The sequence below is a fragment of the Miscanthus floridulus genome, chromosome 6 (genome assembly GCF_019320115.1).
Source record: "Miscanthus floridulus cultivar M001 chromosome 6, ASM1932011v1, whole genome shotgun sequence".
Lineage (NCBI taxonomy): Eukaryota > Viridiplantae > Streptophyta > Magnoliopsida > Poales > Poaceae > Miscanthus > Miscanthus floridulus.
In genome coordinates this window covers 15,028,635-15,099,765 of record NC_089585.1, presented here as the reverse complement: position 1 = coordinate 15,099,765, position 71,131 = coordinate 15,028,635, and the positions used below count along the sequence as shown (strand labels likewise).

The 71,131-nt window shown below is 45.0% G+C and overlaps 6 protein-coding genes and 1 pseudogene across 11 annotated transcripts; 3 read left to right on the top strand and 4 right to left on the bottom strand.

Annotated features, from left to right (window-relative positions):
• Positions 1–11,850: 11,850 nt before the first annotated feature.
• On the top strand, positions 11,851–12,537 carry LOC136460256 (probable disease resistance protein At1g12290). The gene has a single exon (XM_066460031.1). It carries the CDS (start codon positions 11,851–11,853, stop codon positions 12,535–12,537), a length of 687 nt encoding a protein of 228 aa, XP_066316128.1.
• Positions 12,538–14,079: 1,542 nt separating this feature from the next.
• Positions 14,080–15,360, bottom strand: LOC136457723 (fasciclin-like arabinogalactan protein 11; annotated as a pseudogene).
• Positions 15,361–19,232: 3,872 nt separating this feature from the next.
• On the bottom strand, positions 19,233–24,674 carry LOC136461721 (E3 ubiquitin-protein ligase MBR2-like). Of its 6 annotated transcripts, none has more exons than XM_066461027.1 (7): positions 24,264–24,674; positions 21,681–21,753; positions 20,801–21,592; positions 20,125–20,549; positions 19,941–20,039; positions 19,700–19,855; positions 19,233–19,586 (listed from the first exon to the last, which is right to left on the bottom strand). In XM_066461027.1, exons 2-7 carry the CDS (start codon positions 21,730–21,732, stop codon positions 19,461–19,463), a joined length of 1,650 nt encoding a protein of 549 aa, XP_066317124.1. In that variant the 5' UTR covers positions 21,733–21,753; positions 24,264–24,674; the 3' UTR covers positions 19,233–19,460. The 6 variants fall into 6 exon arrangements, with proteins under 6 accessions (XP_066317124.1, XP_066317121.1, XP_066317120.1 ...); XM_066461024.1 differs by having other exon boundaries at positions 21,681–21,797; positions 24,017–24,548; XM_066461023.1 differs by having other exon boundaries at positions 21,681–21,792; positions 24,017–24,548.
• Positions 24,675–33,268: 8,594 nt separating this feature from the next.
• Positions 33,269–42,843, bottom strand: LOC136457722 (acyl-coenzyme A oxidase 4, peroxisomal-like). Its single transcript, XM_066457741.1, has 13 exons — positions 42,760–42,843; positions 40,053–40,160; positions 37,125–37,231; positions 36,777–36,854; positions 36,265–36,388; positions 36,067–36,140; positions 35,933–35,992; positions 35,269–35,378; positions 34,911–35,070; positions 34,698–34,774; positions 34,447–34,618; positions 34,255–34,347; positions 33,269–34,084 (listed from the first exon to the last, which is right to left on the bottom strand). Exons 1-13 carry the CDS (start codon positions 42,773–42,775, stop codon positions 33,956–33,958), a joined length of 1,308 nt encoding a protein of 435 aa, XP_066313838.1. The 5' UTR covers positions 42,776–42,843; the 3' UTR covers positions 33,269–33,955.
• Positions 42,844–58,456: 15,613 nt separating this feature from the next.
• LOC136457720 (major pollen allergen Lol p 5b-like) lies at positions 58,457–59,175 on the top strand. Its single transcript, XM_066457740.1, has one exon. The coding sequence runs from the start codon at positions 58,533–58,535 to the stop codon at positions 58,875–58,877; it is 345 nt and encodes a 114-aa protein (XP_066313837.1). The 5' UTR covers positions 58,457–58,532; the 3' UTR covers positions 58,878–59,175.
• Positions 59,176–61,413: 2,238 nt separating this feature from the next.
• LOC136457719 (protein RALF-like 13) lies at positions 61,414–61,955 on the top strand. The gene has a single exon (XM_066457739.1). It carries the CDS (start codon positions 61,493–61,495, stop codon positions 61,739–61,741), a length of 249 nt encoding a protein of 82 aa, XP_066313836.1. The 5' UTR covers positions 61,414–61,492; the 3' UTR covers positions 61,742–61,955.
• Positions 61,956–62,425: 470 nt separating this feature from the next.
• LOC136457718 (late embryogenesis abundant protein B19.1A-like) lies at positions 62,426–62,845 on the bottom strand. Its single transcript, XM_066457738.1, has 2 exons — positions 62,663–62,845; positions 62,426–62,605 (listed from the first exon to the last, which is right to left on the bottom strand). The coding sequence occupies exons 1-2, from the start codon at positions 62,799–62,801 to the stop codon at positions 62,475–62,477; spliced, it is 270 nt and encodes an 89-aa protein (XP_066313835.1). The 5' UTR covers positions 62,802–62,845; the 3' UTR covers positions 62,426–62,474.
• Positions 62,846–71,131: the final 8,286 nt, after the last annotated feature.

Here is a 71,131-nt window from a genome sequence, read left to right as displayed (position 1 = left end):
CACATGACTCAATGTCATGTCTCATATGCAATGAGCTCCTTTATCATTATATGTGTGAGCTTTGCAACATCTCCAAGCCATTTTCACCTTCATGGCATATGTTGCTCACATATATGTACCTGTGGACTAATCACCTGTGTATCTCACATAAACACAATTAGTCCACCTAGGTTGTCACTCAATTACTAAAACCACACAAGGACCTTTCAGGTTCATGACTCAGCTACACAAAGCAATAGGAAACCTACCACTACTTGCTATTTGCACTGATGCATGCAAAGGTTTAGAGAAAGCTGTTAAAGATGTCTTCCCTAATGCTGAGCATAGAAAATGCTTTAGGCATCTAATGTAGAATTTCATAAAAAGATTTGGTCTACAGCGAGGACATATAGGCCTAAAGTTTTCTAATATTTCTTCCATGAAATTGTGACAACTTGCCCTGAAGTATTGGAATGGCTTCATAACCACCACAAATTGTTGTGGATGAGAAGTGCTTTCAATCAAGAAATTAAGTACGACTATGTTACCAACAATCTTGCAGAGTCTTTTAATAACTGGATTAGAGATTGGAAGGATCTTCCTGTAGTTGAGCTTGCTGACAAAATTAGAGAGATAAAAATGGTATTATGGAACAAGAGAAGGTTGATTTCAGAGAAACTTAAGGGTAACATCCTACCTGCTATCCTAACTAAACTAAAAGCAAGGACTAGGGGATTAGGAAACCTGACCATTGTGAAGGCAGGTTGTTTTGCTACAGAAGTACATGACACTATCAGCACGTATAATAGACATGTTGTCAAGTCACACTTGCATGAATGTACTTGTCTTGAATGGAAGCACACTGGAAAGCTTTGTCGGCATGCTTTGGTCTTGATAATAGCCCAACAAAGTGCTGATGTAAAGTTGGAGGACTTCATTCATGACTATTACTCTATGCAAAGGTTTAAAAATGCATATAAGAGGTTGATAGAACCACTTCCAGATAAGACACAGTGGCCAAAAGTTGATATTCCTTTTCCTGTTGGAGCACCACTAGATAAAAAAGAGTTGGATGCTACAGGAAACTGAGAATTAAAGGTTGTTTGGAAGGAGGCAGTGGTGGCAAAACCAAGAAGGTTGCTAAAGAGGCCACAAATGAAGCTGACAAAGATGCTGAATTGGAGGCCGCTAAGGCTGCTAAAGGTAAGATGCAACTGATTAGAGGGAAAAGGAAATGCAAGAGATGTGGAGAATTGGGACATGGAGAAACTAGTTACAAGTGCAGACTTAATGGGACTAAGAAACTACCAAAAAGGAAGGCTATGCCGAATACTACTAAGTATGGCCAAAATGCTAAGGTCCCTACAAAGAGGGCAAAAAAGCATGTTTCTGGGGAGCCTAACAATGAATGTGGCCAAGTCTCACCAGTCACAAGTCCCACCAGAACAAGAGAAACAGTGCTGTAGGATAGTCCTAATAGGTTGACATGAAGGTACAAGTGTCCAATATTTTGTTATTCATTCATATGTCCAATATTCTGTTTCATTAATTACAAACTTTTTTTTTCAAATGGCAGACAACTTTCGCTTTTGATGGAGGAAGAAACAATGCACAGTCTGATGGGAGATGGCACAAGTGATCAGCCAATGCACAGTCTAATGGGAGAAGACACAAGTACTCCCAGCAAGACCTAGGAAAAAACAATGAAGAAGACAATTGCAAAGAAGCTGATGCCAAGAAAAAAGAAGACCACCTGTAAATTATGACTAATGTGTGAAGTCATGTGTATTTTTAGTTATGTCAGTATGACTCATGTGTGAACCTTGTGTTTGAACGTTTATTCTTTTTGTTATTTGAGCAATCATGGACCTTATATTTGAACTTCTACCATGTATGGAGATCTCATGTATGTCATTCTCATATGTGTTGACTCCTTAAGTTCTTTTGAGCAATACTTTGATCACATATATATATACAATTCCATTCGTGATTGTTATTGGTTAAACTTTTTTTTAGCTTTTGATTACCAATACTCAAAAGCATGATTCATGTGAAATTCATAATATGAAATTTTTTACAATAATTGGGGAAATATTTGATGGCTGACATTGACCGAGAGCGGCCAATCTGACGGCAACAAAGGTAGGAGCAATGGGACAGAGGCAATGGGAGGCGATCGCTGTATCTATGATCAGTGGGCCATATGCGCAAAAATCGCCTTCCATTGCCTCCGCAAATGTGGGGATTAGGACTGGGCGGTAATTCCATTCTCGTATTTTTTTGATAAAGGGTAAAATGGTAACTCTATAAATACAAAAATAATGTTTTGAGTAATATAGTTAGGATGGATAATACAATTAGTATAGTTAGTTAAATGAATATGTCGTTTACATCTTCTAGGGTTCCACCATCGCCGTCCTGCGAGCCGCCACCGCCGTCGATGGGAGGAGGCCGGGCGTAGGGCAACGGGCCACCCCTACCCCTCGTTCCTCCTCACCGTCATCCGCTCGGGTGTCGCCCTCCTCCTCGCTGTACTCCGCTCGGGCGCCGCCCTCGGCGTTCGTCCATGGTGGAGCAAGAGGAGGCAGGAGAGGATGGGGGCCATGAAACCTAAATCCAAGCGCGCCATGAGGAGGAGGCGCCGACGCTGACACCGACACTAGTGCTGGCGTGCTGCACACGACTAGGGGCAGGTTTGACACCGCCGCAGTGCTATCTGCAATGGGCAGGTTTGGTGTCACACGCCTCGCGCTGGCGTCGCCGGCGCTGCTAGCCATCGTGCGCACCATCGAGGAAGCGGACATGGGCGCTGCTGCCCACGTGGCCACGCTCTTGGCGGTGAACTATGGTAGCGCGCTCCTCGCGGCTGACCTCATTGCGCGCTTCTCGCGCACTTTACCCGACGTAGGCGTTACCTAGGTTGGTTTCTCGCTGCTGCAAGTTCATGTCTTTTGATTCTTAGTTCAGAGAATATCGTAACTACTAGAGTAGTTCATACAAATCACTTGCAATTGTATGTTCATCATAGCATACAGTGCTTGTTTCCAATTGGCAAAAGGGGTATGGTCTTACAGGATTGATGGTTTTCGTATACTAGGTGAGAAACTGTCAAGTATGCTCTCTTTAGTTAGTGAATTATTTATTGACAAATCTCATTTGCAGATATGAGCTTGAATTAAATGTTCTTGGACTTAGGTTTTTAGTTTGACACAACCATCATGTGTAATTTTGAGTTTTGTGAAAAGAAGTATGAAGAGCTACTGATACAACTATAGTTCTATCAGCCGGTTCAACTTTGACTTTCATAGTTTGCAGAATTTCTGGTGGCTTGGTTGGAGCATTTGTAACATTGGTCAGGATTGACATGTCATTAAACACATTAGTGCTTGCATTTCTGTTCTTCTAGGCAAGTTTTTCTCTATATTAGCTTCAAAAACTTTGGAGCACTACCTGTTTAAGAAGGCTTTGCTTATATTTAACTTAACTAACCTGATGGTATAGCGGCAAAGCTAGTGTGAGTATATGCACTGATGATTTTTATTTGTAAGGATGAATACATGTTCAGATCTGCAACATGCATTTCTTTGGATAGGCAAATGGTTTAGTGCAGCAATTGTCTCGATTAGATTTTCCTTTCTGGTACATGATGTCTATTATTTGTGTCCTGACAGAACTCACATCCACCATATCTGCTTCAATGGAAGGAGTAGTCAGCTTCTTTTTAATCACTGCAAATTTTAAGAGAAGTTTTCCCTTGCAGAAGGGGCTAATATTTTGTCATTTAGTGTCAAGGACATAGGAGTAGTTACTTTGGCATTTCAGAGCTAGTTGCCTTTGCTTAAATGATCGGTGGTGATAGCAATTATAAAACTATAAAGTGAGGCCGGTTTTAGTCTTGTTTTGTCTGGTAACACTTGTACAACATTAAAAGCTAAGCACAACACTTCTACACCACTTTCTATCTCTTTTTTGGGATACTGCATTATAGCTTGCACATGGATAAAATAGTGAATTAAGTGACATCTGCTAATGTTTGTTTATTTTTTAGGTCATCTGAACCGACAGGTACTAGTGCCACTTTCAAGGGCTTGAGGCCATGGCTGCCAACAACATGGCTGCTAGTCTAAACCAGCAGATGAAGGGAATGCTAAACGCTCACAGAATGAATTATTCTAAATCTTTGCCTAATAGTTGAGTCATGTTTTGGATTGCGACATGGTTGATCATGGCTATATGGTTGATCATGGCCATGAGCTAGTGCTATGATTGAGGTCACACTTTGTTTCTTTAGGATTGCAACATCTTACTGATCGTGGATATGTGCCACTGCATGTCGACTTATTTAAACTGATCTTACTGATCTTGTTTCTTTAGGATTGCAACATCTCTGCTGATATTTGATTTGTGCTGACAGCACTGCCTGACTGTCTCTTGCTACTACAGGGTTTGGAAAGTGATGAGGCAGAAGATGTGAAGTAGTTGATCTACGCTTTTCACGACTCGAGAGATGACTACAAAGATAGCGAACGTTAGAGCTCCAAGATGCTTATGTTATCCTTTAATTAGCAATGGCTTCTGAACTTGTGTTATCTCTATGTATACTATGTTATGTTATCCTTGAATTGAGGTCAGGAATCAAAATGCTTATGTAAAAGTCATTTTTGTTGCTAATTTCTATTTGGGAAGCTAAGGATGATGACCTGGCATTGCTGTGAACAACTCATATGGCGTATCAAAAGCAAATATTTTCTGATATTACCAGTATTGCAAATATTTCTTGTTATTGCCAGTATCGCCGTAGTGGCCTGGCGTCAATTTAGATGGCTCGTGTCAATTTCAATTTCATGGCTCGCGTCAATTTCAATGCACTAATGGTCTAGTTTACCCTATCAACTTCACTCTAGAACCGATCAATGACTCATGCAGACACCCCCGGCTGTTTGTGTGCTGCGCTTAGGGGCCAAAAACATCAACGCTATACTCTGGAAGCAAGGATCCTGTGCAATCACAAGTTGAGCACGGCATCCACAAGGAGTGATATTCCACAGCCTCCGCTTCTTGATCTCCCTCCTCACCTCCTTCTCTACGCGGAAACCTTCACAGCTGCAAACAAACTTCCGAAGGGTCCTCTCATTGTGGCCGTCGTGCCACTCGTAGTATTCCTTTCTCACACTAAATCCTTTCTCATAAGCGTAGTTGTTATAAAACTCAAATCCGTCGTCCTCACTGCCAAACATCTTCATAACAATTTCACTGTACTCCAGCAAAGAATCATCATCCGACATTTCCTCCTAAAAAATGAAGCTTTCATTAGGATGCACAGGTTTTCATTATTGAAATTCACTTTGCACTTGAAGTTTCAAATTTTAGCAGCCTACCATATTCTAAAACAGCAGCCTATGTTTATATGCATTTAGAAACTTGAAACCAGCCAAGGTGTAACAGAAACAAGCTCCACCAAGGTGTAACAGAAACCAGCCAAGGTGCATGAGCAGTGACCTATTATATCAAAAAATAATACAAGACAACCCCGACAAGAGGGCAAGATAATCACATAACTAAAACATCAATAAGCTTTACTAACACCAAGTGAATCCACAACTAGAGGAAAAGCAATAGCTATGCTAATTAATTGAACACAAATAGATGAAATAACTCTGCTAATTTGTCAAGGATGCAGAACTTATATCACCAGCAGAACAGTTAACAAGTCTGTAGTAGTAGACATATAAACTGCTAGTCCTCTAATAAAGAGAGAAACCATGTTAATACTTAGCACAAGTCTCAAGTGTAAATGATTGTGTTGTGTGTTAACTCATTCTTGAACAGTCCCTTGTCATAACAATTTGTGACATATATACCTAGCCTTCCCATACCAAGAGAATAGAAGCAGTGTTGATAGTAACTATTGAAGTCATGAAAAAGAAAGCAAAGAAAGAAGTAGCTAGGCTGGACAATTAATGAAGTAGGCAGGTGCACTGTATTACTGAACAAAGAATGCTCTAGCAGTACCAATTTTGAAGTAAATCATGAAAACTGCTAGAGCATTCTGTGCCTTCCAAACAGGACTGGAAACTGCTGAGTTTTAATTAGGCCAATGTGCCAAACCAATAGTTTGATCCATGACAAATTTGATCAGGTTAATAAAAAAATTATACAGATTGATCAACCAATCATTATTATTGGCGCAAAAATGATGTGTAATATTTGAACAACATAGGCTCATGGGACGACCATGAGACACAATTATCAGATAAACAGGCCCATGGGACGACCAAGAAGTGTGGTAACTGAAATTTAGTGGACAAATGAAGATATGCAGCACATGACATTTCTTTTGTTTTCATCTCAAGCAATATATTATATTAAAATCATTAATGGAGAAACTCTTGATGCATACATGAACGAACTACATATATAGCAAATCAGTTATGTACATTGATTATTATTTAAAAAAACAAATATTTGACCTATTCATCCAATCCAATCACATACACCTAACAGTGAACTAGAAAAAGTAAGCCATTTCAGTTTTATTTTGTTTCAATTACATCTTGCTAGTTCTCACAACAGAGCTGGCCTGGCAAAAGAAGCAGTAGAAGCATTCTCTGCACATGCTTTGCCAGAATCAAGCTAAATAAACAAGTGCTATTCTCTTGTTGCAGAATTGAACATACAACTCCATTCTGCATTAGCCTATACACAAAGGAAATATGCTCGATTTCTCCATATGAAAGAGTAGTGAATGGAATCAGAATGAACACAAACCAAATTGATTCGAGGTTTCATCATGTGATCGGATTACAGGGGAGTTGGTACCTCGAGGCTAGCCTCGGACTGGAGGGCGGCGAGGGTGCGCGGGAATCCGGCGGACTCGACAAAGGCGGCGACGGAGGCGACCACCGCGGCCCTCGCGCTGGGGGCGGGGGCAGCGGCGCGGCTAGGCTGCCGTCGCGACGAGGCTCCGGCGGTGGCTAGAGGGAGGGAGAGAGCAGGGCAGCAGTCGCTAGGGTAAGAGCAGGGCAGTGCGGGCGATGGTAGGCCGGCGCGGCGCCGTGCGAGGGCGGCGGCGGCGGTGGCGGCTTTGGTGAACACAACAGCGCGTGCAGGGTCGGGGCGTCGGGCGATGCCGAGTGCGAGGGCTAGTCGGGACGACGGCGTCGAGCGCGGATCGGGGAGGGGCGCGGCGAGTAGTGATAGGCACGTAAAATGACCAACATACCCTTTATGATGATAATTAATATTTTATGGAGGCAATGGGAGGCAACGCGAGGCAATTTCAAGTACTGTAAAAGGGCAAACCTTTTTCTATGATAATTAATAACTAATTTAGCTTGTCAAAAATTGTCATATTGGAGACCATGTTAATCCTATTAATTAATGGACTATATCACTATATTGTTATGACCAGAGGGATTAAATGTTTCCTTGCTCTCAGAGTGTCCAATAAGTCTATGTTTCAACTTGAGAATGTTCTGGTTCTGGCTGAGCTGGCTGCGTTACTTAGATTTCTTGAAATTAATGGAAATATGGTGCAACTTGTTCTTATAGTTCTGCCATATTGGGCGGGTAAGGAAGTTATTGTTTGTGTCAGATGTACCTTCAGTTTTTTTGTTCACTTGGTAAAAGTTGATCTGCAATTTTTGCAGAGGATAATGGAAGCTCACCGGCGTTCATCCTGAGCCAGGATCGAACTCTCCTACATAGCTTACATGATTCTCTTATGGATATTAGAATCTTCTGTGAGGAACATGGAGTTATATGTCTTGAGTGTTTTTTCCCATGAAGTTAGGATGCAGAGCAATGAATATACAAACATTACTGCAAGGAAAATAAAGAAACAGGTCCTATTTGATGTCATTTCCTTTTTCTTTTTAGTTTACAGAATCCTCATGGTTACAGTTTTGTTAATCAGGCCGTATATCTTGATTCTATCAAGAAGACTATAGGAGATTCGAAAGCAGCTGGGTTGCGCAAGGAGATTGATGAAAATGGACATCATGTCGACTCTGGCAAGGAGATTGGAGGAGATGGAGGCTGAAATGTGTTGAAATTCTGTCAAAATTCTATCCAAAATTCTGTCAAAATTCTATAGAAAATTGGTCACAAAAGACACAGCACACATGACACAGTATATGATACAAGTCACTAATGAGTACTTCCATTTATTTATTTCAGCACACAAGTGCTACAAGTAGAGAAAGCACACTCATCACCCACTCTTAACAATTCCATACAAATTGGTCACTAGTAGAAGTACACAAACTAATATCAAGCATTTCAGCAAGAACACAATCTCTCTAGCTATTCCTGTCAGGTCCTTGAACGGCTCTGGTTGTCCACCATATCCCTTGGACTGTTCTTCTGGTTGTGGCATCTTAGTGCTCTGAAAAACAGACGAATAAGAGGATGGTACATGCTTGTTATCAACCAGCCATTGCTCATAGTCCTCCTGCCACTTCCAAAAGTCACATCCACCACCATCCATCTGTCACCAATGCAAAGAAAATTCAATTGTCTGAACAATACAACACATGAATTACAAACAAAATAGAACAAATCATAGAACCGTTCGAGCTGGATAGATGTAGAACATGCGTCCATAGTTCTTCTCAGTCTTTGCCATCAATGCCTTGACAATACAGCATTTGCATTTGTCGCAGTGGACAAGAGGAAGAAGGACTCTACTCCCAACCCTTTGGATGGCCCCCGTCGAACTGCTGCTCCCATCCATTTGGGCGGCGTCGAAGTGGAGCGGTGTTGGCTAGAAGGGGCTATAGCCTGCGGCCTAAGTTGGCGCCTGCAGTGGAGGGGGAGACATGGGGGTGAGCCTGCACCAGCAGGGGAGGAGAAGGCGTGGGGGCGAGCCTGTGCTAGCAAGGGAGGGGGCGGCGTGGGGGAAGGCCAGCACTGGCACGGGAGGGGAGTGCGCGTGGGGGCAGGCCTGTGCCGGCAGGGGAGGGGCGGCGTGGGGGAAGGCCAACACCGGCACGGGAGGGGAGCGGCGTGGGGGCAGGCCTGTGCCGGCAGGGGAGGGGGCGGCGTGGGGGAAGGCCAACGCCGGCACGGGAAGGGAGCGGCGTGGTGGCAGGCCTGTGCCGGCTGATGCCACTGGGAAACGGGGATGGGGGAGAGGGAGTAATGGGAGAGAGGGCCGATCCGTTTTGTTGTTCGATCCGTTTTGATGAAGAAAACGGCAGGTAGGGGTAGAAGTGGAAGGATGTGTCTTTTTTTTCATGAATTAAAACTACCCAAAATGTATTTCAGCGGGGTTACACCAGTCTCATAATGACAAACGAGCGAAACCACCTTGCGGGATGGTAAAAGTGTGAAACCAGTTTTTGATGATGGGTGAAATGCCAAAGTCTCCTGAGTGACAAGCTAGAACTTAAGATCAGGGGGGACAGATATCAATGGGGAGGCCATTTACTTTTCAGTTACATGACAAATTAGCTAGGTCATTAGGGGAGTTTTGAGAGTTCAGGAGAAGAATTTCCACGCTAAGTCAAACCGACCTTTCTATTTTCAGACGGATGGAGTTTTTTTTTCTCCCTCTTGTCGCGATCTCGTCATCACTAGAATGGGCAAGCCGCAAGGCTCTAATCCCCTCTGCCATGGACAATAGTGAATAGTCTGATCTCATCGTTCTTAATCTTGCTCCCGGGCCAACACCACGCGCTGGCGAGTGGCTACCGATCTGGCGCCTGCCAGTCAGGGTCATGTCAAAGGAATGCACGTCCTCTTCGTTTTCTCCCACCTCCGCTTGTTTCGTTTCATTCGCTCCTCTTTGCTTCTGCCAATCTGCCTGTATGTCAGCCTGTATTCTGCCTGCCGTCTTCTACAGGGATGAAAAGTGTTCGATGGAATGCCGGTGAGAGATGCTCATCTACAGACTACAGGGAAGCACGGATGTCATGCATGGTGCGTACGTAGAAATTCTTCACCCATGTTTCCCTGCTCCATCCTACACTGCCAATGGAACATCTCGTGTTCTTGTTGCCGCGCGCAGTGGACAAAGTCTTCATCACTAGTTGTTGCATCCTCAAAGCAAAACTATTGATACTAAATGGTGCGTCTGCTTGGGAGACTACTGATAGCTAGTTTATGTATTTTGCCCCCAAATCCCACTGCACCAGTGTTACGACGATAACATCACAGTCTCTCGCAGATAATACAATCTCACCCCCTCTGCAACTTGTTCTGCTCCAGGGACCCAGATATATATGGTGATGCAATTTAGATGAACCAGCCTGCCTTTTATTTCCAAATGAATACAGAATACATCACCGGGATAAGTTATGTACTAGTACTTTCAAACACAGCACGGTACCCAAAAATATGCTTTCATTAAAACACCATGTCATTTTTTATCATTTCATCTCTAGCATCGGACATTCGGACATGAATGTCAACACACTCTACAACTACATGTAATGCTAATTTATTGGAATTGAACATGACTACCTTCTCTTCTATGCAGAAAAGGAGAGAAGGAATCTAAACATGCACTTCATCTCTAGACTACTATTTTGTGAGGGTTGCATCTATGGCCTTCTGTGATGCTTAGGCTAAACACGTTGACATTATCATTTCACATCTCAAACATTGAGACCAGAGAGCGTTCTGTTTGTTGACAAGTCTCAGAAGGAATCAACTAACTCCCACACAAGAATACAAGATGGTGTTGATCACAGATGCAGTCATAGCCAGATACACTAGTAGGTTAGCTGATCTGATTGAAGACAGGGTGATGAGAGCCCTTGGTGTATCACAGCATCTTCAAGTGCTCAAAGGTCGTCTGGACTACATGAAGAGTGTACTTGTTGATGCTGAGGTGAAGAGGATCCATGATAGTGCCATCAACACCTGGCTGAACAAGCTGAAAGACATCATGTATGATGCTGATGATCTGATGGATCTCTGTTTCGTCAAGAGCCAGAGATCATCCCATAGCCAGCTATCCTCTATGCTGAACCAACGGGTACAAATCCCCACTCTTCTCTTGTCTTGGAGACTTTCAATTCAACTGTGATATTGGTTATAGAATTAAGGACATTAACGAAAGACTTGAGAGAATTTTGAAGGAAAGAGTTATGCTTTGGTCGGATAGAATTATCCCTGAGCATACTAGCGTTCCTAATGTAGACATCAGACTGATTCTTTTGCCAGATGTTGTTGTTGGGGCAGATATTGTAAACAGTACCAATGAGATGGTTGAGAAACTGATTGCTTGCAGAGATGTGGATTCAAAATTTTGTGTTTTTGGCATCGAAGGGATGCCAGGAATTGGTAAAACAACCTTAGCTAAGAAGATATATAATGATCCAAGGATAGAGGAGTTTCAGCTCAGGATTTGGTTATGTATTACTGAAACTTTTGCTGAGATCAATTTTCTGAAGCAGATGATCCGGGAAGCTGGAGGAAGTGCGGAGCAGCAAACCACAGAGCGGAACTTGTGAGCTATCTTGTCCGTTGCGTATCTGGGAAGACCGATGTTTGGACTGATCTACTATGTAGGCCATTTGAACATCAGCCTCAACCCAATAGGATCCTTATCACTACAAGGTACAGAGCAGTATTACAAGAAACAAGAGCAGTACACATTCACCGTGTACTAAAGATGAACGAGGACACTGGCTTAGAATTGCTACTGAAAGTCCCCCCCCCCCCCCCCCCCCCCCCCCCCCCCCCCAAAAAAAAAAAAGAATTGCTACTGAAAGATTTTCAGAAAGCAGGAAATTGAAATGGTAGAAAGATTTAGAGATATTGGAAGACAAATTGTCTTAAAATGCAATGGCCTTCCTCTTGCCATCAAGGTGATCGCTGGTGTATTGTCATCTAAGAGTACTATAGCTGAATGGGAAGGGGTACATGATTGTGAATGGTCTTTGGATGGGCTTCCAGATCGAGTACAAGCTAGGGCTATTATATTGGAGCTACAGGGATTTGTCTTCTGAACTTAAGCAGTGCTACCTTTTCTGCTCAATATTCCGTGCGAGCTCCCAAATTCATAAGGATGCAATTTCTTACTGGTGGGCTGCTGAAGGCTTGGTGAGCCACGATGACCTTGTCAGAAGGAACCTCTTGCAGCTACACCCAAGTTATCTTGACAAGAGCAGATCTACAACGCACGACCTTCTAAGGTCACTATCCCAGTATCTGTCAAAAGATGAGTCTATGTTCATTGATGCACGCACGATTACAGATTCTGTATCAATGTTGCGCCATGTGGGGATTGCTAATGTTGGAGAGAGACTGCCAGCTGCACTGAAAAAGATTGTCCGTTTGCGTACGCTGGCACTGTTTAACAGCCCAAACTTTTCTATCATAAATGGTGAATTGTTCAGGAGGCTCAAACATCTTCACATTCTCATTCTTAGTGAGACAAGCATCAGGGCAGTCCCTAAATCTGTAAAGAATTCGGTGCATCTGAGGGTTCTGGATGAATTCGGTGCATCTGAGGGTTCTGGATCTCAGCTTCACAAAACTCCAGGGAATCCCAAAGTCAATAGGGCGACTTCTAAATCTTCACTATCTTTCATTGCTGGGTTGCAGTGAGCTTCAGGTGTTGCCGAATAGTATCGCAAAACTATCAAGCCTGAGGTTTCTTCGCCTCAATGAGACTTCGATTACTTCGATGCCAAGTGGAATTTGGGGGATTGCGTCATCTTGACATGCTCATGGGAGTTTTTGAAAGCTCGAATGGATTCAAGCTGGATGAATTGCAAAGCTTGTCACAGCTTAGGCGTCTCCGAATTGATAAGCTTGAAGAGTGAAAGTAGTAGGTATAGTTCTGAAGGACAAGACAAGGTTAAAAGAACTCACTTGGCTGCACTATAGTCAGGAGCATATCCGATGAAGCACTTCATGGGACAAATGAAGGCCAGAGAAATGTGACTACTTTATGAAAATCTTGTGCCACCACCAAATCTGACCCACCATTTTTTCATGGTTTTCTGGGGACCAAGTTTCCATCATGGCCCCAAGCTTCACCATCATCGGCTATTTTCAGAAACTTGGAACATCTGCATCTCAACGATTGCATCTCATGCCCCCCAAATTCCACCAGTTGGACAACTGCCTGATCTGCTGGTGTTGAAGATCAAAGGAGCAGATGCAGTAGTTAAGATGGAGACCTTTTAGGCCAAGGCATGAGGGAAGGACAAGAAGTTATATTCTTCCCTAGACTTGAATTGTGTCACATATTTGATATGTACAACTTAGTGTGCTGGTTTTTGGACACACATGATTTATGCAGGAAGATGCAAATGAACCCTCAGCAGATCCTCCTGATGCCACATCTCAAGCGCCTTATGCTCATCAACTGCCCCAAGCTACAAGCTCTTCCAGACGGCCTGTCAAAACTAACTAGCTTACAAAGGATTCAAATTGAAGGTGCCGATAGCCTCGAAGAGAGGTTGCAAATCTGCCTGCAGTGGTCTGGCTCAAGGTCAGGAACAACAAAAGTTTGAGAGGGCTCTCCAATCTGAGGAGTTTGGAGAGATTGCTTGCCCAAGAGTGTCCTGCACTAGGAATTCTGAAGCTACAGAAAGTTTTCTTGGTAGACTGTCATATGGAAGAAGACATAAGGGCATGCTTTACCACACATTTGGGGGCTACATTCTTCAACAACCGGTGGCGATGACAGGGATATGTTTCCTAATGAATCGATATACAACTAAAGAGCTGGGTAATCGGTATCTGTTCCATGTTTCTGTAATGCTCATGCAAGGGCTTCGAGCATGGAAAGCTCACTGTAACCTTCTTGATTGATTGATGTGCATTTGACAAAATTTAACGGAATGCCTTGTTCCTTGGTTCTTACACTTGTACAGGCTGTAAAGCTACTTTTTATTACTCTTTTCTTTAATTTTTTTAGAAAGAGAGGTTATAATTGTTATTATTTGCAGGATCTCGTAAAAAGAATTGTGTTTCTCTCTTTGCATTTTCATTGTTTTCGTATGCCAGATTTTGCGAATGTATCTGCTTCAACATTGTTTGAGTGATTTTTTTAATGGAACTAGGCCCAATTTGATAAAGTCGTGGTTTCATGTTTGTGTGCTATGAGCACTGAATCAAATTGAATCGGGTACTGAAATATACACAACTCATATTTATTTAGTAGAAATACATACAAATGAGACAACAACATTACATTACACCATTACAATTACAAGACATAATCCTAGCAATTTCAATGGCAGGGAAGAATAATTTCATCCAAAAATGGGCAAAGTAAAAACGAAAAGATCAACAAGACCTGCAAAAAAAAAAAAGTATACAAAAAGATGGCATGCATGATGGATGTCACGGCCGGATCGGAGACCTCACACTACTCTCATCGCCGTCACTACAGCCCCCACCACACGCCAGCGAGCGCAAGAGCCGCGGCGAGGCCACCTCCCGTCGTCAACCTCGCCGGCGCGAGAGACGCGGTCGTCGCGTCCGGGGACGCCTCTGCCTCGGGCGAGTCCGCGACTGTGGCCGGCGTCTTGCCCTTCTTCTTGGCCGGCGCGAGCGGCGCGGGCGCGGGGGCTTCCGCCGTGCCGAAGAGCTTCTGCGGCAGCAGCACCTTGTCGACCTGGTAGACGACGAGGCTGTCTTCGGAGTAGAGGGAGTTGGCGACGGTGGCGTTGACGACGCCCGTGGTGATGTTGACCTGCTGGCCCTCGGAGGTGACGTTGAGCGGGTACTCCCCGGGCGAGGCGCTGCCGGCCTGCGTCCGGAGCGGGTTGCTGACGGTGTCGAACTGCGACATGGGGATGGCGGTGGACACAACGTGGTACTGCACCAGCGCATTCTTGTCCTGGTCCGACAGCGAGTTGAGCGTGCCGGAGGGCAGCGACTGGAACGCGTTGTCCGTGGGCGCGAACACCGTGATCCCGTTCCCGCCGTTGCTGACCTGGTTGTCGATCTGCGACGCCACGCCCGTGGACTTGAGCAGCCGGATGAAGGTGTTGAACTGCCCGCCCTTGGCCAGCACGCCCGTGATGTTGCTGGACGTCGTCGCGGCCTTGGGCGCCGGCGCCGCGGGTGTCGCAGGTGTCGCCGGCGTGGGCATCGCCGGCGCCGCCGTCGGGCCCTGTGCCGACGCCGTGACGACGGCTACGCCGAGCACCACGAGGACGCGCACGAGTCTCCGCATGGCCTGCATGGTGACTGCTGCTGCTGACGGGCGCGACGTGTTACTTGCTGTGTGCATGCAATGCAGTTCAGCTGGATCGAAGGGGGGCTTGTGACGCTGCCACTTATAGGCAGCGACGTGGTTGGAGAAGAGTGAGCTGTAAGAGAAGGTGGTGGGGGTGAGTCTTACAGTTACAGGGCACCAAACGGTGAGGTGAGGTGAGGTGAGCTGCCCAGGTGGAACAGCCTAACAGCCATGCTTGCTTCAAGCAGCAGCAAGTGCAGATGCAAGGGGCCTAAATCACAAGAGGGCGGCCCGATTTTCCTCCTCTTTCTGACGATCACAAGGTGGTAATGATGCTGATCTGTGGCCTTGTGGGGGAGTGACAGGGTCAGTGATAGGCTGTTGTTTTTGGTAGGGCTGATTAGTTGAGAAAAGTTTTGCCAGTTTAACGGAACATGGAACGGGACAAATGAATGAACGAGCAGGACGGTTGATGTTAGCCGTCCGGGTGAATTGCAGGGATGATCCATCATAAATCATAATTGGGTAGAGTTTGTTATTAGACAACTCAAAACAACAGGTGACCTATAGTTCTAAAATTTGGTAGCATGTTTTGTTTTTCTTTTTCTTTTTCATTCAGGGGGATAACTCAGCTTAGCTGCTTAGGACAAGATTTCTCTGCAGTTGTTCACTAGCACCTCAGCAAGTAGCAACCTTGCTATCACATCAGGTCCTAATTCTTTTGGTTATTTTTTTAAGAAAAAATCAACCAACTTCAGTTAGCTTCACAGATCAATCCAATCCTCGTTTACCCAGAGAGAGTGAGAGTTCAGGTTAGGATCTAATCTACCAAAGGCTCCCCTGTTCAGCACCACAAAGACACTCCAGTGTCCAGTGTCCAGTGGTGTCACCAAACCAGCACATGAACGATGAGATCGCCAGGGAATATTTCGGGGACAAAAGTAAACGAGCAGCTGGTGCATTTCTTTCATCATGAATAGCCGCTGCATCTAACGTTTTATTTCTAGGGAGTAGGAATTGGTTCAACAATGATTCTTTCAGCTTGGCAGGAAACAAAAAAAAAAAACGACTAGGATCGAGATGCATCGCACGGCGGGTTCCGGTGTGTTCTTCGGCAGTTCGGCCTGCCACTGCCACGATGCTAACATCCGATCCAACCGTCTCCATCAGCCGGGTGCCGCATCCATGTAGAGTACATACACGCACATAACCACACATCAGGGCTTCCGTAGGGGTTTCTCCACCGGCTTAATTAAAAATCCTACCAAGAGTACACAAGAAAACAGCTTCAGAAGCCGAAAACAGGCAGAATAGATTAGGTCGACAGCAAAGAAGAATTCTTACTGTATCTCTACGTGACGAAACCTGCGGACAATTCCCGAGCAGGGATAGGGCCACGTCGTTCATCGGCCTGTTCGCTGGTTGGTTTCTGGACTGGTTTGAGCTGGCTGGTGCTGGTTTATTGTGAGAGAAAAATACTGTTGACTGGCTGGTTTGGGCTGGCCGAAACCAACAAGCGAACAGGCTGATTTGTCAACCGTTCGTTCACGTGCTTGAACAAATCCTACCGTCCACGTACACCCTAGCTTGGAATCGTCACAAAAACAAAATGACGCATCCAAACGCGAGGGCTGCTGGTCCTTATAAAACCGCGTCCACAGCATTCTCCTCGTATTCCGTTTGGTAGCGCTGTGTAGATCGTAATAATCCCAAACAAGTAAACGGGGTAACAAGCATAGTCTCAAGCCGATCTCACTGGCCGACGTTCTCAAATCGCCGCCGGTTTTGCCGCAATCGAGTTGACAAGCGCGGGATCGTCGGCCGCCGTCCTTGAGCCCGGATTATTTAGCTAGTGTTCACTGGGGCCGTTCGCTTGAACTTATCAGCTAGAATCTACAATGTTTTTCTCTCACAACAAAATAGCTTCAGCCGACTTTAATATGTTGCGGTATCACGAGTTACTAGTAGAAATGGACTCAAAATATTGATAGAAAATGACGATGGCACATGTGCATCTGAGACACAGAATATTGTGTACAAAGAAATTCTTCATTTGATTTAATCTACAATTAATCAATTGTATTTTCATACTACTATTACATATCAATATGTATTCACGTTCCAGATATGTGGCAAGGTGTTCACAATTATATATTTTTATTGATCAGAAGGTAATAAAACCAAGATGTTATTTCCCACCTGTTGTGTTTATTTGAGTTATTTATAAATTAGAATAGCAGGACTCATATAGCACAAGATTATTTACCTAAATAGTGCATACATATATAAAAAATACATCACAAGTCTACGTTTGAGAATACAGCATTTTGCTATTATCAGCTTTGACAGTTGCTAGGTACATATACTATTTCAAGTCAGGATGACTTGAATTTCCAGCTAAGTTTTGGCCTAAAAAACTGCTCACATCTCAATATTTGACCATATAATACAAATGTACAGCTCCAAGGAGTGCTGGTGGCTCATAGGCCACTCTCCGCTGCGACAACCACAGAGGCTCAATCTGAGGCACGCTTGTTTCTCCCCATCAGATGCGCGAGCCGCCTCCAGTGAGATGGCGTGACGACAGCGTCGAGGGCTTTGGCATCTGCTTGGCAGCACCACCTCGTACCAGATGCGACATCAGTAGCGCACATGTGGTGTTCGACAGATTGCCAATGAGGCGATGAGGTAAACAACCATGAATCGATGCTTATCTGGACTGTGTTTGAGACCTTTTTTTTGCAGTACTGCTTCTAGCCGGTCCTCTTTGATATCCACTGTGATGCTTGTGCGTGTGTCATGAATTGTTAATTTGAAAATGTCTAAACCAAACTAATCTCGCAAAGCATAAACATAAACTTTGAGAACGAGCAGTCTTTAAGTTATTGTTGACTTTTCATTCCTAATACATTGTTTTAGAATTAGAATGACATGGAAATACATGTTTGCTTTATATTTTTTGTTACCAAGCCTCGCTGTTTGTGAAATTCTTTTGCATGCACATAGCCTCTTACCATTGCTATGAGAATCAGATTCAACTTTTCCATCTACTATACCTTGATGACTGCTTGTCTACAATTTGTGAAATTAAGATGAAATTCCTATTTGTTTAATATTATTTGTTTGCAGGCCCAGCTGCTGTAAAATTCTTGTATATGCACAAAGCGCAGATGTTCAGGAGATAGTATGGTGTAGCAGCCACTACACGCAGTAGTTGTATTCCTTCAATTAGTGGGTACTTCCACCACGATCGTGCATTAGCAATTTCTTGTAGTACTGCATGTATATATAGCTTCAGTCACTGAGCACAATGTAGTACTATTGAGCAGTGCCATGTAGTAAATTGTATGGCTTCAGTCAAGGACCTAGGAGTATATCAGTAATTCAGTATGCTATGGAGTGGATGCTTATGTTGCCTGCGACACAACCATGACACAAGCATTTATTAAAATGGCCCATCCACCAGACAGCGTGGCAACGCCGTGCGTCTTTCTAGTACTAGTCTAGAACGCTAATGAATAACAGAGTCGCAGTAACACGACAAGCAGGCCATCAGGTCTTCCATTCTCAACACTCAGGTCCAACCTGCCCACACAATTTATATCTGTCACAGTGCTCATCCCAACCATTCAGGAATTCAATCATCATACGTCAGATACAACTTCCCAAATTACAAGACATTTTGGCATTTCTAGATTCATAGTTTTTAATCTGTATCTAGATGCGTAACAAAAGTTATGAATTTTAAAAAGCTAAAACATGCTAATTTGGAATGGAGGGAGTACGTCGTCTTCAAGATTCATAGAAACCAGAATAGATGGACCTCACATATTAGGCCATCAGACTAGGAACGCTCGAAATCTCTCCACTATTTTCTCATGTAGCAACTAACTGCGGAAAGCCCTCTCGGATTGTACTCTGGGTCCCCTTGGACCTAATCCATGTAAGATGCTTCTAATGCTTCTAATCAATGAAACTCCTTAGAAGAAAAAAAAAACACCTTCAATCCGAAGTTACCAAGCACCAATGGTTGCCCCTAAGCAACTTTCACCATCAATTGTACCTTCACCTAGGTAAGGCTGGCACGAGAGAAGTACCTCGCAACTGATTTCAAGTCTTTAACCACTTGATTGATGATTAGTTGCTTTCACAACTGGATTGTTACAATACAACAAAAGAATTTAGGCTAATGTAACCCAAGAGATAACTAATTAATCACCATAGAGCATTTATTTACATGGCTGGCTAGGAGGAAAAGAATGAAATGGCATAATCTGAGCCTAAAATGAATGGATCGAGGAGCACAATAGTTGCTTGCTCCTCCGGTGTTGTCCTAAGCCGCGGCTGCTTTGCACACCGGGCAGGAATTCTTCGTCTGCAACCACTTCTTGATGCAGTCGGCATGGAAGTCATGCCTGCATTTCAGTATCCCCAGCATATCCTTGTCTTTGTAACCCTCCTGTCAGAATGCATCCATCGGTCAGAAATAGAATTCAACAGTTTTGGACCATGGTTATACAATATTAACTTATTAAGCATCAGTTTACACAGGAATATATTGAGAAAATGTACCATGCAAATGACGCAGCTTCCATCATCTTGGTCATCTTGATCAATTTGCATCTGGTCAGAACTGCAACAGACCACTTCTTTCACACACTTCGAAATTTTTTCATCAGCCAAGCCTGTGTTGACATTACCCATAGACTCTCCCAAAGCCAACAGCTCCTGTGGGCAATGGAATATTAGTTAGAAGAAATCTTCAAATTTCCGGAACAAGACAGTTGGAGGAGCAAAATGCAGTACTCCTTACCTCGTAACTCATGTTGTCAATGTCCAGTCTCATGTCCCTGTGGGGGTCAGCAGCTGCTGCTCTTGATTCGTAAAAGACTAACTGGTCCATCATGAACCGCTACACAAACAGCAGCAACATCAGTTTCAGGTTCTACACAACACGAACTTAACTTCATTGAAACAGGGAAGAAAAGGCTATCTACCTCTGCCTCTACCATCAATGGATGAAGACTGTAGTAAGAGCTCCTAGCCCTTCTGTACCTTCCATTGTTAGCAAGCCCTGCTGATACAAGTCTTGCATGTCTAGAAGCCGCAGCAGTTCTGGCAGGTAATGGTTGAGCGATCCGCGTGGATGTAGAGGTTGCTGCAGAGGTAGCAGGTGGATGACTCTGAATGACCACCTGATGGGGCATGGCTCTAGAGCCAGATGAAGTAGCAGGAGCTGGATTAGGGTAGATAGGAGCAGTTCCAGCATTAACACTACTAGGAGCATAGCCACCATGAGCAAATATTGCAGCGCCAGATGATCCATGGATAGTTGGGACAGCACCAACACTTGAACTGCTGCTTCCAACCACAGGATAGTAAGCCCTCCCTGTCAGGGCCCTGCTAGTGATACCTGGTGGACCTACAAAACCATCAAAATTTCTACACTGTAAGTATCAATAATGATAAACTAAATCAATAACAGAAACTGCTATCATTAAAACAAAATGGATTCTTCAGTTCAAACTCAAAAGATATGTATTGCATCATGTTTTAAATCAACTCGTGAAAGCAGCTCCTAACCAAAACTTCGAAGGAACAAGTTTGCTTCCACCATGTCATGTTAAAACAATATAGATATCTAGCATATTTAACTAAGCATCAAATACTAACCTGATGGTACAGTTCTTGTTGGCACAGAAACAGGTGCTTGGTTCCTTTGCACTGATGTACTTGAGGAAGCACTTGCAGTTGAACCAAATGATGGCACATGAACACTGTTTAGTGGGTAGGTTGAAGCTGATCTGGGTTCTAATGAAATATTATGACTCTGGCGTGCTCTCACATTCCTCTGAAATCCTTCTTGATGAATTAAGTGTTGGCCATCCCAACCACTTTGGTCAATGCTTAAAGGTATTTGACGAAGAAAGGGCTCAGCAAGCGGAGCAGGATTTGGCTGCACAGAGTTAGATGGCTGAGTATTGGAAGAACTTCCAACATAATAACCAGTAGCACTGATCCCCGCAGGGTGTACAATGGGATCTTTTCGCTTTATTGCAGCCCTTCTATTGTCCATATGGGAACCCACTGGAGCAAAGCCTTCCTCAGACCTATGTGGATAATTCACAGCAGGTTCTGGTAAATGGCTACTGGAACTTCCAGCATGACAATGAACAAAGGGAGCATGTGAGGTTCCTGGGTTCCCAACTCTATAACCTAGAGTTTGCACAGTGCGACTTGAAGATGGAAGATCATTTGATCCAAGTCCCATATTCCCATGACTTGGGGATGGGAATATGGGACTTAGATCAAATGATCTTCCATCTTCAAGTCGCACTGTACACCCTTCCCTAGACCCCGCACAGCGCGGGAGCTCTCTGCACTGGGTACGCCCCATATTCCCATGACTTGAATGACCAATTCTAAGGGGTGCATCACTTCCATGATGCAGTAGAAGTTTCTGGCCTGAGATTAGAACAAGAAATGTTATTTATTGTATCACAATTTTCAATAAACTTACACAAGTATAGAATACTGGAGTCAGTCCAGCTACCTAGAGACAGTGATTCATTGTGTGGGATGTTCTTGGGTTGATTATGATCCATCTCTGGCAGCTGGAGATGGCCCTGATTATTTCGAGCCATAAAACAAGAAGTCAGGTCCGCCTGCCCTTAATAATCAGGAAATGAAAAACAAAATTGATATCAATAATCCAGCATCACATAACATTAAGACCCAAATGAAAGCATACATTGCCATGAAGTTTATCACAAATATTGCTAGGTCACCAATACGGCACTACATATATTGTGTGCGTAAGATATCACAAAACAAGTACCAAAATCATTCAAGTTCATTCCATATTCCATATTTGATCCCCAGCACATGGATACAAAAACACAATTCTGAATGAGCACATCGATGGACAGCAAGATGAAACAACACACGAATTCAGAATTTCAATCAATTCGTACAACTGAAAATCACACCAAAAATATGGAAGAACCACCCTTTATGAGATATTTACATTGTGAAATATATGCAGCCCAAATTGACAAGCAAATGCACTATAAGGTTTTACACTGAATCATTCACATCCCTTGACAGGTAAACAGCTGGTAAATAGACTATGAAACACTGATCTTGACACTTGAAAGTGTCCTTATCACTCACAATGATAGTACTAGATACAAACTGACAAGGGAGATTATCAAAACTCAGCGACAAGGAACCTAACATCGCAAAATGATCCACGATAATGTCAAATAGAATTTCCAGATATACCATAAAGGGTCCAGAGACTAGAAAAATAACCTTTTTTTATAAATAGGCACTCATATATCAAATAGATTTACAACCACATTGTATATCACATTATTCCTCACAGACTTTTTATACATTCTTAGTAACAACAACAACAACAACAACATAGCCTTTAAGTCCCAAGCAAGTTGGGGTAGACTAGAGTTGAAACCCACCAAGAGCCCCAAGTCATTTCTTAGTAACAAATCAAACAAAATTATTTTTTACTTTACAAAGCACGAAACAAAATATAGAAAGGGAAAATAAAAGAGAGCAGATGCAAATGAAAGAAGAAATGCTCCGAGCAATACATGCCCAGAGGCCCCAAACTATGCCATTCCTAAAATTCTTGGCGGGTGCGCTTCTGCCCTTCCTCTGCTCATTGGTAAATCCACCCCACTCCAAATTCAACAGATAACTAGCTGCAATTTCTTTCGGATAAGGTTCATCTTGCAAATATTAACCAGAACCAGCACGCAAAACTGGCGACGAGCTGCAGTTTTTCTTGTGTATCAGTTCTTGCTTTCCAGTTCTAGATAACTGAGAGGTTAGAAAACACCTTCCCTATGCATGATCAATTTCATAACCAAAAAAATGTTTAAGGGTAATACTAAATAATCACTCCGACTTACCAATATTCACTACAGCCTAACATCATCCTACAAATGACAATGTCAGATTCATGTTTACACTATAAATAAAACACCAAAATAGGTTAGAAAGAAGGTGATAAGGCAGCAAATGTAGTAGTATTAATCAAGACAACACAGAACCAACCGAATAAATGACTACCAAACAATGCCTCCATTAAACATCATTCAGATTCGACAGCAGCATACAACATTCATGTAGCAAAATCACAACCACCACATCCTAACACAGCGAGGACAACACCAATGATGCTTGGAGTACACCGGTGACAGGTGCTCCTGAGGTACCGAAATGGTGGAGCTCCGAGAGGAAAGCCTACTGTAGCATCTCCACATCCTATTCGAGTAGTCAAGTAAAACAAATGCAGACGCCTATCAGACCCATCTATCTGGATTCAGCACATTCTCCGTCGATAGAACTCAAGATGTCAAAGCAGAGACTACATACCCAAGGGGTAACTTGGATCGAAACAGTAGGCCCAAAGTCGCAGATTATGGTAAGCATCATCCTTGACAGGCATTTCAACATAAATAATGTTTTTTTGGCCAGTTCGATTCGACACACACAAAGAAAAAAAAAGATTATGGAAACCACACAGCATGTGACGAGTAGAAGCCGAAGATGCAGATGACATGGAAATGGTAATCGACGATGAACAATTACACCGATTCGAATAGGTACCACAACATTGCTTAGTTGCGGAGGCAAGGAAAAAAAAAGGTCGGGAGTACATCCCTAAATGGAAAGCACATGTGTTAGTTAAAAAAGCAAACTTTGGTTGCAGAATTAAACTCGGACTCATCCTATTAATTGTAGTCTATCCAGAAAACAATTATGGTAGCTCCCATGATGTTTTACCAGAAAAAAAAAACATGTATCCGTAATCACGCAAGCCCACATACTAGTAAACAACAAGCAACTCAAAATCCCAATCACCTCAGGCGGATTCGATCCCAGGGAGGGGAAAAAAAATCTCGCTACGGCTGAACATTTCTAGAGCACGCCTCGCATTCCTCGATCACGGCGCGTCAAATCGCCGGCTGTGCGGCCAAAACGGCGCCATCCCAACACCGGCGGCAAGGCTGGGAATACAAGGTACCCGGACCAAACCGCCGATCGCGTCACGCCGGCGGTCGATCGCGCGAGAACCAGAGGGGGAAACAGCTGAATCAAGGTGTTGTACCTCGCGGTCGGGCCGATCCGGTCCGGCGCCACACGGAATCGGCGCTGCCGAGCGGCTCGTCGCCGAATCCCACCCGGCCCGGCCGCGGCGGTTGAGATCGACAACTTCGGCGGAGGAAGGAAGAGGTCCCGGAAGCTTCGGTGTCGGGGAGGAGACGCAACCCAACCGCGGCGCGCTGCGTGGCGTGCGTCGCCGCTGTAAACAAAGCAGACAGAGAGCTGAATTTGTCCGTATGACAGAGAGACAGAGAGAGGAGGCCAGGAGGGGAACGGAGCGGGGAGGGTGACGGGCCGTGTATTTATAGCCGCAGGCACCAGACAGGCGGACCGCGGGCGGAGAACGGAAGGGGAGCGGGGCGGAACGGAAGCGACGCGGGCCCCCCGGCTCCGTGTCTGGCTGGCTGGCCGTGGGTCCTGGCCCCACGACTCGGCTTTACGGCTCGGCTGGGGCCCACGGGACAGTGGGACCGAGGGCCCCCATCTCGAGTCGACACGTGCTGGTATACGGTGGTATGGTATGGTATGGACGGGCGTAGCACGTGGTGGGAGTATTGTGTAGTACTACGAGTAGTAGACTAGTAGGAGGAGCTGGAGGAGATGATGAGGTAAGACGTGACGGGAACCATTTCATTGGTGGCACGTACTCCGTAGTACGTAGGGTGGGATGGAGGTGCTTGTTTGACTGGCGCACGCCACGATACAGGCGCGGTGGGGGTGGGGTGCCCGCCTGCCCTTTATCTTGCGTATCTTTCGTTTTCGGCATGCGATGCGAGGACGGACTACCGGCGTGTGGAGGAGAGGACATCATCGTGGCTGGCCCCTTTGGTCTTGGGTTTCCACGTCTCGTACTCGTACAGGGTGTAAACACGATCACGCACGTAGGCTACGGGAGGCTTTGGATTGCAACCTAACCCGCAGTAGGGATATGTGTGCTGCGATTGGGCCGGTCCGGCGCCAGGAGCAGAGCAGAGGACCGTGGGGAGGCGAGCGACGGGCAGGGCAGAGCAGGCGCAGAGTGGCAGGTTGACTCCGGAGCGCACCGGATGGACGCCAACTTGAGATTTTTTTTAAATTTTAATACTTTCTGAAAACTAATTTGAAATCTAACGTGGTCGGGTTTTTTTAAAAAAAAAACACTAATATTTTTTGACGCGCCTATTGTCCTAGCGTGGCCAAATATCTATGCCGCACCATATATAGTGACGCGGTAGAGGGCTGACGTGGCGGCGACTGGAGTCGGACCGCTGACGGGGCAGGGCCTGCCGCGTCACCGATCTTAGCGCGGCACTGCTACGCCCTGATCCGTGGCGCGGCAGAGCTGAATAAAACCGACGCGACTAGTCCCGGCCCCCGCCCGACCCTCCATTGCCGCCTCCCTTCCCTTCCGTTCTCCGGCCGCCTCACTCCCTCCTCGTCCTCGTGCAAGGTAAAGACGCATATTTTATTTTCGTTTGAATGGTGGATAGGTATATTATGAATGGAAGCTAAGTCTATGAAAGATATTAATTTGATTTTGTCAATGTTAAGGTTAATTATTTAGTTAGAAGTATGTTTACCATGCATATTTTTGTTGCTCTAATTGTCGGTTATATTATTTTAGTTGCATTGCAAATGATTATATTTTACATTAATTTGCGTTGTTTGATTGATGTTTAATTTGAACCATTTTATTAGATGTAAGACATGTTTCGGGAGCAGTTATGACGAAAACGGGTCGTCCTAGAGAATTGTATCCCGACAAGTCTAGCAAAGATGTCCCCGTCCCTCCTGAACTCCATGTCCCTAACTGTGACTGTGGTCGTCCGACCGACGTGTTTTAATCAAGACATCCAGACACAGCGGCTCGTTGCTTCTATACGTGCAGTCGTTTTAATGTAAGTAATTGTTTTCGTATGTTTCTTCTTCTTCATTTGTATTACTATGTTACTAATATTTTATTGGAATTTTGTTGTGTAGGCCCATGAGAGGTGCTTTTTGTTTCAGTGGATCGACGGTGCAGACAAGTTTGACTCCAAGTACCTCCTTTTCGATGATTGGTGGAGAGGGCGACATTCACGAGAGCACTTTGAGCGGTGGGTTCCACCTCCCCCTAACCCCCCTCCAATGACGGCTAAGGAGAAGCACTTAGCCGCAGTTAGACGACTCGAGGAACCTTCTCTGTACCATTGCAGAGACCGAGCTGTGATAAACCCTGACAATACGTTGGAGTTTGTGTGTCCAAACAAGCATGAAGTAAGTGCAAAGTGTATGTGTTGAAATATTGAGCTATATGAGTCATGTACTAATGTCACGTTATTTAGGTGTATTCAATGGTGAAGTATCTTTTCAAGGAGTGGTTGTATGGTCCTAAGAACAAATGCCTGAAGAACCTCCAAAAGCAAAGCAAAAGAAGAAAGAATGGTTAATTTACAAAGCACCGTCAGTCAAGTGCGAATGTGGTGTTAAATCTAGCTACGGTCTAGTCCCTTTGAAGCTTGAAATAGACCATTATTGCGGCCATATGATTGACTATGATGAGGTTGGTTATTTTTGTGGTAACCATGGAATCGTATTTTGTTTCTTTTGCTAAGACATATATGATATAATTTATTGTTTGAACAGAGCACTAGGAATGTAGGTGGGAATGTTATGATGGTCAAGCTAAGTTCTTAGATGAACTGAAGGGGAAGCAAGTAATTGCACGGAAGAGGGGATATGGACCTGACTACGTAACCTTTTCGTTAAACATCACAAACACAAGATACGTGAGTTTACTAGACAACGCGGTATTTATAACCTGATCGACGTTGAGCTTGTCAAATAGGGATTGGAGAGACGGATGACATTAGAGGAGGAGAGGGCAAGGAAGGAGGCAAGAGAGGAGACAAGAGTACAGATGCAGGCCTTGAACGAGCATGTTGTTTCATTATGTGCTAGTGAGTACTTCGGAGCCTTTTTTTGTTGCCTGATTTTAAATGTAATATAGTCGCGTTGCTAACTGATTGCATTTTATACATGAAGGGATTGGATGCAGCGAGAATCATATTGCAGAGGTGGCTCGTGCAAGGTACGAGGAAAAGAAGTTAGATGAGCACAGAAAGCGAGCTAGTCGCACCATTGAATTACCGATTGTGTTGTCTGATGAGGGGGACGAGGATGAGGACAACACTGCCAGACTCAGCGAGCTCATCGTCCTAGCAGAGGCGGGCTTACAAGCGGAGGAGGCTGAGGACGACACTAACAGACTGAGCGAGCTCATCGCTCTAGCAGAGGCGGGCTTGCAGGCGGAGGAGGCTGAGGACGACACTGACAGACTTAGCGAGCTCATCACTCTAGCAGAGGTGGGCTTGCAGGTAGAGGAGGATGATGACGCGTTCTTCACTCAGACCGTAGAGACTGCTTACTACAGGCAAAAGGCAGATCAGAGCAATGCAGGTGAGCCTAGCAACAGCAACAGGGTTGTGGTTGAGGATTGGTACTCGGACGACGAGTTGCTTAATGATCAATGTAGCTATGTAGTAGAAATTTCATTGTGTTGTCTTATATTTCATTTGAACTACTAATATATTGTACCCATGTGTCATGTACTCGGATTACCCATGATCGATCTTAAGTAATCACATCTGTTTGTATGATACGTTCAAAATTTCTAAAATAAATGTAATCGGGTGAAATTATCTCGAATACAGCGTCGTAGTCCACTGGTTCGACCGCGCCATAGCCTAGGCTCGGCCGTGCTAGAGTCCACGGCGCGTCAGTGCTGCGCCATACTACACGGCGTGTTAGTGCCGCGCCATAGACGACGGCGCGGCAGTGACACAGACAGACAACATCCAGCTTCAATTGAGTTGTTGTTGGTGCTGTACAAAACTACAAGTGGTGCCGCGACCATGCGCAAGTTAAAACGAACATGAATCAAATAAATGGACGACAAGTTGCCACATAATATTTTCGTTGGTTTATAAGTCTACAAGTTTTCGACGACAATATTCGTTCGACATAAGTTTGACGTAATGAACTAAGTCCCTGGAATGTAAGGATCCCTCGAACGCGTCTTGGAAACCTCGTCGTCCGGTGGAAGAAGGGGGTCGTCGTACTCCACCTCAAGAAGGGGGTACAGCTGGTGCGGCGTGGGAGGGGCCATCCTGTTACAAATTGATAAAAAGGGTTAGAGTATTCAAATTAACAATATTCAGATTAACATTATGTAGCATTACAAATTTTGAACTACTTGTTATGCAGTACGAACACAATATGAAATCACCTACTGCCCTCGTCTTCTATGCCGGCTAGCCTTGTGACCAGATTATTTGCAAACAGAGCACAAATTCCTGCCACGGGTCTCGTTGAAGTCTCCCCTACCGTACATGTCTTTGTCGTACCCTCTCATAGCATCCATGTTTCCCTTGAGTCACTTCTTCTTCCTCATACCCTTTCCTACCTTTATTAGATCCGAATGCAGCACGTAGTCATAACCATTATAAGGTGGCCACTGTATCGGGTCAAGGTATGGCTCGAAGCTCATCTCCCAAATACTAACGGTGTTTGAACGGAGATACAAGGGTGACATATATGGCAGATCCTCATAGTTGTACCCACGAACCCTGCAGGCCGTGATCATATTAGAGCAAGGGGCATGCATGATCTGAGGGACGTTGCAACTGCACTCTACCTTTTCAAGATCAACTCGGTAGTTTCGTCCACCATAACGTTCGTCGCCTAAGCTTGTGCCACCCTTGCCCCGTACACTAAAGATATGCCGGCGGGTCCATACGGCTCGGCGGTGTGCTGCTTGGCCAATTTCTTGGCCTCCTTCAAATGTTCAGCTCCGGCCTTTTCCAAAATGCCCCTGCTCAGCTATATTCCTCTGCGTAAGTTCCCACCTCTTCATAAAATATTCGTTGCACTTATGAAACGAGAACTCAATAATTTCAGACATAGGCAACGATCGAACTCCAGTGAATACACGGTTGAAGGACTCCGAGAAGTTAGTGGTCATGATGCCATACCTGAAACCCCCATCGTCATATGCTAACTTCCACTGAGCCTTATGTTCTATCTGTGCCTCTAACCAGACCTTTCCCGCTGTATTTACCATCTTGTCTAGTTCTCTCTTTGTCTTCTTGAACCGGTGCTCTGTACGTACACAACACAGAGCCTTTACCTTGTCACATACCTCCTGCTTTCACTGACGTCGCCAGAAATTAGCGACAAAGTGTCTCATGCACCATCTATGTTCTAAAGGTAGGAACCCATCTATATGCTCAGCTACAGCATTAAGAAGCCCTGTGTGACGGTCTGAGATCAAACATATAGTGCAAGTTGGGTCAAGCACTTACACACGTAGAAGCCGCATGAACCATGACCACAATTCATTGTTCTCTCCCTCTACCAAAGCAAAAGCCATGGGTACTATCTGGTCCTCAGGATCAACAGCAGCAGCCATCATCAAGGTGCCCCTATACTTTTCTGTTAGGAAAGTGTCATCAACAAATACGACTGGCCGACAAAACTAGAATGCATGTTCCGTTTGCGTGAACGACCAGAACACACGATAGAGGACATGCCTCAATGGGTCCAAAAAAAATCCCTCCGGTATCCACAAACCATTTCAAGCCAGGATTGTAGTAATGCATTGCACATAAGATGCGGGGCACCCTGTTGTACGCTTCCTCCCAAGTACCCCATCGAATCGCCAGAGCAATTTGCTTAGCACGCCAAGCATTTTCGTACGTCACATCGTACCTAACGAATCTAGATATGGACTGTTGTAAAGAAGACACCAAGATGTTGTTATTATCATTAACAAGCCCCTAATATACAACGGGCAAGGTAACATGCAGTGAGCTGCTGATAATTTTCCTTTCGTATATTGTTTAGGCAAGTGTGGGGTTCAACAACTTTAGTTATCCTCCACTTGCCATCACTCTGTCTCTTTTATGTATTTAACCTCCACATACAACCATTTTTGCATATCACGTGGTACCTCAACTCCTGGTCCGAATGAGTGATGGTGTACGATCTATGGTGGTACACAGCATAGTCCTGAAGGAAGAGTTTTATCTCTAACATTGTGTTGAATATCATCCCCCTTCCTAAGGGTTTCTTTCTCATGGTTATACAATGAATTCCTACACAACTGGAGACCGGTGTCACAAACTGCCATATCCGTCACGCTGACATCCCTATAGTTCGGAACGCCTATGAAAGGTATGTTCTTGGACCTTAGTTGCTCAAGCTCAGTCGCTGTGTAAGGTGGTGGTGGAACATACTGCTACGCTTCGCTAATTCCGGCCCATGAATCATAGGGGGTATCATCTGCAGCCAAATCTGTGACTAGTCTACCCTGAGCCTGGACATCATGCAAAACCTCAGTTGGTACTGGTAATGGCATAGTATGAACCGGTACTTGCATGGCATCAGTCGATGTTGGCGTAGCATCTGTACCTCCTTGGTCATCATCAGAATCGTCTAAATCACTGCTAAGTACATCACTGATCCTGTCCTCCTCTTCTCATTCGAAATCATTCACATAAAAGTCATTGCTTATACAACATACTGCAGTTGAATGAAACTGCTCCTGCGTCAACTGACCATCTAAATCCATGTTACCCTGAGTTGCTTCCCCTTCGACCCCTAATTCTTGCTCATTGCCTCCAACACCGTCAATGGACGGGACGTCATGAACACCCTGTATCCTATACCTATTCTCCACCACCACCTCAGCCATGGGCACATTGAAACCTTGGAGAACCCTAGTGTAGCAGGACCAGTGAGCAGGGTCGCGCAAGGGCATGAGAACATAGTGTGCCCTAGTCTTCCCAGTATCAAAGCTCCTCTTCAGTGTGAAATCAACGTCAAACTTTGCATTCAAACGGACACAAAGGTCGTTGAAGCCATGAGGTTCATCAAACCATTCTAATTCTTCTTCCATATCCTCAAACATACAATGTTCTCTCCTAACACTTTCTCCATACAAAACTATAACACAACAATACATCTGCAAAAGCATTAAAAGAAACTTCATCATGTTGTTAAAATCGTCGTACGTAATGTCTATAGTAATATTAATACATATTCTAACTATAACTGTACTAACTAATCTAATATTAACATCTATACAAGGCTAACTACAATAACTAATTAGACTAAATTCAATGTATAACTAGACTCAATAACTGTACTAACTAAACTACCTAACTTTACTACCTATACTAAATTACTATATTACCTATACTAACTAAACTAAATAACTTTACTAACTCTACTAACTATACTGTAATAATTTTACTACCTATTAGGGGAGTACCTTGCTGCAGCGCGCTAGACCAGGCCGGAAGGCGCGGGTGCAGTCCTCGGCGGGCAGCCGCCGTGCGTGGTCGGAGAGGGTGGCGCGCCGGAGTGGGGGCTCGGCGGCCGCACCGGGCGGCCGGCGGCCGTGCCGTGCTCGGCGGAGGGCTGGCTGGCGCGGGCGGACGCGGCGGCCAGGCGGCCTTGCTGCGCTGCTCGGGCAACGGCGGTTGCTCGGCCACTGGCGGACGCGGGCAGCGGTGGTCGGTTTTATTCGGCTCTGCCGCGTCACGGATCAGGACGCGGCAGTGCTGCGCCAAAATCGGTGGCGCGGCAAGCCCTGCCCGGTCAGCGGTCAGCGACTCCGGTCGCCGCCACGTCAGCCCTCTGCCGCGCCACCATGCATGGCGCGGCACAGGCATTTGGCCGTGTCAGGATAATAGGCGCGGCCAAAAGTGTTAGTTTTTTTTAAAAAAAACCCGATAAATTTCAAATTAGTTTTCAAAAAGTGTTAAAATTTTAAAAAAAAATTCCAACTTGACAAGTCCCGTCGGCCGACTTGGCACACAAGCCTCGCATCGCCTTCCCTGGAGCAGGCCAGGGGGAGTCCCGAGAGAGCCTTTCCTTCCTCGCTTTTTATACCCCACGGCTCATGGCACGGGTCCCATGGCCCTGGCGCTTGCACAGTTGCACGACAAGTCTCCGGTAGACGAGGCAGTCGTACACGTTCTGTACGACGAAGTCACGAACCCTTACGCTGTAGATGGGGCCCAGCACGGCGCTCGCTCATGACTCGTGCGTCAGTCAGCCCCGAACACTGTATCGTCGCTTCTACAGTACTCCTACACTGTATTACTAGTATTTAAAAAAAAAAAAGAAACAGAGCGCGTATTGCAGAGTTTTCCTGTGTCCAGCATGGAGCACGGGATATGCCTGGCACAGAGCCGCGCTGCTCAGGACAGCTGAGAGGAGGCTGCAGACTGAGCAGACAGCAGAGCAGAGTACAGTAGGCTCTTTTCTCGGCGAAGAAAACGATACGTATGCTGCGTGTACGGCTGTACAGTACAGTACTGTACGACGGCGTGGCATTGGGGCATTGGCCAGCAGTACCCAGCCAGCCAGTTGGTGGACTGCGCCGACTGCACGTTGGCCTATTCGCTGGTCCAAAACTTCGCTAAAATCGGCTGAAAAACATCATTCTGACTGAATTGTTTTGAGAGAAAAATACTGTTTTCACTAAAAAGAAGTTGAATAAACCGAATATGGGTAAACCCCTTTAGTTTTGCTGTCCTTTTCACAACGGACGTGATCCGCGCAGTCGCCTGTTCCGTTCCCCACCCGGCCACCCCCGGAATCCGAGGGGCGCGGGGCCGCCGTCCCCGTCACGTGTATGGCTTGGGTACGCCTGCGCGACCGCGTCGGGAGGTTCGGTGGGTGGATGCGGGCGCCGACTCGGCCCCGCGGGGACGGACCGAAAGCCTTCACCATCCATCATCACCAGCCGCCAGAGAGGCAGAGACCACCGCGAAGCGCAAGAGAGCTCGTGGATAATAATTGGATGGATGGACGGATAATTGGAGGGCTCAGCTCAGGTCGGCCGTCACGCAAACGCAACTCACTTTCACAGGTACTGTCATCACACGCAGCCACGCAGGGAGAGCGCGCGCCAACGAGCGCAACTTGCGAGACCCGCTCGCTCGCGCGCGCGCTCAAGTCATCGGGCATCGCCCTCCGGGCCGGCTTTGCAGGTCTGCTGCGGCACGCCTGGTGCCTGGCCTGGCGCAGTGTGGTGCTGCATAAAGCTACCACCGCCTACTTGCACTCAGATACGAGTGTCAGGTCACTCTCGCCCACGCTAACCCAAACAACTAGCTTGATTAGCCGAGATATGGATAACTTCTAGATCGAGGACTCTTCTTGATTTGTATCTACGCCTAAACGCACCTGTTTCTATTCATGTCATTGACTGAGGCTCACAAGGTACACAACACAACACCAATCAATAAACACACCAATTTTGCCTGGTGTTCCCCTCCCCTCCGATCCACGGCGAATACAGCAAGATTAGCTTTCAGCTTACTCGTGCTGAAACAAAATACCTTTGTGCGTTCTCTTTTGCCTCCACCACCAGAGTAAAATTTACATTACATATATAGGAATTTGTTCCCATCCACACTCACTCGGTACAATAGTACACATCATGAAGCAGCCAACATTGACCGGCAGCTTCCAGGCACGTTCAAGGAACGAACGTCCTCGGTTTGTTCTGGCCAGACACCGCAACGTGACGACGGCGACCTTGATCCCTGATTTATTCGCTTCCAGTGCTTTGCTTGCAACATGCGGATTGAGGGAGGGGGTACCTTTTCATCAAAATATCCCTGCTGCAACTGCAAGGTTGTTTACGTTGTACAGAAAAGTACATTACAACCGGGCTTTCGCTAGCGCGGCGGGCTTGAAGCTCGCGATCCCGGTGATCTCTCTGCCGGTCACCAGGCTGTTGATGTCGTATGTGCCTTCGTACGAGTAAATTGGCTCCAGGTCGCAGAACGCCTGTGCAAGGTCGCGACAGTTATATATTAGTATACATACATACATACATACATACATTAAAAAAAGGGGGTGATGGTTGGTTGATGTGTAAACCACCACTGCAAAAAAGGCAACTAGCCATGAGCACTTTCGATATTACTCCTATATATAGGTCACCCATGACTGCATACCTTTGCCACAAGGAAATCGGCCAAAATTCCGTTCCCACCCAGCAGCTCTCGGCCAAGAGAAACCACCTCGCGGGCCATCCTGGAGTTCCAAGCCTAAAACGCGACACAGCCAGCAAGCCACTGAGTTATCAAAGCGAGAGACGGTGCAAAGAACGAGCATATCTGCCAGCTGAAGTCCACACACAGACAGACCTTCCCTAGGCTAGCGTGGCCTGCCGTCATTTTCCCCGACTCGTAAAGCTTGCAGAGGTGACAGCCAACAAGGAGCATCGATTGGATGTTACCGAGCATCCGGACAAGTTTCTCTTGGTTCAGCTGAAACGCCGCTAGAGGGACTCCAAACTGTTTCCTTTCTTTCAGATACCTGTTTTTGGTTTAGACGAAAGGTACAAGGTAAAATCATCGCCAGTGACAAAAAGTATCAAACGAATGGTGGTGCGTACCGGTGGCACATATCGAAGACCCCCATCGATATGCCAATTGGTTGCCATGCCACCATAATGCGCGAAATAGCAAGGACCTGCTTGCATAGTGAAAGTAGGTAAGCAGATTACATCACCGAGCTTGTGATTTGGCATAACAGAAGTAAAAATCAGGAGAGACAAAAAAAAGAGAGCATAACACAAGCGAAATCAGAAAAGTGCCATCAACACTACCTTGCTGATATCCTGAAATGAGGTGATGCCTGGCAATCGGTCTTCCTCAGGGACAAACACCATGTTAAAAACTATATCACCGTTTTGAACCATCCTGAGACCGATTTTGTTCTCAATCTTTGTAGCTTTCAGACCAGGAGCTCCTTTCCTCACAATAAACCTAGAAGCAATCAAATGGAAATGAGGAAACAAGGCAATGCAAAAAAAAAAAAAAAACTCGTCAACGTAAACGACTTCTTAACACGAAGATAGAATTAATGCATGAAACAACACATTAGGAAAAAAATATGGTATATTTGCAATTAGTTGGATGCTTCAAAAGGAAAGTTCATTGATGGTCCAAGACAAGATGACTTACCCATTTAGTTGTTGTGTATCTGCATTCCTAGCTAATACCACGAGCACATCGGCGAACGTACTGTTACCGATCCAGCGTTTTTGACCATCTATGTGCCACCCACCAGGTGCCTGTCCACCAAGATAAGCCAATCTTCAAGGTGCATACTACTGCTTGACAATAAAAATAAATGATCCAGAAATATTGAAAGTCAAGTGATCACATCTCCACAGCTTACAGCGTGTGCCTTCTAGGTTTTGTAGGATTTAGTTCCAGTATGAGAAGTTATGCTCTCATTTTTAGATTCAAATGCTTTTTCAAGGAAGATGTGTTTTATCAGATCTATAAATGCACACAGATCAATGGATGATGTCAAAAGCAGTGGCTCTGGGGTTCAACGCAAAACTATTTAATACAACTATACAAGTAATCTTGTAGTCGTATATAACCCTGCTCTTCACTTTTACTGCAAAAGGCAGGAAATGAATACTACACACAAATACCATCTAAATTGGAATGAGCAAAGTATCCTAGCTGTCCCCAAATCTATATCTTATACCAGGGTGTGCCAAGAGACAAAATGAATAAACTGAAACAAAATAATAAGCTTGTAGCCTTGTGCAGACTGTATTGAAAGTCCTCCTTTATAGATTCTTGAAAAATTCAAATGCATCAAAAGCTTAACCTTGGTCGCTGTAGTTCTCAGAGAGCTTGCATCACTTCCATAATTTGGCCCTGTCAATGCCTACAGAAGAGAGACCTTTTCAGGAGAAGACTCTGTCATTCCACATTTTTATGCCTAAGGATACTGTAACTTACCCAACAGCCAACAGTAGTAAGTTGAGCAAGGGATGGCAAGTACTTCTGCTTCTGAGCCTCAGATCCACAAAGAGCTGTTCTTCAGACAAAACAGAAAGAGAGAAAGAGAGAGAGCAGTTCAGCTCCAGCATTCGGAGTAATTGATAAAAATTCTTAACACAAGATAGTATGGATTAAAAATAAATCCAGCTTTTGAACCTATTGTCACCATCGCAAGAGAGGAGTGCACCAGTATAAATGTGGAGCAGCTTGCATCTACCCGTGCCATTTCTGCCATAGTAACAGAACTGGCTGTAATTGAAAGTCCTGGGCACCCATAACTCTGCAGTAACCAAGACTCGTATCAAACTTTAGAAATATTGGAGCACTAAAACATAAATGTAGATAATACATAATTCCATACACTTCAACACTCCACCAAAGAGGCGAAAAAAGGCATTCATGTTAAAGAAGAACAGTTTATAGTAAGTGATCATATATATTCTGAAAAGCCTTGGCAATTGACGACACTAAGCTCATGCAAACTAATCGGTCGAAGCCATTTGCACCTATAACTCTTCTAAAAAATTGAAACTAAAGTACTGAAGAGAACCATTAACATAATTGCTCAACTAAAATTGACTCTAACCCACACATTCAAGTAAATTTACCCATACAGAGAAAGGTAATTAACAAATAAAATGGTAACGACAATGTCAAGAAATCAATACCTTTATTGTACCACCAGCAACACCAAGGCTTGCAAGTTTAGGAATGGCATGAAATGGAAACTCTGCCTTTTCCCAGTACTGCAGTAGCGAATCAATAATGATTATGCGATTGTATAGAAAAGGTTGACCAGGAACTGCTTTAAGGACATTAGGAGTCAAACCAAACTATAAAAAAAAAGTGACTTATGGATAAGTAGACTGCAATGCAATCTAACAAGGTATTATAAAAACGAAAGCATATTTAGCAATGACTTATGTCATAAGCAAACAGCTTCAGATAGTTTAACCCGAGATGGGGTAACCAGGTACGTATACAAACAGACTAGTTAATACTCCAATTTAACATACCGCTGCCATAATGGGCGCGATTTCTTTCTCCACAATACCCCTGACCTTCTCCCTGATAGAGCGCTCTTCACTGGTCAGCAAATCATCAAACTGGTAGTAATCCGAAGCTGCAAATGAGGGTGTACATACTTAAAAGCCAATAAATAAGGCAGTATACTTTAATTTTTGTAACTGAACTGAATAGGCTTATTGGGGCTGTGGCTTATTGAACTGAATGTGTCTGCATGTACTGTAGCTGCTGCTACTGCTACCTGGCTGCTGCAGCTGCAGATAAGTTGCAGCCAGTACAGCCGAGCACAGAAACCTGAACTTTAGGTATTAGGATAATATATATCTAGGTTCATACCCCCTAAGCCACATAGAAGGTTGAGTAGTTCAATCCCTGCCCAGAAATGGTCAGGGTGCTGGTACTTAAGAATTACAGCAAAACAGGTCGGGAAAGAGGAGGACATGATGGCACAGTTGTGGCTGTGCATTGAAGCTATGAAAGCAACCCATCCAAGAAAGAAAGAGCCTACCAAAACACTAAATATATATATTTATTTCTGTTCACAACATGCCAAATCGATGCTTCTGTGATTGTAATTCGGCTCTAAGTCACAAATTCTAGAAAGCTGCATGACTCCAGGGTTGCACTAGGACTGCAACTGCTCATCTGCATAACTCTAGAATCATACAACACCTCTGTCGATCTTGATCGCGAAATCGTCGAGACAGCCCTTCCCTTCCCCCGAGCGCCGCCCCAACGGGTGACTCGGGGGCGACCACGCTGGCCACCGAGCTCACGCCCCCCCTCCTGGCCTCCCCTCCGTCTGCTGTCGCTGCCCTCCGGCGTGCGGCGGCGGCGGCCAGCGGCGGTCCCCAAAAAGGGCGCCTGTCCGCAGTTTCCACCCACTCCCTCTCTCTTGCTCCTCCACCACCCCTCCACCCCCTTCACCTGCGGCGGCGAACGGCAGCGGCCGGCCAGATCCGCACCTCTAGGGGCCGTATCTGTCGTCTGGTGGCGCCTAGGCCATCCGCGCGTCCCTCCTCGTCGGTGGCCGGCGGAGTTCGTCCGGGCGGCCGGGGCGGGACTGGGTACGCACGCATGGCGCCTGCTCTTGGTCGGCCCAGCCGACAGTCCTCTTCAGGCCTGTGCTGGGGGCCGGCGGCGGCTGGCCGGGGCGTGGCAGGGCCACCCCGACTGCGCTCCCTCCCCCTCCTCCACCGCTACCTTCCTCGGCGGATCCGGCGGTTTCAGTGGCCGGCGGGGCAGATCCGAGGGGCCCGGGGCTGGATCTGGCCTATCCTGCCACGGATCCGTGGTGGCCGGTCGGGACGCTACGGTTGGCCCGGCGTTCTGTGGCCTCGGTAGCCTGGCGGCTCGCCTGCGGCGGTCGGCCAAGGCTGCGGCTGCCTCCCCGTGCCTGCCGGCAACGGCAGGTAGCCGCGGCGGCCATGCTGCGCCTACCTTGGTCATGCCGGCGTCCATGACTGTGGTGGCTAGGCTGCGCTATGAGGGTCTGGCGCCTGCGGCGGGCGTCCATCGGATCTGGCCTGCCGTGGCCGGCGAACAGTCTTCAGATGAAAATCCTACCAGACTTCTTGCCTTGGGCCGACGACGGTGGCGCGCTAGTGTCATCACCTTCTTGGAGGCGTCGTCATTTTTCTGCTCATCGCTGGGGTTTGCTGGGCCAAGTCTAGGGACGAAAGTCCATCTTGGGTGCCTCTCCCAACGAAGTTGGCGTCCGCAGATGTCATTCCCTTGTTGAAGGCTTCGTTGTTGCACTCCGCCTGCTCTTCCCATGCCGTTCGCCGGATGTCGCTCCTTACTGTATTGTGCCTGCGTGTGCCTCATTCTACTCTTCGCATCGGTCAGCCCTGTCTCAGTTGATGTTGCCGCTGCGGTCATTCGGCTGGTCACAGTGGCTACCTGGTCGTTGTTGACGTTATAGCCGCAGTCGCGCGGTTCATAGCGGCTACCTGGTCACTGTTGATGTTGCCGCTGCAGTCGCTTGGTTCACAGCGGCTACATGGTCGCTGTTGGAGTTGCCGATGCAGTCGTTCGGTTGACCACAGCGGCTACCTGGTCGCTGTTGTCACCGTTATCTAGGTTCTTTCGGCGGTTGATCACAGCGGCTACCTAGTCGTTGTTGTCGCCATTATCTTGGTTCTTCCGGTGAATGCTTTGCCACCGTGGCTTCGTTTTCGGAGTGAGCAGCCTTTGCGTTGAATTTTTTTCCTACAGGTTCAGTCGGTTAGGTCTATGGTGAAGGGTCCTCTCCCTTCCGCCTTTATTGCTGTTTTCTTGTATCGGGTGCTTGGAGTCTTGGTAATCTTGGGATTACCGGGATGCCTATTGATGTAACTGTTTAACTGCCTCTACTTCCTCTTAATGAAAAACGGGCTATATGCCCGATCGAGAAAAAAACTCTAGAATCATACTCTAAAAGCCTAAAACTGTTGAGTACAAGTTCAGAAGCATTGCCATTTAATTGGAAAGCAACCTGCATATCTGCATATACTGGTGATCTAAATGATCTAAATGGGGCCTATGCAATAATTAAGGGAGCAGCTGGAACTGCAATGAAAACACCCAAACAGTACCAAAACTAGATAACAGTACCAAAATGGCCAGGTATTTGGATAGTTAGCCAATTATATGCTAGTACGAACGTCTTATCGAAATTGGTACTGAAAGAAGAGAGCATGTTTTCCCATGTCACTGTGCCAATCATTTCCTCAAAAAAACAATTGTACCAATCTCGGGGGGGGAGAGGAATAGCTGGACAAAACTGAGCAGCCAACCACCGCTGCAATCCTAACAGAGACAATTTACATCACACTCCTCACAGCACTCCGATTCCACGGCCCAAAGCTCACGATCCCCTCACTCCGTATCCCAGCCAGCAAAATTGAGTGGAAAAAAGAGAGGAATAAAGCACTCACCGGACGGCGGGAAAATGGAGGCCGGCGTGGCCTTCGGGAACGCGACGGAGAGATCCAACGACGGGAGCCCGACCTTGGCGCCGTCCTCCCGCCCATCGCCGCCCGTAACTGCACTAAAGGGCGTGTTTGGTGCCCTTTCCAGCCCAGCCAGGCCAGCTCCAGGCAGCCAGGCTGTATTTGTTCAGGCCAGATGCATGTAACAAGGGTTGTTTGGTTGCATGTATCTGTGGAACCAGGCTGGACTGAGACAGTGTTTGGTTGCATACATGTGTTTGTAGATTTAAAAAGCCCATGTATGGATCATTGTTTGGTTGGCTGCATACAATAAGTTCTAGTCACCTCTTGCATGTAGTGGTAACATTACCACCCACTAGTTGACATCAGATATTACATCAATTTTCAAATAAAAAAACCTACTAGCAAGGCAATAACTACTGCTATTACAAGTATAAATGAACTGTGGCACAAGCGAAAGCTGTCATTTTCATCATTTTCTAGTAGAGGTGCACTGACAGGTTATAGGGGAGGTGGATTTTCAAGTTGATCACCATAGAAAGCTAGCAAAGCTTCATTTCTTGTTTCGTATTTTTTTAACAGTTTCCCTTGAAACCAACTACTTGAGCATGTGCTTCGGCCCAGCTGGAGTAGACCCCAGGCTCCTTCCCAACATGAACAACATATCAAGCCATAGCTGAACATGTTCTCAGATCAATCAAAAAAATATCACAGGCAATGGACATATACTCAGATTAATCAAAATAACATCACAGGCAATGTGCATGTGCTCAGATCAATCAAAAAACATCATAGGCAATGAACATGTGCTCAGATCAATCCAAAAATATCACAGGCAATGGACAAGTGCTCAGTTCAGTCATAAAGCATCACAGGCAATGGACATGTGTTCAGATATAAGAAAACAAACATCACAGACAATAAGACAAGTGCTCAGAATAAAATTGTGCAAATCACAGGCATAGGCTGGTGCCCATATCAAGTTCAGAACCACAAGGTTCACATCACTGGCATAAGGGCAAATCAGGCTCTCGGGATATATGTCCAAAGTCTCAGCATAAGTGTAGTATCACAGAAAATTTATCATCATTGCACATGCCCAAAGCCTCAGTATAAATGTAGTATCATAGAAAATTTATCATCATTGCGCATGCCCAAAATCTCAAATCAAGTATAGTATCACAGAAAAAACATCATTGCTATTGCCCAAAGTCTCAGATCAAGTGAAGAATCACAGAAAAAACATCATTGCTATTGTCCAAAGTCTTAGATCAAGTGAAGAATCACAGGAAAAGAGCACCCTTCTCATTCTAAGCATGTTCACACACTCTATATCATTGTAGTTGTAAATTAAGTTCAAGTTCCTTTGGCGCTCCTCATCCCTAATGCTCATTGGACCATAACTGATCTGAGGCCGCTGACTCTGAAGCATTCTAAGTGTAGCAAGCAGCACGAGCAAAAAGAACGTGTCTCTTCTCTTCTAAGTCCATCTAGAAAAAATAAATGGAATTTAAGGACAAATGCTTAGAATGACAATGTCATCATCATGGACTTGGACAAAAACTCAGAAAAAGGATTCATCATATACTAGAACATGCTAAAAATAAGACTTTCATCATCACAGACTAGGACAATAGCTCAGAAAAAGGCATCATCATAGACTAAGGTAATAGCTTAGGACAAAAGGAATCATCACAGACTTTGACAATAGCTCAGACAAAATGGCAACTTCATATACTTGCTCATAATCTCACAAAGTAGGACATGCATCCAAATCCAAGAACGCAGGGCTCACTATCGCACGGTACAGATTATGGAGGAGGCGAGAGGGAGAGTAGAAATACAAAATACCCACGTCAACAAGCAGCAGCACCAGCAAAAGCCCAACCCAGCAGGTGAGAGAGCTCAGATCTGCAAGCACACAAGCAAAGAAAAGAGGATTAGCATACAGAAAATAGGATTTTTACTTGGAAAAAACAAGAAAAAAAATGAGACCTAAGAACAAGGATCCATACCGCAATAACAGCTAAGAAATCAGATCTGGTGTGCCTGCAGCGAGATCAACAATCAATGGTGACCTAGGGTTTCAAATCGTACAGAAAAAATGGAGAAAGAGAAGAGGAAAAACTCACTTGCTTCGAGAGAATGCAAATCCACGGCACCAGCAACAAATCGAGAGAGAGGGTAGGCATTAGGAGGCCACGAATCCATCAAGAACACCAGGGGGAGGAGGAAGAGGAGGTGGAACTTACCGGCGGCGCGGACGGGGAGCGACAAGAAGAAGAAGAGAGGGAGGCGGCGGGAGGGAAGATATAGAGGCGGTGAATGGCGAGAACGGGGGAGGTAACCCTAGGATCTTCACACCATCTCCAAGCGCACGGAATCGTCAGGTGCGCGAGCTCGTAGGAGGACGGAGCGAGCCAGGCTAAAGAAAAATGGTCGATTTGGGCGTTCCTCGTGAGCCAGGCCAGGAGGGGACTTTTGCACGAGCGGAGCCTGGCTCAAGAGGGTGGCTAGGGAACCAAACATGAGCAGGCTACATCCCGGGAGCCTAGTTTGCCCTTATGCGGGCAACCAAACACGCCCAAAGAGACCAGCCAATCATCATGCAACTGAAACGGCAGGGGGACAGATCACCCGACTCCGCACCAAATCGAGCTGTTCCACAGCGCAGGAAGGGAGGTCGACCCACCTCGCTTCCCCGCCATCCCAGCGGCGCAGAGGAAGGGTCAGCAAAGTCCTGCACGAGGCGAGGGTCTTGGAGTTCCCGCGCAGGACGCGGGGACAGGCTAGCGGGAGATGGAGGGAGTGCGTGCGACCGAATCTTTTTTTATTTTTTTAGCCTTTTTTTTTAAAAATTCACAAATATACACTCAAAGGAAAGATTTCAAAATCTAGACCCTTAACACGGCATCATCGTTGCTGGCGCCGAGATTACATGTCTCGACGCTAGGGCTCGAAGCAAATGTGACTGTGATATGACAGGAAGCTTGGCGCCAGTCATGGGCCCCAGTCCTTTCTCTCTTCCTTTCCCCCTCTCTCTCGCTTTTCCATCGCCCGAGCAGCGAACCACCACCGCCGCCCGTGCCCTCTCCCTCTCCCGGACGCCCGCACCCACGTGCCCTCTCCCTCGCCGCGCCCCGTGCCCGCGCCGGCCTTCCTCGCCACGCCGTGCCCCCGTCGGACCGCAGCGCCCCGCGCCTCTCTGGAACCCGTGGCCGCGCCGATCCCCACGCCCTCGCCTCGCCCGACGTGCCGCCCACGCCCATGGCCGCCTTGGCCATGCCTCGCCATGCCGGTGCCGTGACCGTGACCGTGCCGCCCGCCACCGCTGGCCTCGGCCACGCCCGCCGTCCCACCCGAGCCCGCGCGAGCTGGCCTCGCCGCGCGGCACACCGGGCATCCCGTGCCCCCGTCGGCCCCAGCACCTGCAGCGCCCGGCCGTGCCACCGCCCGCCCAGCTCGGCGGTCTGACCCACGCCCGGCGTCCGCGACTCCGTCGTCGGATAGGTAAAAATTATGAATTTACAAAAGAAACAAAATACGATTTCATGTTTACCACAGAAATAACCAACCTCATCATAGTCAAACATATGACCGCAATAATAGCATATTCCAAGCTCCGAAGGGACTAGACCATAGTTGAATTTAACACCACATTCGCACATGACAGGAGGTGCTTTGTAAATTACCTTTTCTTTCTTCTTTTCCTTAACCTTTCGTGGTTCTTCCGGCCATTTGTTCTTAGGACCATACGACCACTCCTTGAAACGACACTTCGCCGTTGAAAACACCTAAATAAGGTGACATTAGTACATGAACACATATAGCTCAATATTTCAACACATACACTTTGCACTTACTTCATGCTTGTTTGGACATACAAACTCCAACGTATTCTCAGGGTTTATCACAGCTTAATCTCCGCAATCGCACAGAGAAGGTTCCTCGAGTCGTCTAACTGTGGCTAGGTGCTTTTCCTTAGCTGTCATTGGTGGAGGGTTAGGGGGTAGAACCCACCGCTTGAAGTGCTCACGTGTATGTCTCCCTCTAAACCAATCGTCGAAAAAGAGGTACCTAAGATCAAACTTGTCTGCACCGTCGATCCACTGAAAGAAAAAGCACCTCTTATGGTCCTACACAACGAGATTCCAATAAAATATTAGTAGCATACTTACACAAATAAAGATAAAAGATAGTGGAAATAATTTCTTACATTAAAACGACTGCATGTGTAGAAGTACCTCGCCGCTGTGTCTGGATATTTTGATTGAAAAACGTGGGTCGGAAAACCACAGTCACAGTTAGGGACAGGGAGGTCAGGAGAGACGGGGACATCTTTGCTAGAGGCGTCGGGATATAATTCTCGAGGACGACCCCGTTTTCGCCAAAACTTCTCCCGATACATTTCTTGCATCTAACAAAATGGATGTAATTTAACAAACAAAAATCAAAATATCACAAATAAATGTCAATGAGAATCATAACTACAATGCAACCAATTTCGTTCTAAGAATCGAAAGCAATAAACATTAAACCCTAAACCTAGGGTTTCCCGTTTTATACACAACAATGAACCCATAACATAACTACATGCACTGCAGTTACCTATGTTTGCTACCTTTTTCACATCTTGGCATCATTCTACGGTTGTATAATATAAATATTGAGGGATAGAATAAAACCCTAAGTAATGACGATTCTTATATTGAAAAATCCGACTAATATATACCGAATCGTTGCGAAAAAAACTAGGAGGGGTGCGAGGATACCTTGCTCTCGAAGATCTACGGATCAAATCAAAGTTTTTAAGGTTCAATATGCCGATTTGTAAGGTAGGACGAAGTGGGAGAGAGAAAAAACTCGAGAGGGAGGAGAAAGAAGAGGAAGAAGACTCGAATAAGAAAGTTGGGGCCGGGGTTAAAACAAAAGCGGCGCCGAGCTTGACGCCAGGGTGACTGGCGCCGAGCTTCATGCCATGTCACCTTCACGTCTGCTTCGAGCCTAAGAGCTCGACGCCACCAACACTGACGTCGAGCTAAGGGTCCAGATTTTAAAATCTTTCCTCCAGAAATATATTTGTGATTTTTTTTAAAAAAAAGCTAAAACATAAAAAATTCGGTGCGTGCGAGGTGAGAAAGAAGAGTGGGCGACGGCGCTCTACTCTAGGCTTGATAGAGCAAGCTGGCTCGGCCCCACATGTCAGTGGCAGGTTTGAGGAGTCAGCTGACATAATTGAATATGGGCACATGGCAGAATGGAGAATAGCGGGTGATGACTGATGAAAGCTCAGACACGGCTCCGTACGAACACGGCAACTTCTCGCCATCAAGGCTTTGTTTGGTTTTGTGATATCGGACTGTTCGTTTGGACAAATATTCGTCACAAAAGAATATTCTGTATAAGTATTTAAATAAGTTTACACGTACAAATCTACTAGACAAACATGTCCATGTTTTCTAATCTTTATTATTAATAAATAAATTAAGGATTACTGGTATATTATATTATTACTTAGTAATTATAATGGTATAAGATTCATTTTGATAAGTGCTAATATGTTGACCGATGCCTGTTTTCTGTGCCGATTAGGCTGCCAGTGGTGCTAATTAACATATTTATTTTAAAATTAGTGATTGTGATGATAAAATTAGTATTAGTGTATATTTATTATTATAATTGCTTCCTCTATTTTTTTACATGTCACATTAGCTTTGTCCTATGTAAGCATTACTATCTGTGGCCATCCATTTTTAAAATTCTTATAGTTTCACAACATATGAATTATATATTATGAAAATGTTTGAATCTAAAAACATAAATCTTATACCATGAACCTATATTTTTTAATTGATGATCAAATATACAAATTTTGACTTAGCACCACTGGTAGAGAACAAAGCTTTACTCCCAGTGGAGAACCCCCTCTAGTCCCGGTTTCCCACCCGGGAGCTAGCATCCGGGACTAAAGGGGGTCCTTTAGTCCCGGGTCAGGAACCAGGACTAAAGAAAGATCTTTAGTCCCGGTGGGTAACACCAATCGGGACTAAAGATGCCTCCTGACATGCCACGATGGTCGGCACCCTTTAGTCCCGGTTGGTAATACGAACCAGTATTAAAGATTTTTTTTTCTTTTTTTTTCTTTTTTTGTTTTCTTTTTAAAATAGGTTTTTGAAGTCATATTGTACGCTGCTAATTATACATTTATACGCGCATATAGTATGTTTCGGTTCAAGCACAATGAACGTATTAAATCAAACAATTCAAGCATAGAAATATATATATATATATATATATATATATATATATATATATATATATATATATATATATATATATATATATATATATATATATTTACATGCATGCATGCATATGTGTATTTTACATTAGATTATTTCATGTGCATATATTGCAAAAGATTGCATTACAGTTGTTGTGATATAATAAGTTTTCTCTCATCCTCTAGCTTGGCTTCCATAGCAGTGCTGGGTCAAAGTAGAACTCGTCCTTGGAATCGATGACCTGCTCATTAAAAAATCCAGCTATAGACTCTTGAATTGCTTTGATTTGGTCTTGTCGTATGACCTTTTCCTCCAACCATCGAGCCTACAAGTTTGAATTAAAGAAAAATAAATTAATATATGTACATCCATATATATATATATATATATATATATATATATATATATATATATATATATATATATATATATATATATATATATAGAACTACTATCCTGTAGCTGGCTACAGAATAACTTATTCTGTAGCCACTTTGAGTTATGATAATTACTATGTTAATTTACGAGATTATAGTAACTCCTTACTAAGTGGTTTAATATAACGTTATGGTAAATATCCCCATGTGTTATAGTAATCCAACTATCGTAAATATGTATTGGCATTATGGTAAATTAGTATATAAAATTATAGTAAATGAAGGTGGCTACAGAATAACTTATTTTGTAGCCGGCTACTGAATAGCCTCTCCCTATATATATATATATATATATAAAGACATAGTAACACAATCAATAATAATAATTAAATGAATATATAGTGTATTTTTAACGTACTTTGAGTCTCTGTAGGAGTTCTTTGGGAGACCACCTTGATAAACTTGCAACCATAGTAACCACAGTAGTTGTTCCCCTGTTCCTGCCTCAGACACCACTTTACGAGAAAAAGATTTGTCATCTAATCTGGTGATCTGGTGAAAGCTATATGTTTAATTAATAAAGATAATGCGATTTAGGAGACTTATTTTCAAAGGGATTACATTCAGTGGCGCTTTACATTTTCCCATGTGTTGCTTTTCAATAAAGGTTTTCCAAATGCTGTCCAATAAAAAATTTACCACGTCATCAGATATAGTTAATCATCATGTTTGTGTGTATATATAGTTGCTAGAGATACCGAAATTACCTCTAGATAATATCTATCATATCTTGATAGTCTTGTTGTGGTTTTCTCATCGAGTCATAGATTATCAAGTGACTTTTCACCAGATCGATGTCCATCAATATCCAGTGATCGTTGCATGTGTTTATAGGATATAACGCATAACACTCATTAATTAACTAGAATCAACATATGAGCCATTAAGGATGATCGACATTATTAACACTCACTTGAAGTTGTAGAGAAAGAGTATATCCTTCTTGTGGCGTTGGTTCACTAAGAAGTTCATGAGGTTACTCTCTGACTCAGACTTCTAATTAGTCTTTGGAGTAACTGGGTCTTTGAATACTATATAGGGATCAACAAAACCAATTTCATTGCAGCCTTCCTTTCTGAGCTCTGTCATTATAAATCTGCATATATATAGTACTTGTTAGGATAATTTATATGCATATACACACATATGATGAGTTTAATAATAGATCGAAAGAATTATTACTTACAGACAATAGCAGCTAATGATAACTTTGTCCAGAGAGGTCAGGTGGTATAGTTGATGAAATTCTACAAAGTCAACATACATAACATCATCGCCACGGAACCAATGTTCGTCTCTAATTCTGACACCAACGCAGAAGTCTCCACCGGTAGACGCCTGCATGTACCACTTGTTTAGCAGGTACATTTGCGTCCCCAGATTAGATAATGCTTGAGGGTTGCATAGACTCTGGCCTAGTACAATTTTTTTCTTCCAAATATCAACCTCCACCGTACTCTCAATGTTTTCATCACCAAACATCTGGTAAAGGTCGAGACCAGTCTCATCAATAAATTCACCAAGGTGATCCAAATCGACATCCAGAGGTATGTTTGCCTGATGCATTAATCCTAAATTCGAACCATATTCATTACCAACAACTAGCGGGAGGACTGATTGGTGCGATTGTTGTCCAAGTTGTGCAACTCCTTTCCCTGCCCGCTTCTTTTTCTATGCCGCCTCAATTGACTTGGTGAGAGTGCGGTCATAGTCCGTTAATGTTGATTTCACGGTGGCTTTCTTTGCCGACGGGGATTGGGTCTTTGTTTGCGGGGCTGGCCTCTTGCTAGTAATTGGCTTCTTGGTAGGCGGGGGTGGGGGAGGCGTTGGAGACCTCCTTGGAGGTCTTGGAGGTGGTGGCAGCGGTGTTGGAGACCTCCTTGGAGGTGGCGGCTGCGGCGTTGGAGACCTCCTTGGAGGTGGTGTGGATGCAGCCTCGCCTTCCAACACATTGTCATCGTACAGAGCACTATGATGATCTGACGATTGAACAATTGGATTTTGGTTGGGGGAGGATCTGCTACAAAAAAAAGAATGACATATTATTATGAGCAGATTGTTAATTATTTAAACCAATATAAATTAATGATGTAGTATTTTCATCCGCACCTATGGTGAGGTAGTTCAGGAGGAGGTGGAGGCGACATCCCAGGAATGATGATGTAGCGCTTGCGCCATAGAATGAATGTCTTCTCTGCTTCTCCGAGAGTCTTCTCGCCATCACCTCCAGGAATGTCAAGGGGCAAATCACTAAAACCTTTTTCAGCTTTATCTACCGAGATGGTAGCATATCCTTCTTGGATTATATTCCCATGAATCCTTGGTGTCTTGGTTCGGTCGATAGGATTAACAAGACCGATAGCCACCTTGATTGTGGAATTCTCCTTCGGAATGTATAGCTCACACGATGTACAAGGTTCAGTGACGTTATCCATAGGGAAGCGCAGTCCTGTGTCCCCTTGATTTGGTATCTCTGTGGAAGCACAGCTGCTTTTCAACTGAACAGATTGGCTAATGTTGATTCCTGGCTCTGATGTCTGCTTGCTTGCACTCACTACTATTTGCACTTGCCTTCTGATTTCCTCCTGCATTCTCGCTTCAAGGTTTTTTCCTGCTCCTATGCTTCACGCACCGCTTCCTTCAACCTCTGGAGCCGTTGTGCCTCTTCTTCCTTCTTTCTCTGACGGCTTCTGTAGGAAGGTCTGTCCTGAGGGAATCCATGCTCCCACGAGACACTTCCTTTGCCTCTAGTTCGGCCACCGTGTTCAATAGCCCCGATGGCGTATGTCAGTTCATCTTTCTCTCTGTTGGGCCTAAACGCACCACTAGCAGTAGCTCTCTAAGCATAAAACAATCTTTCTGCTGCTTCTTGCAGTCTTGCGCCATAAACGCACTTCCTGTCTCCTGGTCCAGTGTTCCCCCATGAGCGAAAAACCAATTCTTTGCACGCTCTCCCCACTCGAGTGATTCTAATGTGATACCCTTGGCAAGAAGGTCTGCTTCCATTTTGTTTCACTTCTTAATGGTAGTCGGGTAGCTACCTGATCCCAAGTTATGGTGGTATGTCTTCTATTGGGCATTACATTGGTTCTTTATCACCCGACTCACACCCTCTTCCGACATCTTGTACTGTACAAACTCATCCCAATAGGGCCTCTGCTTTGAGATCGGGGCTGGGACAGTAAAATCTGGTGCTATGTTCTTCTTGACATACGTCGTGTATAGGTGTTTCTTCCAAGTCTAAAACTGGGTGGCCATCTTCTTCATTGCCCAATCCCTAACTCGCTCCTTCAATTCATCACCATCTATTATATCATCATAACCATCTGTTTGGAGCGTGAAATGTTCCAAGACATCATTCCAAATTAACGTCTTGTCATGATCGGAGACAAAACTGATATGAGGAGCATTAGTCTTCTTCTTCCATTCGCGGGTACTGATCGGGAGCTGATCCCGTACAAGGTAACCACAGTGGTGCATGAATTTTATTTTATTTGGCCCCCTGGTTTGCCTGTATCCACATTGAACTCCGAGATGATGAAGCGGCCCTCCAATGACTTTTTGGGACCTCGAACATTTTTACTCTTCGTTGTAGTTGTTGATGTCGATCTAGAGGGCTATAAAACATAAACATTATTTTTAATGTCATGAGCACACATAAGACATATGATAATATATATAGCTAATAATAAAAAATATATACTTGGCCAATATGTTGTTGCTCATTTTGTTCAAGAGCTAAGTACTGCCTCCCGTCATCTGCATCCTCTTGCACGTTATTTTTAGCACCATCATCGCCGGCAACTTGAGTGCCAGTGTTGATCAAATTCATCATTAACTCCTCCTCATCCATGTTTCTCGGGTCGGCCATCTAGCTTTAAAAAACAAAACCAATATATAGTACGTCAAATCTTTGCTTACATGCGTAAAATCTACGAACAATATGCATTATTAAATCTTGCCCCTCGGTCACGGACGCAATTCGCCACACTAGGGCGAACTGTGTCGGTACTAGGGCGAATTAGGGCTATACATAAATAGCTGATGGCGAATTGCGTCGGTGACTAGGGCAAACCACGTCGGTGACATCAACAACGCGGTTCGCCCTAGTCACCGACGCAATTCGCCCTGGTGTGATTGTTTAGCGTTAACGATAATGATAATACGAATGCTGATCGACTAGGCTGCGAGAGAGGGCGGTGTGACAAGAGTGGCGGTGCTCCACTCCGCCGTATATATGTTTGTACATATGGGTGAATGAGGGCGGCGGTGCTCCGCCATATACATAGAAACGCATGGGCGAACGAGGGCGGCGGTGCTCCATGACGTATATATACATGCATATGAATACAAATGGCGTATATATACGTGTCGGCGCGGTGGCCGGTGTGCTGACGACGACGACGTGAGGCGGGCCAGCGTGCTGACGACGACGACGTGAGGCGGGCCGGGGCGGTGTCGGTGCGTGATGTTGTGATCCTATGTACCATGTGAACCATGTAGTCATTCATCATATATCTTAAACTAAACATAGTCACTTTATTAACTACAATATATCTTATGCCGACACGTAATACGAATGTTGATCGACTAGGCCACGAGAGAGGGTGGTGTGATGAGAGTGGCGGTGCTCCACTCCGCCGTATATATGTTTGTACACATGGGTGAACGAGGGCGGCGGTGCTCCGCCGTATACATAGAAACGCATAGGTGAACGAGGGCGGCGGTGCTCCGCGATGTATATATACATGCATATGAATACAAATGACGTATATATACGTGTCGGCGTGGTGGTCGGTGTGCTGACGACGATGACGTGAGGCGGGCCAGTGTGCTGACGACGACGACGTGAGGTGGGCCGGGGCGGTGTCGTCGGTGCGTGATGTCATGATGTTGCAAGTTTCAGCTAGCTAAGTTACGTCTACCACTGCTTCGAACAAGACCTCGACATCCACCAGGGCTGCGCCACACTGTCGGAACGCATTGTCCACGATGGCCGAGCCTTAGAGCTCCGCCGGAAGGCATCGCGAGATTCATCACCGTGTGACTTCTAGAGACAACAAGGGCCGCCAGAGTAGGTTCTGGGCATACAGGTACCACATCCACTTGGACGGCAAGGCTGTTGACTTGCACGTGGCGTGCTTCAAGGAAATGATTCACCGCAGCCATGGCATGTCGTTGCCCTAAGACGCCATTGTTGAAACAGACAACCATGGCATGCCCCCCAAGACGACGGCAGCAGTTGATGGCTCCTCCGCTATGGACGATAAGCAGTAAAAGACCCCAACCATGCACGGTCCCTCACTGATGCCGTTTCACCATGCACGATGAAAGCCGAGAGAACTCTCACCTCGGGCGGGCGTGGTGGAGGGCCACGGGCGCGCGTGGCGGAGGCCGGGCCGCACGAGGTCGTCGGCGGTGGAGGGCCGCATGAGGCGAGGCACGGGCTCCGGTGTCACGGGGGTGGGCTGATGTGTAGGGGAAGACGAATCGGCGGCGGCGCGAGGAAGAAGAGAAAGGGCGGCGGTGTTCGACGAGGAAGAAGAGGAGGGGATCGATCTACGCCTGGCCCTGGCGGTTATATACCTGGGAGATTTACTCCCGGTGCCAGCCACCAGCCGGGAGTAAAGGTCCTTTACTCCCGGTGCGTATTACCAACCGGAGTAAAGGTCCCTTTACTCCTGGTGCGTGTTACCAACCGGGAGTAAAGATATACCTTTACTCCCGGTTGGTAACACGCACCGGGAGTAAAGGTTTTTTTTGGCGGGCCACGAAACTGCAGCCCACCTTTACTCCCGGGTGGGCTTCCCACCCAAAAGTAAAGGTGGGCTGCAGTTTTGTTTCCCGCCTGTTTTGAGCAATTTTTTTAATAGAAATATGTATTTTCTTGTTAAATACATAGTAAATTAAATAAAAGGCATAAAATTATTTTGTTAAAAATATAGATTTTCTTTTTCTTTATTGCACATAGGAAAAATCTATAACCTAACTTTTTTATTTTTTGTTATAATTATAAAACATAATGTAAGTAATATTTATTATTTTGTTAATGCAAAAATGTAGTGTTTAATTAAAATTATTAAAACTATTGGTTTTGGACAGGAAATTTATTTTCACATCATTTTAACGTTAGTATTTTAATTTTTCATCACTCAATATCCTAATTTAATTTTTCGAGAGAGAATCCCACCAAATCAAACATTGATTTAATTTGAAACACGATATAATAAACATCTGAATTCACAATTATTACATAATATCTCAAACACACACTACATTAAATAACTATATCATCAAGTGGGCATAGCAGTGAACTTCTTCTTTATATATGTCCCTTGGTTATGATCGCGTCGTAACCAAGAAGTGTCCTTATCATTTACCAAGATGCTAGGGTCTTTGTTCACTTTAAAGGGTGGAATTCGGTCATACTTTTCATAATCTTCTGACATGTCCGACTTGTCCTCAATTCCCACAATGACTCTTTTCCCTGAAAGAACTATATGACGCTTTAGCTCTTTGGTTGAGTCATTATCGTTTTTCTCTCTTTTTGGTTTGGTAGACATATCATTGACATAGAACACCTGATTCACATCCTTGGCAAGGACGAATGGTTCGTCTTTGTACCCAATATTACTAAGGTCTACTGTTGTCATTCCATACTCATTGTCTACTATTACCCCGTCTCCGGTCACCTTGACCCATTGGCACTTAAACAATGGGATCTTCAAAGTCGGTGCATATTCTAGTTCCCATATTTCATCTATGCGGCCATATTTCATCCAGGTTGCTTCGGGCCTTGGATGAGCACAGGCATCATAATGAACTTTCGCTTCATGCATAACCAAGGAGGAAGGTTGTAGATACTTAGAATAATAGGCCAAGTGCTATGACTACTATTCTGCTCTCCAAAAGGATTAATACCATATGCACTTAAAGCAAACCTTAAGTTTCTTGCATCATTTGCAAACTTTAGGAATTCTCTGTCGATTGCTCTCCACTGGGACCCATCAGCAGGGTGTCTCAACATATTGTCTACCTTACGGTCTTCTTTATGCCATCACAACAATTTTGTATGTTCTTTGTTTCTGAACAGACGTTTCAAGCGTGGTATTATAGGAGCATACCACATAACCTTGGCAGGGATTTTCTTCTGTGGACATTCGCCCTCAACATCACTAGGGTCATCTCGCCTGATCTTATACCGCGATGCATGGCATACCGGGCATGCATCAAATTTCTCGTACTCTTTGCAACGGTACAGGATGCAGTCATTAGGACATGCATGTGTCTTCTCGATTTCTAGCCCCATAGGACAGACAACTTGTTTTGCTTTGTAGGTAGTGGCGGGCAATTCATTGTACTTCGAAAGCATCTTCTTTTGGATTTTTAGTAACTCTCCAAATCCCTTGTCAGATACACCATTCTTTGCCTTCCATTGCAGCAATTCTAGTGTGGTTCCCAACTTTTTCTGCCCTGCATCACAAGTTGGGTACAATAATTTGTTGTGATCTTCTAGCATCCGCTCGAACTTGATCTTCTCCTTTTCACTTTCACATTCTCTTTGTGCGTCATGAATGACCTGACAAAGATCATCAGCAGGCTCATCTTCTATGGCTACCTCTTCTTCAGCTTCTCCCATTGCAGTATCATTGAAGCACACACCATCGGGAATAATATCATTGTCGTCCCATTGTTCTTCTTCACCTTCTTCCATTACAACGCCGGTTTCTCCGTGCTTCGTCCAACAAATATAGTTTCGCATAAAACTTGACTTGAACAAGTGTGAATGAAGAGTCCTTGAGCAAGGATATTCCACCGTATTCTTATATATGGCACATGGGCAGCACATGAAACCATCGTGTTTGTTTGCCTCGGCCGCACGTAACAAAGAATGCACACCATCAATGAACTCTTGGGAGCGGCGATCAGCATTGTACATCCAATGCCGACTCATCTGCATTACATAACATAAATACTATATTAAAACCTAGATCATAATTAATTATTTATACAACATGTGTGCCACCACAAAAGGTACAAATTTATGAAAGCATCGCTATAATGTAGACAATCCCAACTACCACTAAAAGAACTAAAGCTAAAATACATTTCAGGAGCACAAGGATTTCGTGACCAATCTCAACTAAAACAGACAGATCCCCTGATTGTGCAACATCTTTGGGCTTCTTCGGCTGGATCACTGCCTTATTAGTCGCCGTATCTGCCTGTTGTGCAAGATATTTTTGCACGAGTTCAACATACTCTTCCTCCCATTAGAAGCCTAAACATCGTCCACTGCCATCCCACTGAAATTAAAATAAAAAATTAGAACTTTAATCATAACCATCATGAAAATAGGTATAAACTAACCATAATCATTAAATACGATAAAATAACTCACATTACGATCCGGACACTTGTAGAAGATATGATCCTTGTTGGGACACTCCTTCTTCACTCGGTACTTTATCACAATCTTCGTCTCATCATGACACTTGTTGCATGAAATGAGAGGGAGGCCCGACCTAAGTCGCTTTGGAAACCTATGAGAGGTCGAGGACCCGGAAGCAGTTGATATCTACTCTCTATACTCATTTTTTAATACACTATAAATTTCTTATTTTATAAATAAATAAAATTAAGAAACTATAAAATTATCTATATCTCTAAACAATGATATTTTTAATGGTCATTGTGTTCTCGTCTTTTACTGCGGCAGGTAAGTAATTTACATGATATTTTCGTAAATTAACAGAAGAATGGGAGTGTACACACATAACAATCGATTATTGTTTATGTTTATATATACTACGTTTGGGTACGGTGATTGACAGACTACTGCGATGATATCGGGACGTGTGAATAAATAACCATCCGTACTAGTTGACCTTGCTTACGTGATCATCTCGGCGAGCATTTCTCCACCGGACGACACTGTACTTGGTCAAGGAAGAGCTCCGATTCTACGAGGAATGGAACACGGTCTTCCACGACCGTTGTCGCTCTCCCTCGTAGAATCAAAGCTCCTCCTTGATGTCCGTTACCGCTCGGCAGAGAACATGCTCGTCGAGCTGAACACGGTCCGCAAGTTTAACTAGTACGGATTTTCTATAATTTTCTAACTATTTTCTAAGTTTTTCATTTCATAAAAAGTTAAAATAAAATGTTTAGTCGCGGAGTCCATAGAAATGACCATATTTTGACCTAGCAACGCATTGTCAATTGTCATTGCGTTGCATTGCACCCCGGATCGGACTCCGAACAATAAAATACTATGGTCGATCGATGCCGTTCTTTGTCGTATAGTCGCACGGCGACGGCCGACGGACCCGTTCAACCACCAAATTTGTCAGGCCCGGCTGTTCGGGCGTATCGTCAAAAAAGAACGGATTTGCTTTCTATTGCACGGCCTTGCATTGCATCTGTCATACCAGTCAGAGGCACTAGTCCCTATACTCATTTTTAATACACTATAAATTTCTCATTTTATAAACAAATAAAATTAAAAATCTCTAAAATTCTCTATATCTCTAAACAATGAAGTGTGCTATGCATGCTACAAATGAACGGTGAATACTAGTTTTTAATAGCTACTTTAACCTTCCTTCATGTAAATATGCAAGCTTGAAGTGATTTTGAGCTCAAATTGCTTACAAATGAAAAAAAACCACAATAAAGAACTATATATATATAGTGAACAAAATGAGATAAGACAATGGTGAAAAATGAGAGTATGAGATTGGTAACCTTTACAATTGAAGAATCGACGGAGGAATCGAAGAAATCGACGGAGGAATCGAAGAATGGATGGAGGAACAATGGAGGGAGGAAGAACACTAGTGCAGTGAGCTTCAAAATGTGCTGAGCTCGGGCTCGGGGAGGAAGAAGGAGACGGCCGATATATAAAGGGGGACCTTTAGTCCTGGTTGGTGGCTCCAACCGGGACTAAAGATCCCTCCCAACGGCTCCTGCGGTGGCAGAGACCTTTAGTCCCGGTTAGAGTCACCAACCGGGAATAAAAGTCTACCTTTAGTCCCGGTTAGTGGTTCCAACCGGGACTAAAGGTCCCTGCCAGCTCTGTCTGGCGCAGTAGCCATTGGGAGAGACCTTTAGTCCCGGTTGGAGCCACCAACCGGGACTAAAGGTATCTCTAGTCCCGAGCACAAAAAATATCGGGACTAAAGCCCATTTTAATCGAGGATCAAAGGTATGTTCTCTACTAGTGGACAATCCTAATATGACATGTAAAAATAGAGAGACTAGTTACTATTATTTTAAAATAATAGATATAATTATTCAACTAATTTTACATCTATTTTCATCCATTCAATCAAATAGAAAAATCGTTCGTCTCATCTATCCAACCAAACAAATAGCTTGTATAAACTCATCTTAAAATCTATGAATAGCCATATTCCATCTACTAACTTTATTCTTAGACCAAACGCATGTATCACTTCTCCCTATCAATCGCGCTAATTTGAATACGTGCGTGTTCGGTGTTCCCTTCCATGTGGAGAAAATTACAACCTTCTCTCGCCTGCGAATTATATGTCCAAAGTGCATCACTTCGCTTTCCGTTAATGTCAGCTTTGGTGGATAAACCAGATAATTCCAACCTCTACAACGACGATGCGATGTATGGACTTGTATATGGGGTGCTGTTTTTTTTTCACTTCATCCAAGGCTTACGAATAAGTCATGAAAAATCAGCTTTTGTCCAATTTTGCGAGTTTGGGATTTGGTCCAAACGGTGAGGTAAATCAAACCGTACGTTTCGGCCCGTTTCATCTACAGTGGTCATCCCCACAGCTTTACTCGCCTGCTTCCGCTTATTCGTCCTTCTTCTAAGGTCGCACACATCTTGCAGACGCAAAGGTGCTTTGGAAGACTCATGCATGCTCCGACTAAATGCATATTTTTCTGTTGGCTCGATTCTGCACGGCAACTGTTGGAGTGATAAACCTTCGATTTTGACACAATCTGCAGAGCAACAACACTTGTGCCCTCTGTGATTAAGACAGGGAGACGATCGACCATCTGCTGCTTGGATGCTCTTATAGCAGGGGAGGTGTGGTTTCAGATATGTATTAATAACTTTTGAATCCTGTGTTGTCTGAGCCACTTCTAGATTTGAGTACGTGTGTTTTCACACTTGCTCTCTTCTTAATAAAATTAAATATGCGATCAGACGCGTTTGCAAAAAACAAACAAACACACACACAGGGCATATATTGTATGAAAATCTACCATGATGTTATTAGGATACATGCATGTAATCTTACGAACATTTATCCGAAATGGAGGGAGTAGTTATTAGGACTTATCAATGCATCAACATCGCTAATGGGAGAGAGGAGGGAGGTAGCTAGTTGCCTTTAGGCGTACTAGAAAGGATGCATGTGGGTTCACCATATGCAGCTGGTTCATATGGCCAACCTACCTACGAGTGCATGCATTCCTAGCTAGTGCGAAGAAAGTAAGAAACGTACAGGCTTCACGCCATTTTAGAGCGACAAAGTCCGACGTCCAAAATAAAGCATGAGCTAGTGTTCTCTTTCTCTCTAAACATAGTACTACGACGCCCTAGCTAGCTAGATCCACTCTCATCCACTCATATCTTAGACGACCACCTCCTATTAAAACCACACTTGGTCTGCCTCTCTATCTCGCCAATAAGCAACAAAACAAACTTAATTATTCCCGTGCAGATCGATCAGCTAGCTGAAAGACAACAAGCATCCATGGAGAAGAAGGTGATGATGAACACGAGGCTGGCCGTGGCGGCCGTGGTGCTGTTATTTGGCCTGCTGCTGGCCGGGCAGGAGGCCGCCGCTGCCGGGTACGCCCCCGCCACCGAGGCCGCCCCCGCCACCGAGGCAACCCCCACCACCGATGCCGCGGAAGCGACGCCGGCGACGCCCAGCGAGGGCAAGGCCAGGGCCAGCTACGGCAAGGCTAGCAAGGCCGAGTGCGAGGTCCCCGGCACTTGCGACGTGAAGCTCGCCGCCGCCGACAGCACTCGCCCGGGGGCGGAGGCCAACCCATACACCCGTGGCTGTAGCAAGATCACTGGGTGCCGCGGCTGATCGATGCGATGCACGCATATATATGTGTGTGCAGCAGGCGGTCGATCGAGCTGAGCCTAACTGTGCGTCGCATGCATATGCGGTCCGGGCGTGCAGGGCTAGCTAACTCATCGTTGCTTTATACGCGCGTGTGTGTGTGTCTCCTGTCCATTTCGTATGCTGAGGTATATATGCATACGGAGTACATTTATTTATTCGCAGAGATCCAGGTTCAAGAAAGTTGTCTGACCTGGGTATTTCCAATTCCTAAAATCTGTGATTCCAAATGAAGCCCTTGGTGCACCCAAGTTATCTGGTTGATGAGCTGTTTTTTATTCTCTAAAAAGAAAATATTGCTAAAGCTCTTAATTTTAGCACATAGTTTTAGATCTAAGCCTCTAAGGTGAAGCTTCTTGTCGTTGGAGATGTGCCAAATATAAATGTGTATGATTTATTTAGATCACATTGTGTCCACTTCCATCGGTGTTCCGCCAAGGAAGCACTCATCCATTTAAAGTCTCTACACTATAAAGGAACAAAATCAAAACAAAGCTGGATATACACCAAATTGTGTCTCCCGCTGAGATAGTTCAACTTTTGTGTACGACACAATTTGTACCATAGGAATACAACAATATTAAAATTAAAGGCTCGCAATCCTTCCTCTGAGGCTTCAATTCAATCTAAGGGCCGTGGCTCTTTTTATCATCCCTCAACTTGGCTTCAATGTTGCTACCACTCCCCACCGCCCCCGCCTCCGTGCACTCAGAGATCGAATCCCCAGCTAGCCCGTTTTCACCGAAAAATGAAAAAAAGCTTTCCTCAACTAGTCCGACCTCGCAACGTCGTGCGCCCTCCCACGTGGTATATTGTCCTAATGATTGATCATGAATAAAAATGAATGACAATGTCACCATACGTTAGCACGGACAACATACTAGTCTTTGTAAGGTGTTGTTAAATCAATAAAGGTTGTCATAAAAAATACGGATGATTTGTGCTCCAATGCTGGAACAGGGGATGAAAGACGAGGTCGATCTTCCAATTGGAAGCTTTCTTTTAAATAATTTATTGGAGTATTGGACTATCTATTTGAACTTGGTACTTAGTACACACGGATTTGTTGGCTCCAAGCATGACATGCTCCCTTGATCACAAAATAATAGCGTGTTCGATTTTGGGAGTTAAGTTTTTCTAAGTTTGACTAGCTTTATAGAAAATAACGTCAATATTGTATCTCTAAATAAGTTTCCTATGCAATATATGTCACCATTAATCTACTGATATTTATAATTTCTTACACATCATAATTATTAATACCTTTAGTTGTGTATTTGGTCAGTCTCAAAAATTGTGCATGAAAACTTAGATGTGCAGTTATTTTTGTACAGAGGATGAAGATTACAAGACACTCGTACGACAGCGTAGAATTCATATTGGATCTAACAGAAGCCTTTAAAGTTGGCCATGATTACTCAATGAAAATTCCATTCTCATTTAAATAGGATGTCAAATAAACAATTTTGATTACATGCTCACAACAATAGTGAGTCAGGGCAAATCTAACAGTAGGGTGCGCAGGGCTCGAGCCCCCACTACTACCTCCCGCACAATGGAACCAACTAATCTAAAAGAACATACTGTAAAAACAATGGCAGCAACCCAAGTTGAGTTATGGGCTTACTGTCCGCGCACCAGATGACACCTAGCGTCCCAAGGGGGTGGCTGCTAGGAGCAGTCACACGACACGGGGAGAGGGCGAGGCAATGGGGGTGTGACTGCCCGTTTGCCCAAGAATTCTGTCAAAAACTTGGGTTCCACATCAATCAGACGTCCCCACCCGATCGTTTGATCAACGTCCAATGCCCTTCAAGCTTCCCTGAGGATATACATGCCAGGTTTTGGTGAGGAAAATTAGACGATGGTTACAGACGGTTGGATATACATGCCAGGTTTTGGTGAGGGTCCATCAGCCTCTATCGATAGGACGATGGTTACAGACGGTTGGATATACATGCCAGGTTTTGGTGAGGAAAATTAGACGTTGGAAGATCAATTTTGGTAGGTGTGTAAATGGTTGTGTGTCAACTGTAGTATTAACTTGAATCCACGTGTTAGGATTTGATAGTTATGTAATTTTATGCGTTAAATTTGTTATTTTTGAAAACAAAATCCAAGAGGTAAGACAAGCTAGATGTATAGGATATAAGGATATAATTGGGTTAATGGAAATTATATATCAATTCATTTACTCTGAACATTGTTGTAGGCATCATTTGTTTGACTTGTGTTTGGACAAGAGAATGATATCATCATTATTAGCTAATCTATCAGAAAGGGAGAACCCAGCCCAGACGACAGAAGAATCACGAGCTTTTCCCCCATTCTTATCAAGGAAAAGTCCTGCTTCCCAGAATAGAACCCTGTGCGTTGTTTTTTTCTCTAAACTAAACATAGCACATGGAGGCCCTACATCTGCTCTCATCCACAGATATCTTAAGACAAGCAGCCTCTACAAAACCTGTACTGGTCGATCATTACATCACATCACAAGAAATAAAAACTCCTCTCTACCTAGCTAGCTCCTCATATATTTTTTTCCATCGCAAGAGGAGAGGAGAGGAGCGAGGCTAGCCATGGCGGTGGCGGCGAACACGGCTAGGCTGGCCATGGTGGCGGCGGCGGTGCTGTGCCTGCTGCTGGCGACGGAGCCGCAGGAGGCCGCCGGCGCCGATCAGGGGCAGTACTTATCGTATGACAAGGTGCTCAGCTGCAAGGCGCTGGGCAACTGCGAGAAGAACCAGGGCCCCGAGGACAAACGCCCCGGGAAGCCGGCCAACGACTACACCCGCGGCTGCAGCAAGATCTTCAAGTGCCGCGGCTGATGGATCCATCGATCGATGCGCACGCACAGCAGGTCTCGTGTCGTGCATGTATATATATGTATGGACCTGCATTCTGCATTGGTCGTCGTTTCTTGCGTTGCATATCGATCCGTGAGTCGTATACTGATGTACTGTGTGGGTATTGTACACTGATGTGTGTGGCTCAACATTTCATGATTAATGTAATACAAGTACAGTGTCAACCAAAGTTGCAGAGAGGAAGTTTTTTATTTTATGGCCTCGTTCGGACGGTGCAAAAATTGCACTGTTCACGATTGAAAGTTGTTTAACGGCTAATTTTTTCTCACAAATTTCTCCAGAATTATTCGGATTTCTCCAAACGAACGGGGCCTATATATTGGGCCAAAGCAGGCTGCTGCAAACCTTGTTGGCATGCATGCGCAGGCACCAAATTTTTGCAGCAGACGGGTGCTTCCTAGTGGCACTTAGCAGATACAAACATCGACACCTGCCATACATGGGCGCTAGCTATATGGCTACAATGCAAGAAACAAAACTTTGTAGCCCGCCCTTGCTTGACCGTTACACGCAAGCATGCTTGTAGCAACTATACACCGACCATAATAACTAGGACTAGGATACACGTACGTACGCACGCATAGTACGTATATATATACTCCACTATTACCGCGGCCCGCCGGCCGGTACATGGTGGTATAGTACTACTACGGTGGTCAACGACGATGGACGACTGGAGCGATATGCATGATGATCAGTTGCGGCCGATGTCCTTCATGGCCTCCTGGAGCTGCTTCTCGTCGGGCTCGATGAGCACGCCGCCCTCCTTCTCGGCGCGCTCCTTGTCGGACTCCGCCGTGCGGCTCCGCCCTCCCTTCTTACGTCCTGCATATGGAAGCTCGCATCGGTGGAATGAGATGGCGACGTGGGCGCGCGTCGTACCTTCGGCGAGGCGCTCCTGGGCCTCGAGGCTGGTCCCGCCGGTGCCGCCCTTGACGACGGTCCCGCCTTCCTCGCGGACGCGGCGGTCCAGCGCCTCCCGGATCTCGGGGTCCTGCAGCTCCGCCTGCTGCGACGCCATTGTTATCCCCACCCCACCACCAGCGCGCGGCGGCTAGCCGGACGCTCTCGCTGACAAGCACACACCGCAAACTCTTCAAGCTACCTTACTACTACCTGTCGAGCTCAGCTCACTCTTGCTGCTCCGAGTGGACTCGATCGGCACCGTATTTATACACAGCTCGCGTCAAGCAAGCGTTAGCGAGACGACCCCCTTCATCTTCATCTTTTACCGCCAGAGAAGGCGTTAGCGTGTCGGACATGCTCGCGACCACGCCGGCGTGTGTCGTCCTGCGCCTGCCGCCGGCCGGACGCGTGTGAGGACGATAATGGCTTACCGCGCGGCGAGCGAGCACGTCACTGCCTGCGTGTCGCGGTAATTACATGCATATTACCGAGTGCACGCAGTGCATCCATCCGACGTGGAGGGCACCTGTCGGCCGAGCTCCTCCTTCCGCTAGTACAGCACTGGACATGGGCCTAATGGGCTTGCCTGGAAGTATCACGTCACGTAACTCAAAGCATCTCGACCTTTGATACTCCGGCCCGGCCCACTTGATTGGCCACTCGATCGGCTTCTTGCAATGCAAGAAATGGCTATGTGCCGGAAAAAGGGATTTCCAGCAGCAGGTGGACAAGGACTAATGGAGGCCATTCGGCCGGCCAATGGGCGAAAGACGTGAAGTGTGGAGAGTGGATCTACGCCTGATTAGGGTTTCATAAATGTATTCAATCACCACACTTTGTATAGAGTTTGAGTCCCATTTTATAGGACACTGCTTACTAAGACTACTCTTTATAATTCTACCATTTGTCGATTACAGTACATCCTCGGAATATTCCTATACTAATACAAACCGTTAGGGGTACTTTGGGTGCCTTCTTCTTCAACCACCTTTGCTTGACGGGCCACTAATGTGAATCCGTTTGCGGCCCATGACCCGACACCGCTGAAAGGTCCTAATGGCTAGACAGGGGGTGAATAGCCTATTAAAATATTCCACAATAACACTTAGTAAACCGGTTAGATAAATATGAGGCGAAGCGAGTGTTGCGCTAGCCTACTAAAAATACAAGCCACCTACCACAATTCTAGTTTAGATAGTCTCTATCCACACAATGACTATGTCTCTATACTAAGTTAATGTGCTCTCAAAGGCTAACTAAAGAACCACACTAATCAAACTAACAAGCTCTCACAACTAGCTACACTAAAGAGCTTGACAACTAGTTTGCAGTAATGTAAAGAGAAAGAGAGCGAGATGGTTATACCGCCGAGTCGAGAAATGAACCAATCAATCACAAAAATGAATATCAATGAAGACCAATCACCTCGGAATCAAATGTTGACACAATGATTTTTTTACCGAGGTTCACTTGCTTGTCGGCAAGCTAGTCTTCGTTGTGGCGATTCACTCACTTGGAGGTTCACGCGCTAATTGGCATCATACGCCAATCCCTCAATAGGGTGCCGCACAACCAACACAAGATGAGGATCACACAAGCCACGGGCAATCTACTAGAGTACCTTTTGGCTCTTCACCGGGGAAAGGTCAAGAACCCCTCACAATCACCACGATCGGAGCCGGAGACAAGCACCTTCCTCTGCTCGACGATCCTCGCTGCACCAAACTATCTAGGTGGCGGCAACCACCAAGAGTAACAAGCGAACCCCATAGCAAAACACAAACACCGTGTGCCTCTAGATGCAATCACTCAAGCAATACACTTGGATTCACTCCCAATCTCACAAAGATGATGAATCACTGATGAAGATGAGTGGGAGGGCTTTGGCTAAGCTCACTAGGTTGCTATGTCAATGCAAATGGCCAAGAGAGTGAGCTTGAGCCGGCCATGAGGCTTAAATAGAAGCCCCCACGAAATAGAGTTGTTGGCTCCTCAGTCTACTGAAAATCGGGGCGACCGGACGCGTCGGTCAGATCGATCGGACATAGGACCCCAATGTCCGGTCGCGCGATGCACGCCACCTGGCCCCTGCTTCAAATGCTGATCGCCCAATCTTAACGGTCATTAGTGCACTTAAGTTGTGATCAGACGCAGCACAGTGTAGGACTGGACGCAGGACCCCAGCATCCGGTCACTTCCAATAAGGTTCCTCTCGCGACCGGACGTGTCCGGTTATGCCCGATCAGACACAGGACCCTAGCGTCTCGTCACTTTCAGTAAGCTTCCAGAGGTGAAAATTCATGACTGGACGTGTCCGGTCGGTCATGATCGAATGCAGCATCAGCGTCCGGTTCTTTCTCCTCTTATCTATGCTGCCACGCTAGTGGGACCGAACGCACCCCGCCAGTGTCCGGTCACAAAGTAACCCAGTGTCCGGTCGAAGACCGACGCCTGCGCCTTCACTGCTGCCACTAACCGAACACAGGACCCCAGCATCCGGTCACTGCATGACCAGCGTCCGGTGCACTCTGTGAAATCCTGTCTTTTCTATATAGGGCGCCGGTGAAGTTTCGAACCCTTGCTCCTAAGTGCTAAACACAATGTGTATCACCTTTGTGCATGTGTGTTAGCATATTTTCACAATCATTTTCAAGGTTGTTAGCACTCCACTAGATCCTAAATGCATATGCAATGAGTTAGAGCATCTAGTGGCACTTTGATAACCGTATTTCAATACGAGTTTTACCCCTCTTAATAGTACGGCTATCGATCCTAAATGTGATCACACTCGCTAAGTGTCTCGATCACTAAACTGAAAAGCTCCTATCAATTTCACATTTGCCTTGAGTTTTTTGTTTCTCTCTTACTTCTTTTCCAAGTCCAAGCACTTGATCATCACCATGATCAAGTCATAATCTTCATTTACTTCACCACTTGGAGTAGTGCTACCTATCTCATAATTACTTTGATAAACTAGGTTAGCACTTAGGGTTTCATTAATTCACCAAAACCAAACTAGAGCTTTCAACCGCTGCCCTACAGGAAGTCCCTCGGCTCCTAGAACCTTCGCCTAGGATGACCTTCGCCCGTACCTTCACGCCGACTCTTGTAGCCTCCGTAGGTGTCGCCCGAGCCTTCGCCTTCGGTTGCATCCGGGCGCCTTTGTCGTAGTTTCTAGACCTTCGCTCAGGGCGTCCGACCAGACAGAGGTTCTATCCTTCTTTTCCTGCACAATGCTCATAGAACATTGTTAATTGTTAGTTCTTAGCGCCACTGTGAAAGGTCCTTGTGTGGTTTTGGTAATTGAATGACAACCCTAGGTGGACTAATTGTGTTTATGTAAGATACACAGGTGATTAGTCCACAAGTATATGCGTGTGAGCAACATATGTCATGAAGGTGAAAATGGTTTGGAGATGTTGCAAAGCTCACACATGTGATGATGAAGGAGCTTATTGCACATGAGACATGACATTGAGTCATGTGATTAAGGTGAAGAAGATCAAGACAACACTTGGCTTGATGGACCGGTTGCAAGTGTGAAGGACAAGTTGGAGGCTTTGGAGCGATGGACCGCGTGGCGGTGAAGCTTGAGCAAGACTTGGCGCTGATGGACGAAGGCAATGGTGAAAAGCAAGTGAAGTAAAGATCAATGAACCAATATGATCACGTGATGATATGAAGTGGATCATATCATTGTTGATCGTGTTGGTGCATGTGTTGCATCGATATTGGAGGAGATGGAATGGAATGTGCAAGGCAAAGGTATAACCTAGGGCATTTCATTTCAACGGTCATAGGTGTGTAGAGAAGTTTGTGATCGGGTTTAGGATAGATGGCCGTACAATCAAGAGAGGCAAACTTGTTTGTATATCGGTCATCTAGTGTCACTCGAGTGATCTAACTTTGCATCGTCACTAGGATTGAGTGGCATGAAAAGTTGAGTGGCTAATCCTTTGAAAAATGATTATGAAAATGCTAACATACATACACATAGTGGTGTACACTTGGGGGTGTTGGCACATTTATAAAGGAGATGAAGTTGGAGTTGATGTGGATCAACTCGGCGATGGAACAGAGGTGAGAAGGGTTCAAAAATCCACCGACGGAGTGTCTGCCTGTAGAGTACGGATAGTCCGATGGTGCCATTAGTGCCCTATATAGAAAAGACAGGGTCTCAAAGAGTGGACCGGATGCTGGTCATGTGGTGACCGGACGCTGGGGTCCTACATCCGATCAGTGGCAGCAGAGAACACACAACGTTAGTCTTCGACTGGACGGTGGCGCTGAAAGTGACCAGACGCTGGTTGGGTGCGTCCGGTTAGGCTGACGTACGGTGACACAGACAATGAAGAAAAGTTGGAGAAGGACCGAATGATGATGCTATGTCCGATCATGACCGACCGGACGCGTCCGGTCGTGACTAGAACCTTACTGGAAACGACCGGACGCTGGGATTTTGCGTCTGGTCACTTTGAGTAGCTGCGTCCGGTCATCACTTGACCATTGAGATCAAGCGACTGAGGTTGAATGGAGGCGACATGTGGTGAGCTTCCATTGATCGGACGCTGAGGTCCAACGTCTGGTCGATATGACCGGTGCATCTGGTTAACCCAAAAAACGTCCAGTGAAGGGGTAACGGCTAGTTTAGCCTATGGGGCTATAAATAGAAGGGGGTCTCAGCCATGGCTGGTGCTGAGCACCTCGAGGGACTTTGTGTCCATACTTGAGAGTGCTTGGGAGCCCTCCATCTCACATATGCTTTATAGTGATTATCCGATTGTGTGAGAGAGCGATTCTAGTACAATTGCATCGTGAGGTTGCATCGAGTGGCACTAGGTGATCGAGTTACAAGCCGGTGGTGCTTGTTACTCTTAGAGGTTGCAACCTCCTAGATGGCTTGGTGGTGGTCTCCATTGAAGCCCGCAAGAAGCTTGTGCGGTGCTCCGGAGAAGAGCTTTGTGAGGAGCATTGTTCTCGCCCCACGGGAGCCGCGAAGAGCAACTCTAGTAAAGCATGTTATTGAGCTACCATCACTTTTAGGGTTGATTCTTGTGGTGCCCGATGTGCGAGCTTGGTGGGTGATGCCAATTAGCCACCGAACCACCAAGTGAGCGGTCGACACAACGGGGACTAGCGTGTTGGCAAGCACATGAACATCGGGAGAAAAATCACCGTGTCAACCTTGTTCTCTCCGTTGGTTTGCAATCTCCTTTCACAAGCTTGTATTTATATTTCATATACATTGTGTTTGTGTAGTTGCTCTTGTAATTAGTTAGCTTGTGTAGCTTACTAGTTACCTTCTTGCTTGTGTAGCATAGAAGTAGCTCTTTTGTATGACTAATTTGGTTTGTGTAACCTTGTTAGTCACATTACTTAGTTTGTGTAGCTAAGTAATTGCGCTATCTAATTTGGCATTGGTTGCCTTGTTATTGAGCATTGCTAGTGAGCTTAGGTGGCTTTGTAGTTTTGCTTACTAGCTTGTGTAGGAGCTCCCTTTTTGCTTGAAGTACTAGTGGCATAGGTTTGTGTGACCTTGCTTCTAGAATTGATTAGGTGAGCTCTAGCTAGCCCGACACCTTTATTACTTAATTAGTATCTTTGGAAGGTGCTAGATAACATAAATAAATGGGTGTAGTCTTAGCTAGACCGATAATTTTAATTCTGCACTTATTTCGGTTAGCCGATGCGATTAATTTTAGAAAGGACTATTCACCCCCTCTAGTCTGTCATCTCGACCTCACAAGTGGTATCAGAGCTAGGTCTCTTATTTGTGGTCTTCACTGACCCGAGAGGATGGCATCTAGTGGGCTAGATGTTTATGAAACACACATTTTTGATGGCACAAACTTTGCACTTTGGAAAAATCACATGCTTGATCATTTTTGTGCAAAGGGACCTAAGTTTTGGTGTATTGTCACTAGTGGTCTCACTCATGTATTGGATCATAGAAATCTCACCAAATCTCAAAGAGTTCTCTATAAACTTGATGCACATGCTTGTTGTTTTTTAATGGATGCTTTGAGTTTTGATTTGATGAAACAAGTAAACTACACGGGAACCACTCGTGAGATATGGGAGTCCATCAAGCGCACCTTCAGTGATTCCTCCACATGGGATGATGGCAAATTCAAGAAGGAGGATGAGCCCAAGAATGAGGCGCATGAGTGTGTCGAGCATGATCACAATTTGGTGATTGTGAAAGATTGCTTCACCTCATGGTCAAGTGATGATGATGATGATCGATTCACTACAAGTTCACTTGACAAGGTTGATGATGATGCCACAAGTGTTGCACATGAAGATTCTACCTCAAGCACACTTGGTGGTGATCTTGATGATGTTGGTTCATACTCAAGCCATGATGATGATGCTACTACAAGCTCTCCTACTACACCACATTGTTTCATGTCACAAGGTGACACCAAGGTATCAAATAATAATGTGGTTGATCATGTTGATTCATATGATGAGCTTGTTAGTAGACTTGCTAGCATGACCGTGTCTTTAGAAAATGAGAAAGCTAAAATAATGAAATTAGAAAATAAAACTTATTTCTAAAGAACTCTTGTGAAGAACATAAGAAATTACTTTATGCTTTTAAATCTTCACATGATGAGCTAAAATTGAATCATGAGACACTACTTACATCTCATGAAGAATTATTAGAACAACATGCTTCTCTCAATAAAGTATTTACAAAGAAACTTAAAAATAATGAGAGCTCATCACATGGATCAAATGATAAATTGCAAAATGTTGCTAACCCTTGTGATGTAGACAAGAAGCATGTATCCACCTCTTATGATGATTTATTAGATATGCCATGCTCTTCACAATTAGATGCTTGTTCTACTTTTATGTCTTGTGAGACTAACCTTTTGAAGGAGAACAATGAGCTCAATGAACAAATGAAGAAATTGAGCAACAAGTTAGAGAGGTGCTACAACTCTCAAGTCACCTTTGAGCATATGTTGAAGACTCAAAGAAACTTTGGTGACAAGAGTGGCATTGGCTTCAAGACTAGCAAAGTCAATCATCAAGAAAGCCGCAATGACATCAGTGGCATTGGCTTCAATAAGAGCAAGATCAAGGGTAAAAGATGGGGCAAAAGAAGATATGAAAGAGAGATAAAGAAGCAAGAACAAGAGAAGCTCTCTCATTTCATGTGCTTCAAGTGCCATGAAGTGGGATATCTTACAAATGGTTGCCCCAATGAAGAAAAGCTCAAGTTGAAGAAAGAAGAAGAGATGCTAAGGCATGTTAAGTGCTTCAAGTGCCGCACTTGGGGTCATCTTACCTCAATGTGCCCAACCAAGCAATTGGTGAAGCAACTAGAAGAGCCTCAACCAAAGCCACAAATTGAGCAAGAGAAGACACCCCAAGAGCAAATCAAGATCAACCATGAAGATGGCAGTGATTTAATGATAAAGAAGAACAAAATTAGAAGGGGTGAAAAAGCAAAAAAAAGAGCAATGCGTCCAAGGATGAATCAAGATGCAAAGCAAGTGAGCAAGAACGAAGAAGAGAAAATGAAGAAGATTGCTCACATGAGATGCTATAGTTGTGACACATTGGGCCACCTAACTTTGGGTTGTCCAAACAAGCTTGAGAAGAAGGCTCAAGCAAACAAGGAGAAGCAAGGCAATGAGAAGCACAACATGAGCAAGGAAGAAAAGGCTCAAGCAAAGAGAAAGTGTTACTCATGCCGGGAAAGAGGACACATGGCACATTCATGTCCCCTAGGTAACACCCCTAAGCCTATTTCAATTAATGATGATTCTATACTTAGGAAGGGTGGTAATGATACCTCTATGGTTACTATTGTAAAACATCCTGTTATTCATACTAAGACTATGCCTAAGTATGTTGCACCTAACTTGAGAGGACCCAAAGTTGTTTGGGTACTATCAAAAAGTGGATGATTATTTGTAGGTACCATTGGCATTGGAGACTTGATTCAATTAATTTCATATTGATCATCATATTTTGAGTCAAGATATGAAGCCTAGTGCACATCCAAACTCAATGCCAAGTGAAAATTGAGTGAAGTCCAAGTTCTATCAACATACAATGTCATATTCAAGTTGGAGTGATTTATTGGAATATTTGATGGCTTGCAAAAATATTTGAGTTGAAACTTGCTAATTGGATTATCATGAGCTAACCAAGGTATATCTCTTGTCGATCATTTCATTTGGGTGCATATGAGTTGATTGAATTGGATAAATATGCAATGTTGCTTGCTATAAGTTGATTGAATGGATAATTGCTTAGTATTCAAGTTTGGATTAATTTGTGTTGGATAAATTCATGAGATGACATTTAGTAAGTGGATTGAATGGATTTATGTCTTGTGAAAGTATTCAAACAAGTTGGTTTCAAGTTTGATTCATACTTGATGAAGTATAGCTCAAGTGATTGAAATCTGTCCTATATTGAAAA

Bases quoted from the DNA above. Each gene is read 5' to 3' on its own strand.
- LOC136457720 (XM_066457740.1), top strand. From the start codon at position 58,533: ATGGAGAAGAAGGTGATGATGAACACGAGGCTGGCCGTGGCGGCCGTG.
- LOC136460256 (XM_066460031.1), top strand. From the start codon at position 11,851: ATGATTGTGAATGGTCTTTGGATGGGCTTCCAGATCGAGTACAAGCTA.
- LOC136457718 (XM_066457738.1), bottom strand. From the start codon at position 62,801: ATGGCGTCGCAGCAGGCGGAGCTGCAGGACCCCGAGATCCGGGAGGCG. The intron at 62,606-62,662 runs GTACGACGCGCG...TTCCATATGCAG, and splicing joins CCAGGAGCGCCTCGCCGAAG to GACGTAAGAAGGGAGGGCGG.
- LOC136461721 (XM_066461024.1), bottom strand. From the start codon at position 21,771: ATGGCTCGAAATAATCAGGGCCATCTCCAGCTGCCAGAGATGGATCAT. The intron at 20,550-20,800 runs GTTAGTATTTGA...ATGGTTTTGTAG, and splicing joins AACAAGAACTGTACCATCAG to GTCCACCAGGTATCACTAGC. The intron at 19,856-19,940 runs GTAAGGAGTACT...CATTGCCCACAG, and splicing joins TTGACAACATGAGTTACGAG to GAGCTGTTGGCTTTGGGAGA.
- LOC136457722 (XM_066457741.1), bottom strand. The intron at 36,855-37,124 runs GTATGTTAAATT...TCGCTACTGCAG, and splicing joins TCGCGCCCATTATGGCAGCG to TACTGGGAAAAGGCAGAGTT. The intron at 36,389-36,776 runs GTATTGATTTCT...TGGTTACTGCAG, and splicing joins TTGCTGGTGGTACAATAAAG to AGTTATGGGTGCCCAGGACT.
- LOC136457719 (XM_066457739.1), top strand. From the start codon at position 61,493: ATGGCGGTGGCGGCGAACACGGCTAGGCTGGCCATGGTGGCGGCGGCG.